The 70,517-nt window shown below is 38.2% G+C and overlaps 5 protein-coding genes across 8 annotated transcripts; 3 read left to right on the top strand and 2 right to left on the bottom strand.

Moving 5' to 3' along the window:
* The first annotated feature begins 26,933 nt into the window (after positions 1–26,933).
* On the top strand, positions 26,934–35,264 carry LOC104216839 (DNA-directed RNA polymerase II subunit RPB2). 2 transcript variants are annotated; one of them, XM_009766973.2, is made up of 19 exons: positions 26,934–27,385; positions 29,044–29,265; positions 29,362–29,652; positions 29,762–29,959; positions 30,133–30,197; positions 30,283–30,369; positions 30,522–30,642; positions 30,728–30,772; positions 30,859–30,996; positions 31,082–31,154; positions 31,483–31,559; positions 31,726–31,833; positions 31,958–32,074; positions 32,463–32,618; positions 32,750–32,854; positions 32,931–33,056; positions 33,140–33,217; positions 33,305–34,507; positions 34,670–35,264. In XM_009766973.2, exons 1-19 carry the CDS (start codon positions 27,140–27,142, stop codon positions 34,787–34,789), a joined length of 3,576 nt encoding a protein of 1,191 aa, XP_009765275.1. In that variant the 5' UTR covers positions 26,934–27,139; the 3' UTR covers positions 34,790–35,264. The 2 variants fall into 2 exon arrangements, with proteins under 2 accessions (XP_009765275.1, XP_009765276.1); XM_009766974.2 differs by lacking the exon at positions 26,934–27,385 and adding an exon at positions 27,405–28,947.
* Positions 35,265–36,185: 921 nt separating this feature from the next.
* LOC104216838 (uncharacterized) lies at positions 36,186–44,111 on the top strand. 3 transcript variants are annotated; one of them, XM_009766970.2, is made up of 11 exons: positions 36,186–36,660; positions 38,219–38,354; positions 39,149–39,286; positions 39,835–39,972; positions 40,289–40,426; positions 40,751–40,888; positions 41,725–41,859; positions 42,150–42,332; positions 42,567–42,674; positions 43,185–43,294; positions 43,683–44,111. In XM_009766970.2, the coding sequence occupies exons 1-11, from the start codon at positions 36,493–36,495 to the stop codon at positions 43,752–43,754; spliced, it is 1,464 nt and encodes a 487-aa protein (XP_009765272.1). In that variant the 5' UTR covers positions 36,186–36,492; the 3' UTR covers positions 43,755–44,111. The 3 variants fall into 3 exon arrangements, with proteins under 3 accessions (XP_009765272.1, XP_009765271.1, XP_009765270.1); XM_009766969.2 differs by having other exon boundaries at positions 41,716–41,859; XM_009766968.2 differs by having other exon boundaries at positions 41,710–41,859.
* A 1,035-nt stretch (positions 44,112–45,146) lies between these two features.
* On the top strand, positions 45,147–47,861 carry LOC104216837 (molybdopterin synthase sulfur carrier subunit). Its single transcript, XM_009766967.2, has 2 exons — positions 45,147–45,280; positions 47,384–47,861. The coding sequence occupies exon 2, from the start codon at positions 47,394–47,396 to the stop codon at positions 47,709–47,711; it is 318 nt and encodes a 105-aa protein (XP_009765269.1). The 5' UTR covers positions 45,147–45,280; positions 47,384–47,393; the 3' UTR covers positions 47,712–47,861.
* A 366-nt stretch (positions 47,862–48,227) lies between these two features.
* Positions 48,228–51,057, bottom strand: LOC104216836 (uncharacterized). The gene is made up of 8 exons (XM_009766966.2): positions 50,848–51,057; positions 50,669–50,758; positions 49,635–49,694; positions 49,499–49,538; positions 49,315–49,408; positions 48,971–49,030; positions 48,798–48,889; positions 48,228–48,710 (listed from the first exon to the last, which is right to left on the bottom strand). The coding sequence occupies exons 1-8, from the start codon at positions 50,961–50,963 to the stop codon at positions 48,624–48,626; spliced, it is 639 nt and encodes a 212-aa protein (XP_009765268.1). The 5' UTR covers positions 50,964–51,057; the 3' UTR covers positions 48,228–48,623.
* A 606-nt stretch (positions 51,058–51,663) lies between these two features.
* LOC104216835 (transcription initiation factor TFIID subunit 13) lies at positions 51,664–55,167 on the bottom strand. The gene is made up of 6 exons (XM_009766965.2): positions 55,030–55,167; positions 54,347–54,480; positions 54,227–54,264; positions 53,354–53,413; positions 53,122–53,196; positions 51,664–52,419 (listed from the first exon to the last, which is right to left on the bottom strand). Exons 2-6 carry the CDS (start codon positions 54,447–54,449, stop codon positions 52,309–52,311), a joined length of 387 nt encoding a protein of 128 aa, XP_009765267.1. The 5' UTR covers positions 54,450–54,480; positions 55,030–55,167; the 3' UTR covers positions 51,664–52,308.
* Positions 55,168–70,517: the final 15,350 nt, after the last annotated feature.

The raw sequence follows: 70,517 nt of genomic DNA, 5'->3' as shown, positions 1-70,517 counted from the left end.
TAGGCTCACAAGTTGTCGTGAGCGGAGCAATAAACCTGCTGATGTAGTTCAACCTCCCTAACAGACTCATCACTTTAGTCTTGTTCCTCGGAGGTGGAAATTCTTGGATGGCTTTGATCTTTGATGGGTCCAACTCGATGCCTCGCCGGCTGACTATGAATCCCAACAGTTTTCTGGATGGAACACCAAATGCGCATTTGGCAGGGTTAAGCTTGAGGTTGTACCTGCAAAGTCTCAGGAAGAATTTCCTCAAATCCCCAACGTGGTTGACCTGATGCTTTGATTTTATGATCACATCATCCACGTATACCTCAATCTCCTTATGTATTATGTCATGAAACAATGTAGTCATTGCTCTCATGTAAGTTGCCTTGGCATTCTTCAAACTAAATAGCATTACCCGGTAGCAATAAGTTCCTCACGGCGTGATGAATGACGTCTTTTCTGCATCTTCTTCATCCATTAGAATCTGATGATACATGGTATAGCAATCCACAAAAGATCTTATCTCATGTTTGGCACAATTATCGATCAAAATGTGGATATTGGGTAGTGGGAAGTTATCCTTTGGACTTACTTTGTTGAGATTGCGGTAATCGACGCATACTCTGATCTTGTCGTCCTTCTTTGGCACAGGTATGACATTAGCCAACCAAACAGGATATCGAGTGACCCGAATGACCTTTGCATCCAACTGTTTGGTGATTTCTTCTTTAATCTTCACACTTATATCAGTTTTGAATTTCCTCAACTTTTGCTTGACGGGAGGAAACACTAGATCGGTGGGCAATTTGTGGACCACTAAATCGGTGCTCAAGCCCGGCATGTCATCATATGACCATGCGAAAACATCTTTGAATTCGATGAGTGCTTTAATTAACTCTTCCCGGATCTTTGGCTTGAGGTGGACACTTATTTTAGTCTCTCGGATATTATCTGTGTCTTCTAAATTGACGGTTTCTGTATTATTCAGGTTGGGTTTGGGTTTTTCTTCGAAGTGAATTAAATCCTTACTAATCTCTTCGAATGCCTCATCTTCATCGTATTCTGATTCGTAATCACAATCTACTTCTTGAACTATTATTTCTGAATCAGATTGATTTTTAAGACTGGGTTGAGGATTTCTTATGCATGCCATATCACTAGAGCCAGTGTAAAAAGAACTGTACAGAAAGAAAAGAAAAATAAAAGAAAAACTATCAGGAATGATAAAGAAGGGGAAACTGCATTTCATTGAATGAAACAAGGTTTGCACACTTCAAACAGACTGAAAGATAAAAATCTAGATTACAACCCTGGAATGATCCAGACAAACTGAAGGAAAATCAAAATAAACTACCAAGACTCCTTTCGAATGGGGAGAGGAGTGGCTTTCCAATTATTAAGCTTTGTTTCTGGCCCAACGAATTGAATTTCTGCGTTGCTAGGACCTTCACCACTTTCCATCATGTTCACACCATCAAACAACTTTTCAAATCTTTCAATTAACTCCTCGTCATGATTAATCATAGAACTGGGAATTGTTGTTATTGGGCGACTTCTGGTACCAGACTTGACAAATGATTTGGAAAGATGTGGGACTGGCTTTGGAAGGACCCATGCCTTCTGTTTTAGCTTTCTGGCCTTTCTTATGTCGGCGGCGGTCGGCTTGAATCCCAAACCAAATGTTCCCAAGTTTTCGGGAAGAGACATCGGCTGTATGATGCCTTGCAAAGATGAGCCCAAACCTTTACCGAGTACAAAACCATTCTTCAACATCTCATAGGCTACTATGACTGATGCGACAGTTATCTTTGGATTTGGAATGTATTTCCCCTCCGGAACTCTCTCTACCAACATCGTGTCAGAAACATGGTAGACCCATGGTCCCTTGTCATCTTCCACCTCAATGACTGGTACTATGGCATTGCTGCGAACACATAAACTATCTTCCCCATGCATAACTATTTCTTGTCTATCCCATTCAAATTTGACTACCTGGTGTAGTGTTGATTGAACTACTTTAGCGGCGTGGATCCAGGGTCGACCCAGCAGTAAGTTATAGGAAACAGCTATATCCAGCACCTGAAACTCCATTGTGAACTCAACTGGCCCTATCGTCAGTTCCAGCACTATGTCCCCAACTGAATCTTTACCTCTGCCGTCAAATCCCTGCACGCAAATACTGCTCTTATGGATCCTCTCATCTTCTATTTTCAACTTGCTTAGAGTGGAGAGAGGACAGATGTTTGCGCTTGACCCGTTGTCAACCAATATTCGGGTCACCACAGAGTTTTCACATTTTAATGTGAGGTAAAGAGCTTTGTTGTGCTCAGTACCTTCTACAGGCAATTCATCATCAGAAAACGTGACTTTGTTTGCTTCGAAGATTTTGTTGGCTATTTTTTCCAAGTAATACACGGAGATCTTATCGGGGACGTGTGCCTCATTCAAGATCTTCATTAAATCTTGACGGTGCTCGTCCGAATGGATCAATAATGACAATAGGGAAATTTGAGCGTGCGTCTTTCTTAATTGTTCCACGATAGAGTAGTCATGCAGCTTCATCTTCCTCAAGAATTCTTCTGCTTCTCCTTCAGTTACGGCTTTCTTCATTGGTGCTGGATTATCTTTAGCTCTTCTTAACTCCTCGGGAGTAAAACACCTTCCCGAGCGAGTCAAACCCTGTACTTCACAGATTTCTTCCTTGACTTCCTTCCCTTTGTACATCACCATTACCCGTTCGTAATTCCATGGAATAGCCTTGTTGTTGATTACTGGTAACTGGGTTACTGGCTTGATAATAACCCGATCTGCGCGGGCTCCTTCCACGATTATGATGGGTTTGCTAGCCGCTCCTGGTACAATCACCTTTACCCCCTCCTGTTTCGTTGCAACTTTGCTTAAAGACCCTTTCTCTACTGCCACAGATGACCCAACACTCTTTTTGCTCTACTTGAGCACCAACTTCTCATCTGTTGATTGTTCATATGCCTTGACTCCACTAGACCGAATCATCATGACGGTCTGTGATGACTTCTTGGGTTCTTCTACCGCATGCACTATTTCGATCATATTTGCCTCCTGATGGGCTGGCATTGGATTCCTATTGATATTGGGTGTTTCGGGAGCTTGAACTTCAATTCTATTGGTATCAATCAGCTCTTGTATCACACTTTTCAAGTGTCAACACCTTTCTGTATCATGACCCGGAGTACCAGAACAATACTCACAGCTGAAAGTATAGTCAAGATTCTTTAGATGAGGATTTGGTAGTTTGGACTGTATCGGCCTTAGCATATCTAGCTGTTTTAGCCTGTGGAACAGACTAGTGTAGGATTCTCCCAACGGAGTAAAGGTTTTCTTTTTCTGCAACCTTTCACCTTTGAGTGCTTGACTCGGCCTGAAACTTGGTCCGGGAGTGTTTTGGTAGGCTCGTGGATGTTGATAAGTATTTGGTAGGACAAGAGCACGCCATTGAGCGTGGGCAGGAGGTTGGTTGTATACTTGTGCATGGTGGACGGAAAAATGAGGTTCTGGTAGGGGATAGTAGTGTTGGGGTGGATTTGGTGATAAGTTTGTTGGTGGGGTCGAGGTTGATTGTAGTGGTAAGGTGAACCTATGGATCCGGACCAAGTTCTTGAATCAACCATTGTCGCTTCCTCTCTTTTCTTCTTCCCAATCCCTCTTATGCCGCCTTGAATAGCCTGAGTAGTCGCTTTGATAGCCGAATAGCTCATGATTTTATTCTACTTGAGGCCTTCTTCTACCATGCCCCCCATCTTTACTACTTCGTTGAATGACTTTCCCACAGCTAAGACCAAATGGCCATAGTAAGTAGGTTCCAAAGCCTGTAGGAAGTAATCTACCATCTCATTTTCCTTCATTGGGGGATCTACCCTTGCTGCTTGTTCCCTCCACCGGAAACCATATTCTCTAAAGCTTTCACTGTGCTTCTTCTCAAGTTTAGTCAAGGATAGTCGATCTGGAATGATTTCAAGATTGTATTGGAAGTGACAAGTAAATGCTTGCGCCAGATCATCCCATGTGTACCATCTCCTATGGTCTTGGCGGGTATACCATTCCAATGCTGATCCACTCAAACTCTGACTGAAGTAAGCCATTAACAATTCGTCTTTTCCTCCATCTCCCCTCATCTTGCTGCAAAAACCCCTCAAGTAGGCTACTGGATTGCCGTGCCCGTTGTATAGATCGAACTTGGGCATCTTGAAACCTGCCGGTAATTGCACATTTGGTAACAGACATAGGTCCTTGTAGGCCACGCTGACTTGCCCTCCTAACCCCCACATGTCTCGGAACGATTGTTCTAAGCTTTTAACTTTCCTGAACATCTCCTCATGTTCGGTATTTTTGACTAGTTTATCAGCTTCTATTGGGATGTCAAAGCGAGGAGTATATGAATGGGTTTTTGAAGCTTTGAAAGTGGGCTCCGAAGGGTAGTATTGGTTGTCCTGGACCTGGAACATAGGCTCGCTAGGAGATTTGTGGAGTGTAGCTGGTGGAGGTGCTACGAAGACAAGAGTTACTAGTGGAGGAGGGTATGGAATTGGTTTAGGGGGTGGCGATTGTGGTGTATGAGACGTGGTGCCCCAATAGTGCTGGTAAATGGGAAAGCTTGGGGATAGATCAGTGGCAGGATGATCTTGAGTCTAAGCCGGTGGTGGGGTGGAAGCAGGGTTAGCAGGGTAAGCTAGGGGTGATTGTCCTTTAGACAAGGCCTGATACATCTCGGCCATTTCTTGCTTAAGTTTGAGCATCTCCTCTTTCATTTTACTGACGTCCAACTCCTCTACCTCAACACTTGTGTCGACATCCGGGATAGACATGATTTCTGGTATTGGTCCTTTTGATCTGGTTTGGTAATGATAATGTGCCAGTATACTCTAGATAAACTAACTGCTTGAATTCTCTAGAAAAGCAAAACTTGTTAGTTTTTAGAGTTTAACATATATGCGATTATACGTTGGGATGCAATGCACCTAGGCAATTAACCATTTTCTATCATGTATTTGCTCGGTTGCTTGTGTCATCCCAGCCTTTCCCTTTTATTGTCACTCACGCCTATCTTTTATTTCCCTCCCCTTTTATTCTTTTCTTTTGGTCGTGGTCGAATCTTATGAAGATTGCCTACGTATCATGACCCAGTATGAATCATACCGAGCGTAGTTCTGGTGGAAACAATTATTAATACTCTTATTTATTTTTAACAAACGAAACAATACAAAAACAGAAATGGCATTACATTTGGACAACACTTTAAGAAAATAGTTTAAAAGACTCGACACGGACTCAAACTAAAACATGACTATTATATGAAAAGTTCCAACAATTATGACTACGCTCCACTCCACAATCTTTTTCTTTCAATCACTGGATCATATGCTCACGGTGGGGATTGACCCGGCTGACCTCCTAGTGTACGGTACATTCTTTCTAACTCCATCGCAAGATGACGGGCAAAAGTAGGTGCATGCTCTAGAAACCTTCCATAATCCATCCCTTGGCAGTTTACATAACTTTGAGAGGTGTAAACAGCCAAATCATGGATTTGTGCTCTGAAATCTTGGAGATTTTGGTCTTGGTTTTGCAATCGCTGTTGGTGAGTGGCGGCTATATCTCTTATGTGGTCTTCACGATCTAAAGCTGACTCCAATTGAGCTCGAAGTCTGGCCTGATCGAGTCTTGCCTGTGCTCTCTCCCTATCAATATCTGCGTGCTGATGTTCTCTATTGTACCTTCTCATTTCTTCCAACTGTGCATGGAGTTGAGCTTCTAAATGTATCCAATGGTCCTTCTCTCTCTCTTAAATTGAGCCATTTCTTCTTCACATCTCATTACTTGGTGTTCCTTACTAGATTTGGCTTCCTCATTTAACTGTATGATTTTTTCCTTAGCTTTGTCTAAGGCCTACTCAGTCTTTGTCAAGATGGAGTCATAATCTTGCATTTTTTCTATCAGATTGGTAATGATTTTTTGATCTTTCCAACTTCTCATTGGCGCTCCAGAGGCTTTCTTTATCTGTTGAAACTAAGCGCGAAGAGTTTTATTCTCGCTAATCAGACTCTTCTTTTCACCTTCTGCTTCTTGTGCTTGTAAGTCTTTTTTCAAATTGAGGTTCCTCAGGCTTTCTTCTAAGGAATGAATAGTTGCTTTCTACCCCTTTTCCTTTTCACCCCAGGCCAACCGTTCTTGGATTTTGTCATCAAAGGCTTGAATATGCAGTCTTTTTATGGGCCTTCTAGGATCAGGTTCTGGTGCATCATCCACACGGGATCTTTTGTCAAACCACCTAGCATAACCCAGATTTATCTCACCTTTCGCAGGATCTGGAACTTGTGTATCATCTTTCAAGTATAACCATTCCAAATCTGCTGGATTAAAGCCTTAGGGAGAGTGGCTTCGGGGTGTAGTTCGATCACTTGCACACTCAAATCTTCATCATCAGGCACCACTTAGTATCTTCCTAGCTGTCTTAGAACTCTCTGTGGTGCATACGACTGGATGCTTCTTAAACCCAACAACAGCAAATAACTCTTCAAGGTTGACATGTGTATCACCTCTCTTACCGGGAGCCATCCCAAAGTCCACTTAATTTGACTTGCCATTAAAGATCTTAAATGGGATATCCAGGCTTTCACCCCTTCTGGAGATTTATAATCTTTTATTCTTTCTTCATAACTCTCGATGAAATTGTCCTTGCCTGGACCATACTACATGAACTTGGGGTGATGTTAGAGATGTTCAATCAACCACATTTGCAACAAAATATTGCTACCTTCGAAGAATTTTGCCCCGGATTTACACAAAGTCAATGCCCGATAAATGTCTGAGAGAATGATCGGGGCAAGGGTGTGATGTTCTTTGGTAGTGAGGACTTGCACGACTCTGGCTATGCGAATATCAATCGTCCGCACTTTGTTTGGGAAGACCATGATTCCCAGAAAAGCCACCATGAAAGCGAAGTGTCGGTGAATCTTCCAGGTGTCCTTGTTTTGTTTGTTAGCAAGGCCCTTTTCATGAATTTCAAATCCATCCATCTTTCCGAACCTTGAATATAGGAAGTTGAAAGAACAACACCCTTTGAAAACATTGCTTTTTCTGATTTGATTACTAATATTCAGAAGATCAAAGAATCGGTGTACTAAGGGAGCCTTTGGGAATATACGATTCTGGTTTCTCAAATCTCCGTCAAAACCGGAATATCCAGCTATTTCTTCTAATGTGGGAGTAAGCTCGAAATCAGAGAAGCGAAAGACATTGTGAACAGGGTCCCAAAAAGTCACTAGTGTCGTAATTAAATCATTGCGCGGTTTAACTTTCATAATATCTGTGAGAGCTCCCAAATACTTAATGACCCATTTCTGACCATCTTCTCCTAACTCATGCCACCACATCTGAAGCCGAAATAGAAACTCATCTACATCTGTGAACGGTGGGTCTTGGATGGTGCTCATTTTGTACCTGTGAGTGATTTTAATTTATTTTTAAAAAAAAAAAAATCAAGACTTATTTGAAAAAATCATTAATATTTCTAAAAAAAATCATTAAAAAAAACACTTTGATGAAGAAGATTTAAAGGATGTGTTTGCTAACCGACAATTTTTTTTTATTTTTTTTTGTTTTTTTTTTGAAAAAACAAATGACCAAAGGCGGTTGTTCTTGCAAAAACAGCCTTCTGGCACCCTTTTGGGGACATTCGGCATATTTTGGACAAGAATGACATCGCCTTACTTATGACAACACAATGACATTTATGTACCCACATTTTTAATTATTTATTATCTATTTTTTATTTTTATTTTTTAAAATAGTTGGGCCCGATGTGGGTTGTCTACGTATCTCACATCCGGCGAGAATCAAACTTACGTAGTTCGTAATAATAAAACTATTTTTTAAAAGAAACACAACATTTCCTTTTCTTTTCAAGAATTTCAAAATATTTTGGAAATTATTTTTTTTCGAAAACAACCAATTTTCAGTTCTCACATTGATTCTCCCTTTCTAACTTTTCCCTATAAGCTGGTCAACATGCAAATCCGAAACAAATGAATGCATAAGTAGCAAGTAAGATGCATTAGGATGATCTTTTCATTTCGGGTGCACCTGTCCTAGACAGATCCAACCCCTGTGTTGAGTCTCCGAAGTCAAATGCACATGATGCAAACAAACGTTCCTACTAGGGATCCGGCATGAAGCTGAGTTATTCTAAGTGTAAAACCTGGGGTATACTGTTCTAGACCTAATACCCAAGCGGACAGTTTGAGCCAAAGTGGGGGCAGCGTACTGGGAGCACGAAAGTCTACCCGGCCTAGTTACTTGGCCCAACTTCGCTCTACTTGGTATGACTTCTAACAAAAAAGTGGGCCACGCGCACGTGTGCACCATAAATTCAGAAGACTCAGAAAGAAAAGGGTTTCGTAGCAGTTTATATATACAATTCAGATAATGTCACACCTCCTTTTTGACCTATACCCGCAGAAGGGAGTAAAGGAGTTTTTCAAATTAAAGGACAATCAAAACGAGATCATATTATTAAAAGATTCAGAGTCGCCACTTGGGATATTTATGGTGTCCCAAGTCACCGGTTCAAATCCCGAATTGAGGAAAAGATTGACTCTGTCTAACAGTCCGCAAACCAGAAATCTGGGTAAGGAATTTTGTTAACCCGGGAGAAGGTGTTAGGCATTCCCGGATTCCGTGGTTCTAGCACGGTCGCTCAACTGTTATAATTGGTCTATTATCTGATTTTAATACATGTTTTAGCCTATGGTTCAATTTCAACTTTATAACCGCTTTTATTTAATTCTAAGGAAAAATTGCAACGCCATTTAAAATACGTCTTGAACCACGTCACATAAATGCACCCGTGGCTCTCGACATACTCTATCTAACACTGTTGAGATTTGGATTTGGGTCACATAAATGCGCACCCGGGTCCTACTTGCAGTATTAGTATGATGTTCCAAGGTGTACAAGCTAAATTCACCTTTACAATCAGTCTGTGTAAACAACATTTGTAGCTAAAGCCATATGCTACTTAAATTACAGAGTCTACTGCATCTCATGTAAGTTAAGCAATGCAGAATTCAAAAGGTGGTATGAAACTACTGTTGATATCTCAATCCTCAAGCAGCTAGCATAACATGATATGAAATTATAAAAGTCTTATTGGAAGGTGAGAACTCGATGCTCCCGCTGAGTAAATGATAACTAATTAGATCAATCTCATATTAAAAGTTCATAAACTACACATACAGAAATTACTACAACTCTTTCATTAACAGAAAGAATGCATAGTAACTAATAACATTAAGAATTGAAAACACACCCTCAAAATGCTGATTAAAGAAGTTCAAAGCATGCTAATGAATAGAATCATCAAGGCGTATCAAACAAAACTACACAAACAAATCACTCAAAACATTCAAATAATTACGTAAAAGGGGAACAAAATGAACCTCTGTTTGCTTCCAAGTTAGTCAAAGGGACATTTTATTGATGAATCCAAAATTGCAATCCAAAATACGAACCAAAGAATGACCCTGAACGGAACACAGACTCGACAACCTCGAACGGGATGGCACAGTGCTGGTAACCAGAACTTCTGACTGGTTCGAGCTCGGACATTGGATCTGGAAATGGTGGTCGTTTTCAGGTGGCCTAACTACTATTTCCGGTGAGTCAGAGACTAGCAGCGACTGTGTGTGTGCGTGTTTTTCCGGCGAGTACTTGCAAGAGCATATAGTTTTAGTTCGAACTCATGAGTTTATGCCTGCATCGCGCTCCAGGTTTTCTTGTTTTGAGTCTAATGGTGGATATTTTCGAGAAGCTTGCTATCAATGGTGATACGCCGACGATTATGGTGGTGGGATGGGTCGCTCTTTGGTTAGCAAAGATGAGAAGGAGCAGAACGACGTTAATGGGGTCTTAGGGTTCTTTTGTGTGCTGTTGTGTGTTCTCGGTGTTTCATGGTGGTTTCAAGCCATGGCTGCTGGTGGATCCGTTATGAAGAAAACGTCCGTGGAAGGGGGTGGGGTCGTCGAAGAAGACGACGTAAAGGGGGGTCGTACTGCGCAGCTTCTCAACTTTTCGTTCAGCCTTTTTTCGTTCTTTTTTTCTTTTATTTTTTTGATTTTTTAAGCACTTATTTATAGGTAGAGTCTAGGTCTAGGTGTATCTTTGTGTATTTTGTCCATTAGTCCCTAGGTCTTTTGTGTTAAGTCCTTAGGGTCTTCTTTATTTGTTTTTTATTCCAAAGAAGAGTCTAGAATGGTCCCTAGGCTTAATAGACTAATCCGAATTGGGTCAAGAATTGGGTTCTAAAACTCTTAAAATTATGATCCAACACCTTAATTGACTCATTTTAAAGTAAGATAAAAATACTACACAATCCAAAGCTAATCCTAATTAATTAAACTAAACATGAAACTATTTTTGTGTTTTCGAAATTATATAAAGATAAAAATAATGTACCATTTTTATATATTATACTTTATATATTTTTTAACAAATTATGAAAAATACATAAACTAAAATATATTTTTGTGACTTTCATTTTTCTTGTAACAAAATAAAGTAAAAGAGTCAAAATGAGTCGAAATAGCCATATTAGGCGTAAACTAAATATTTACACGCTAAAATATATAAAATCTTGGGGAGGGTCAAAAATCACATGTCTACAGCTGTCCCTCTTTGACTAAAAACGCGAAGCATTTTCAGACAAAGAATGACTAGACAAGTATTTTGACCCGACCCTTATTTAAAGAAACCAAAACTAAGAGAAAGGAGAATGTGACTGAGCCCTGGTATCTGAGCTGCCTACATATCCTTGGCTATAAAGGAATAAGGCCACGTGTAGTTCAGAGGTGAGTGAGATGATGGAGTGTGCCGAGGTGGAGAGTCGGTCGAGGTGCCGTTCCATCGAGGTTCCGATCAGCAGTCCCGTTATTACATCAAAATCAAAAATGAAAAAGATTAACTAAGCCTATCAGCTACGAGTTACAAGATTCCAATCTATGAGTCTTCTGAAACTTGATCTTGAGTCTTGGTTGGTTCTTCATACGGACTCTGATCTGAATCTTGATGCTTGTTAGCCGCAGGTGTTGGTTTAATCTTCTTCAGCTCTTCAAACAAAGACAGGACATGCAGAGCTTGTGACCTCAGCCCTGTCTTGTGCAGCTCACATCTTTCATTAACTTCTGCATTTGGATTCACTTCTTGTCTTCTTTTTTTTCCTTTTTATTCTGGATTGTGACTAACTTCTGTTGATCATCTTGGACTGCTGACTCACATTCTTGACGCGAGCTTCTTTTGTTGCTGACCTGAATTGCATTCTGAATTGAATTCCCTTTTTTTCAGGTGGGCGCCTGATTGCTGAACTTGAACCGTCTTCTCTTGTTACTTGACACTGTTTTCCCTTGCACCTTGAACCATTTTCCCTTGAAACTTAAGTTGTCTTCCTTCGAAACTACATTCCCTTGAAACTTGAGTTGTCTTCCTTCGAAACTGCGTTCCCTTGAAACTTGAGTTGTCTTCCCTTGTTCTCCAGGTGCTGATTGCTGAACTTGAACTGTCTTCCTTCGAAACTTGAACTGTTTTCCCTTGTTCTCCAGGTGGGCGCCTGACTGTAGAAACTTTCTGTGTTCCCTTGTTTTCCATGTGGGTGCCTACAATCAAAACCAACAAAACAAACGAAATTTTCTACCCCAGTTTGCACTAGCAAGATTTGTGAGTTGTTAGCATTATTGTAAACCAATTATATTATTGATGCAATGATGAGTAAACTAAAGACTAGACTAGGATGTACGTCTCCTAAATGTGATTGAGCTTGCGAAAAAACAATAAACTAAGCTTGTTTTTTTTCAAATAAACTAAGCTTGTTTTTTTTTTCAAAACTAAAAAGTGACCCCCTTTTTTTTTAAATCCAGACTTCCCTTTTTTTTCAAAATATCCTAGGAGAAAATTCGTCAGACTAGGTTTTCTATCTTAGGAGAAAGATTCATCAGACTAAGACGTTAATCCTAGGAGAAAATTCGTCAAACTAGGTCCTTTTTTTTTGTTTTTTTTGTTTTTGGTATCTTAGGAGAAAGATTCATCCGACTAAGACGTTTATCCTAGGAGAAAATTCATCAGACTAGGTTTTCTATCTTAGGAGAAAACTTCATCAGACTAATATTTTGATCCTAGGAGAAAATTCATCAGACTAGGTTTTCTATCTTAGGAGAAAAATTCATCAGACTAAGATTTTGATCCTAGGAGAAAATTCATCAGATTAGGTTTTCTATCTTAGGAGAAAAATTCATCAGACTAAGATTTTATCCTAGAAGAAAGTTCATCAGACCAGGTTTTCTATCTTAGGAGAAAAATTCATCAAACTAAGACGTTTATCCTAGGAGAAAGTTCATCAGACTAGGTCCTCTATCTTAGGAGAAAGATTCATCAGACTAAGATTTTGATCCCAGGAGAAAATTCATCAGACTAGGTTTTCTATCTTAGGAGAAAAATTCATCAGACTAAGATTTTATCCTAGGAGAAAGTTCATCAGACTAGGTTTTCTATCTTAGGAGAAAAATTCATCAGACTAAGACGTTTATCCTAGGAGAAAGTTCATCGGACTAGGTCTTCTATCTTAGGAGAAAGATTCATCAGACTAAGATTTATATTGGGAGGAAAATCCATCAGACTAAGACTTTTTATCCTAGGAGGAAAATGTAAAGATCAATGGCAAGATTTTATGCACATAGCAAGACAAATAAAGGCAAAGATTTGAGAAACTTCCCTTTGTAATCTCTTCTCTTCTTTTCTTTTTCTTTTCTTTCCTTTTTTTTATATTTTTTTGAACCACTTTCCTTGCACCTCTTTGTTCCTGTTTCATACAAAGAAAAAAAAATTGTCAGTTTTGAAAATGGTGGTCGGTTTGTGGCCTTGAGTCTTGGGCAGCTTGGCTTCTGCTCAATCAGCTTGAGTCGACTTCAAGAGACTTTTGCTCTGCATCAACCCTAATTGTTTCACACCCGGTACCATTGTATTTGCAGCTCAAACAGCCTTATCCCAATTGAAGATCTTTGCTTATGTGACCTTTTCCGATGTCTTGAATGACTTCGTGCTTTTGAGCAATTTGTCTGTCAGAGAGAATCACTAGTTATCTTTACTTGTGCCAAGTAGGTTGACAAGAGTCTTCTGGGGAAGCCTTTGTATGAATCCTCAAGGCATGTTGACATTAACAACTGAGTTTGCTGGCCAAATTTACTTTATACAACTGAAAAGCTGGTAGCAGATTTTGAAATCTTTTCTTGCTTGTTTTGACAAGGACCGACTCGGAGTGAAGGACAAAATGATGCAAAGAAACAATTATTAACAAAAAATGCCCCTGTCGGAAGGACAAAAGGAAGAGTTTTTCTTTTTCTTTTTTTTTCACTTTTTTCCCTAACTAGCCTTAATGGTCATGACATGCATTTTGGACTTAGTGGCCGATCTATCAAACTAATTCACTCTTCCATTTTACTATTCTTATGACCTTTGAAGTCGGGCCTATCCGTACCAATCCTTTGCATCAGCTTCACGAGTCACTTTCGACTAATGGTGCCCCGAGGAGTTTTCACCAACAAGCCTCTCTCATTTATTCATCTCTGTTTACCGTCGCCTTACAGTGCCCGTGAAGGTTTTCACTAGTAAGACTCTCTCATTTTCCCTTTTCTTTTCTTTTTCTTTCCCTATTTTTGTGAGCAACTCGACGATGTTCTACGTCGTGTAACAACTGTTGCTCATTGCATGCGTATCTTGGCATTCTTGAAGGCATATTGGGAAGTTTTTATTTGGAAGGTTTTTGGATAGGGTTGGAAAGAAAGGTAGGCATGAAGGCTTAAAATAAACTCAAAATGAGGGATTGTAGACTTACAACTCTTAGAATCGACTCCTTAAAAAATGAAATAAAATCTTTGCCCCAGTTTTAGATGTTGGGGATTTTTCTATTTTTTTTTTATTTTTTTTGCTTTTTCTTCTGAATTCTTATTTTGTTGGACCGAACCGTGAGGCTGTCTACGTATCCTTATTTTAAAGGAATCAGGTCTAACGTAGTTCAAACATCTGACCTAAACTATTTTTCATCTTTCTCTCTGTCTCTTTTTTTTCTTTTCTTTTTCTTCTCTTTTTTTCCTTTTCTTTTCCCCTTTTTTATTTGCCCCAGCTTCTATTTTTGAGGGCATGGACCTTCCACAGTTCTTTTTCTTCATCTTTTTTTTTTCACTTGAACTTTCAAAGAGCTGCCCCAGTTTGTACTCTTGGGGCATGGATTTTTTTTTCTTTTTTTTTGACTCTAAACTTGATTCCAAAAGAGGGTAATCAAAGAAAATAACACGACTTAAAAGGGGTGACAGAGGGTATAAAGTGTTTGGGTAGCAGAAAAAGGGCCTCCCAGCCTTGAGAACGCTAAACATAGTATCCTTTCGCAATCACGGCATTGATGAACATTTCTGTCTTCTTGGTGTGTCGTGGTCACAAGACATTTCTCCATACCTTAGTGACAAACTTTCCAACAAACTTCAATTGATTAAACATCCTCAAGACCGATCTTCACAATAATTTGAAGGTGAATTTTACCCGACCTTAGTTCCAAAGTATTCCAACTCTTTATTCATCCTCAAAAGTATTTTTTTTAGTTATCAAATTCCAGATTAAATCAGTTCCTAAGATCTGGCCAAAATTTCCGCATGCATGTCATGCCATTAAAACTAGCGGGAAAAGAACTAAGCATGGAATGACACAAAAGGACAAACTGTATTTAATTAAGTAAACAACAAGACAAACAACCTAAAATCCGAGTTACAACCCTAAATAACCCGACTAATGAAAATAGCAACAGAACAGAAAGACAAGACTCACACAAATAGAATAGAGGGATAGAAGGGTTTGACTCAATAAAATAAATAAAATCTGGATCACAACCCTGAAATAACCCAGATAATAGAATAAACATCAAAACAAACTACCAAGATTCCTTCCTAGTGGGGATGGAATGACTTTTCAATTGATAAGCTTGACATTTAGCCACAAATTTGCTCATCGGGATCAGCAGAGCCTTCTCCAATTTCAACATCATTAACTTCAGTTAGCAAGTTCCCGAGAGGATTCTCATACTCCATGTCATCAGGCATCATCCCCACAAAGTGTGCATCATGATGTGCAGGTAAAGGATTCTGCGCGATATTCTGGATGTCATTGCCTTGGATCACAATCAGGTTTTCCTGGATCATCCTTTTTATTTCTCTTTTCAAATCCTGACAACTTTCAACATTATGCCCCTGAGCATTGGAATGGTATTCACACCTTTTAGATGGGTCAAAGCTCCTTACACGTGGGTCCACACGATTTGGAGGAATGGGTGCAATCATGTCATGATTCTTTAACTTCTCAAATAAGCTTGCATAGGACTCTCCTATTGGTGTAAAATTATCTTTCAATGTTTGTCCCCCTTTATACCTCTGGCTTGGATGTGGGTTATAGGGCACCTGAAAATTTTGTGGAAGCTGGTGGAGATTTTGTGATGCTCGTGCTTGCCTTTTGGGGTGTTTCGGTGGCTGGACAACATACTGAGGTGGAGCGACAGAGTATTGAGGGTTCTGAGGTAGATAATACTGCTCAGGGGAGTCATGGGAAACTTGAAGAGGCTGCTCATACCTTCGAGATGTTCTCCTAGGACCTCTTCTCGACCCTGATATCATCATGATTTCTTCAACCTTCTCATTTGTGTCGCTAAAATTATCAGATTCAACCTGGACAGCCTGAGTTGCGGCTTTAAGAACTGCTTGACTTATAAGTTTGCCTGTCTTAAGACCATTCTCTACCATTTCTCCCATTTTGATTGCTTCCGAGAAAGATTTGTCCACTGCGGACATCATGTTTTGAAAATAATCTAGCTCTTGAGCGTGAAGGAAGACAGTGATTAGCTCGTGATCGTCCATGAGTGGCTTAACTCTAGTTGATTGGTCTCTCTATTTAATGGCATATTCCCTGAAACTTTCAGTTGGTTTCTTCTTCAAGTTTGAAAGGGAATTGTGGTCTAGGGCAATATCAATGTTGTATTGGAACTGTTTGACAAAGGCATGTGCCATGTCATCCCAGATATACCAGCGAGACGTGTCTTGATCTACAAACCATTCAGAGGCTACTCCCGTAAGGCTTTTCCCAAAATAAGCCATCAACAATTCTTCATTTCTTCCCGCACCTCTCAATTGATTGCAATACCTTTTCAGGTGGGCTATGGGATCTCCATGTACATCATACTTTTCAAATTTGGGAGTCTTGAAACCAGGCGGCAAGTGGACATCGAGAAACATACATAGGTCTTTGAAGGCAACACTCTTTTGACCTGCCAACCCTTGCATGTTTTTCAACCGTTGTTCTAAGCTTTTCACTCTTTGGGTCATTTCTTCCTGTACCATCTTTCAGGCGGGCTTCTCAATGTTTGCAGGAAGATCAAACGAGTAGAGTGGTACTTAGGAGAGTGGTACTTAGGAGAGTGGTATTGCTCTTGTTGTGTAGCAAATTGTGACTCATGATGAGGTTGTCCTTGACCACTAGCCTATGCTTGATACATTTCGGTCATTTGTTGTTTCAGCATTCTATTTTTCTCAAACACAGTATACTCTTGTTGAACCCTCTCACCCTGAGTCTCTTGAGCACTTGTAACAGCTTCGATGTCAGTTATCATTTTTCCTTGGATCTTGTGTTTTCAGCTTACCACAAACCGACCACCTCAACTTTCTTCACAATTCAAAACAAAACATGTTAGAATGGACGAAGTCGGTCCTTATTATTATCCATATTTTTCATTTTTTTCTTCTTTTTCATTTTTTCTCATTTTTCTTTTCAATGGTTGATCGAACCTGATGTGGGTTGCCTACGTATCATGTGTGAACATGAATCAGATCTTGCGTAGTTCGGGAAGATTAAGAATAAAGTAAATAAACTAACTCTTTTTTTATTTCCGAAAAAAGACTTATAAAGAAGTAAGAAAATATTTTTTGGATTTCGATTTGTTTTTTTTTTCGAATTTCGAAAGAAAAACTTCTAAAGAAGAAAGAAAATATTTTTAGACTTTTATTTTGAATTTATGAAAGAAATACTTCTAAAGACAAAAGAAAATATTTTTGAATTTCGAATTTTCTTTTCAATTTTCGAAAGGAGAATGAAAATATTTTTTGGATTTTTTGATTTTTTTTTTTGAAAGAAAAACTTCTAAAGAAGAAAGAAAAATATATTTTTTTTTGGATTTAGATTTTTTTTTGAATCTTTGGGGAAAACACTTCTAAAAATAAGGTAGAAACTATTTTTGATTTTAAAAATTTTTATTCGGGATTTTCTAAAGAAAGACTTCTAAAGAAGGAATTAAAGATTTTTATTTTTTTGGATTTTTGAAAATTGGGGCCGGAACCGATGAGGTTTGCCTACGTATCTCACATCCAGTGAGAATCAGACCTGCGTAGTTCTTCCAGTTTTGACGGAACAGGAAAACATGACACTTGAAAGTTTTGGCTCATTTTGAAATGACTCTTTTTTTTCAGAATTTTTGCAGATTTTTCAGAATTTTCTAAATACATACCTCTTACTTTTTGTTTCTTTTTTTCCTCTTTTTTTTATTTTCTTTTTTCTCGTTTTTTTCATTTTCTTTCCCTATTCTAAAAGCCAGTCAACATGCAAACCGAAACAGACAGAGACACAAGTAGCACGTAAGATGCATCAAGATGGTCTTTTGATTTTTGGGTACACCTGTCCTAGACGGACCCAATCCCTGTGTTGAGTCCCCAAAGTCAAATGCACATGATGCAACAAACATTCCTAGTAGGGATCCGGCATGAGGCTGAGTTATTCTATTTTTAAAACATGGGTGTATTGTTCTAACCCTGGCTTACCCGAGCGGACAACTCGAGCCGAGGGGGGGCTGCGTACCGGTAATCAAAAGATCATCCGGCTTTGCAACTTGTTCGAACCTCGTTCTATTTGGGATATGACACTAACAGAAAGAAGTCACGACCAGCGTGCACTCCTTAGGAGAGAGAAGAGAGAGGTTTCGAAGCAGTTTATATATACAGTTAAGATAATATCAAAGCGGTAAAAAGCAACATTTAGCACATTAGGCCCAAGCATATAATAAAATCAGATAACAGATAAAGCCAAATACAACAATTCATCTAAGCTCGAATTCTGAACCCTGAACCAGAGATTTTAGGTTCTTTTCCCCAGCAGAGTCGCCAGAGCTGTCACACCTCCTTTTTTACATATACCCGCAGAAGGGAGTAAAGGAATTTTTCAAATTAAAGGACAATCAAAACGAGATCATATTATTAAAAGATTCAGAGTCGCCACTTGGGAGATTTATGGTGTCCCAAGTCACCGGTTCAAATCCCGAATCGAGGAAAAGATTGACTCTGTCTAACAGTCCGCAAACCAGAAATCTGGGTAAGGAATTTTGTTAACCCGGGAGAAGGTGTTAGGCATTCCCGGATTCCGTGGTTCTAGCACGATCGCTCAACTGTTATAATTGGCCTATTATTTGATTTTAATACATGTTTTAGCCTATGGTTCAATTTCAACTTTATAACCGCTTTTATTTAATTCTAAGGAAAAATTGAACGCCATTTAAAATACGTCTTGAATCACGTCACATAAATGCACCCGTGGCTCTCGACATACTCTATCTAACATTGTTGAGATTTGGATTTGGGTCACATAAATGCGCACACGGGTCCTACTTGCAGTATTAGTATGATGTTCCAAGGTGTACAAGCTAAATTCACCTTTACAATCAGTCTGTGTAAACAACATTTGTAGCTAAAGCCATATGCTACTTAAATTACAGAGTCTACTGCATCTCATGTAAGTTAAGCAATGCAGAATTCAAAAGGTGGTATGAAACTACTGTTGATATCTCAATCCTCAAGCAGCTAGCATAACATGATATGAAATTATAAAAGTCTTATTGGAAGGTGAGAACTCGATGCTCCCGCTGAGTAAATGATAACTAATTAGATCAATCTCATATTAAAAGTTCATAAACTACACATACATAAATTACTACAACTCTTTCATTAACAGAAAGAATGCATAGTAACTAATAACATTAAGAATTGAAAACACACCCTCAAAATGCTGATTAAAGAAGTTCAAAGCATGCTAATGAATAGAATCATCAAGGCATATCAAACAAAACTACACAAACAAATCACTCAAAACATTCAAATAATTACGTAAAAGGGGAACAAAATGAACCTCTGTTTGCTTCCAAGTTAGTCAAAAGGACATTTTATTGATGAATCCAATATTGCAATCCAAAATACGAACCAAAGAATGACCCTGAACGGAACACAGACTCGACGACCTCGAACGAGACGGCACAGTACTGGTAACCAAAACTTCTGACTGGTTCGAGCTCGGGCATTGGATCTGGAAATGGTGGTCGTTTTCAGGTGGCCTAACTACTATTTTCGGAGAGTCAGAGACTAGCAGCGACTGTGTGTGTGTGTGTTTTTCCGGCGAGTTCTTGCAAGAGCATATAGTTTTAGTTCGAACTCATGAGTTTATGCCTGCATCGCGCTCCAGATTTGCTTGTTTTGAGTCTAATGGTGGAGCTTTTCGAGAAGCTCGCTGTCAATGGTGATACGCCGACGATTATGGTGGTGGGATGGGTCGCTCTTTGGTTAGCAAAGATGAGAAGGAGCAGAACGACGTTAATGGGGTCTTAGGGTTCTTTTGTGTGCCGCTGTGTGTTCTCGGTGTTTCATGGTGGTTTCAAGCCATGGCTGCTGGTGGATCCGTTATGAAGAAAACGTCCGTGGAAGGGGGTGGGGTCGTCGAAGAAGACGACGTAAAGGGGGGGGTCGTACTGCGCAGCTTCTCAGCTTTTCGTTCAGCCTTTTTTCGTTCTTTTTTTCTTTTCTTTTTTTGATTTTTTAAGCACTTATTTATAGGTAGAGTCTAGGTCTAGGTGTATCTTTGTGTATTTTGTCCATTAGTCCCTAGGTCTTTTGTGTTAAGTCCTTAGGGTCTTCTTTATTTGTTTTTTATTCCAAAGAAGAGTCTAGAATGGTCCCTAGACTTAATAGACTAATCCGAATTGGGTCAAGAATTGGGTTCTAAAACTCTTAAAATTATGATCCAACACCTTAATTGACTCATTTTAAAGTAAGATAAAAATACTACACAATCCAAAGCTAATCCTAATTAATTAAACTAAACATGAAACTATTTTTGTGCTTTCAAAATTATATAAAGATAAAAATAAGGTATTATTTTTATATATTATACTTTATATTTTTTTTAACAAATTATGAAAAATACATAAACTAAAATATATTTTTGTGACTTTCATTTTTCTTGTAACAAAATAAAGTAAAAGAGTCAAAATGAGTTGAAATAGCCATATTAGGCGTAAACTAAATATTTACACGCTAAAATATATAAAATCTTGGGGAGGGTCAAAAATCACATGTCTACAGATAATATCAAAGCGATAAAAAGCAACATTTAGCACATTAGGCACAAACATGTAAAAATCAGATAATAAATAAAACCAAATATAACAATTATCCTAAGCTCGAATTCTTGAACCCTGAACGAGAGATTCTGGGTTCGTCCCCAGCAGAGTCGCCAGAGCTGTCACACCTCCTTTTTACCACACCTCCAGGAAGGAGTGTATAAGGGAGTTTCTCCAATTAAAGGACAATCGAAACAAAATTATTTACATTAAATTCAGAGTCGCCACTTGGGATAATTTATGGTGTCCCAAGTCACCGGTTAGAATCCCGAATCAAGCAAATATTGACTCTGTATTACAGTCCGCGAGCCAGAAATCCAGGTAAAGAATTCTGTTAACCCGGGAGAAGGTGTTAGGCACTCCCGAATTCCGTGGTTCTAGCACGGTCGCTTAACAATTTATACTTGGCTTAAACTATTTAATTACGTGTTTAAAAACTACATGCATTTTACCTTTACCGCTTTTAATTACGTGATATGCTCGTACTTAAAGAATTATCGAGTTACGCATACATATACTCGTGTGGTTTGGCGTATCAAGAGTCGTGTCACGCGTACGTGTACACAATTAGTAACGCTTTATCATTATTAAAAATTTGACCGAAGTTGCATGAACGCATATTCCGACTTTGTTTTTAGAAATCGTAATTATGTCACATGAACGTGTCCACAACCATGATAGTATATTAAACATGCCTAAAGCAAACTACGAACATTTGTCATTTTTATATCTAAATTAATACGAGGGTTATGGAAATTTGTTAAATGGCACGTTTCGATTTCTAAGGATTAAAAATTAATTAAGCGAGAGCCACATATTTTAAAATTTTTATTTGGCACGGCACGCCTCAATTTATTTTAATCAAAAATTTAAGAATTAACCCGTGAGGGCAACACATTATGATTCCTCTAATGTGGCTCGCCTCCAACTCATTTAGTGAACTTAATTAATTACGAAAGGAAGGAAATCCCAGGAGTTCAACTTATACTCAATGTTTAAACCCGAACTGAATTTGCTATTAACAACCAAACAAACGAGGGAATTGGGCTAGCGAAACTCAGCAGGCCCAAAATATGCTATTTTGATTTTTTACAAGTTTCTTCAGATTCAAGCCCACGAGAGGAGCCCAGGCCTCAATGGAATCACGCCTATACTGGGCTTGTGGATCGAACTCACGCAGGCACGACCAACATTGAATTAAAGCCAATTTTCAACAACACGTATTTTATGCTAAAATGAACTACAATTCAAGATAAACTACAATTAAAACCTGAATTGATCAGTATTAACACATTATATGTATTAGCTAGGAAACTTTATCCATTATTCAACACTAATCATATTGAGATCCCAAAGCCTTATGCCTGACTAAAAGAAATGTTGAGGTGAACAAAGGTCCAAACTATTCTTTAACATATGTTAATTTTGGCATTAACAACCCACCCTACTGATAATAAAACCCAATGCATTTCACAATCAACCAAGCATTACTTAATTTTAATACTGAACCACAGAGTTTCCAGCAACAATTCTAACGAGTAATTCATGTGATCAAACCTAAACATAAATGAAAGATGCAAGACTCCAACTATTAGCTCGAATAACAACACTCACTAAGTTCCATTCATAACAGTCCTAACACACAAGTATTTGAGAAGGAGTTCATCTAATCTAGAATTAAAATAACAAAACCAAAGTTCAAGCATCTTCCTAAAATATACGGCATAAGTCATGACTGAATACAATAATGTCCAGGCAATCAAGCTAATTTGGACAGGAAAACACATTGAGCAGATCATAAAAAAAATAGAGACCATTTTATGCACTATCTAAATCAACTACACAGCTTCCTTTCACATCTCATATGCTACTCAAATGCTGAAACATACCTGGAAATGAAAGTCAAAGGGAGGTAAGATCAACAGTAATAACAGCAGCAATCACTAACAGCAACAACAACCCCCAGATTCAGCAAGTGAAACCACAAAATTGATTTAAAACCCAATGGAACAATAGTTGAGGCAATGGAACAATAGAGAATTCTTAGCTGTTTTTGTATTATTATTTTTCCTGGACTCTTATCTCTTCAGCCATCTTTCTGTATCTTAAGCTCTATTTCTCATCTCTATCTCTGTATATCTCTCTTCGAATTTCCTCTATCAATGTCAGTATTTTTAGGATGTTTTCTTGTTTTTCTTAAGCTCTATCCCTCTTAGAATCTCTCAGAATTTCCCCTTTTTTTCTGTATTCAATGTCCTTTTTATAAGCATTCAATTAATGTCATCTCCATTACTAGTGTCCCTTCCCTTATTTTAATTATCCCCACTAACTTATTTTCTCTAAACTAATCAATTAGTGTCATTCCCATTATCACTTTCAGCTTTTTATCTCTTAATTGTCCACTTAAACTAGTTAGTGTAATTCCAACCCTACCACTATTGAGAAGCTTCTCAATTAGTGACCACTTGCATAAAACTTATAATAGTCAATTCTTATCAACACAATTAAACAAGAATTTAAACCAAATTATTGAACTGATCCCAGTTATTCTGCCTAAGTGATTAAACGAGATACCATTTCAAAGTTTTCTGATATCCTAATTATACGAAACACATCCACAAAACCAATCTACATAAATAAACAGTGAACAGAAGTAGTTTATACTAGAGTACTGATCGAATTTTTATTGACTAGGAAAAGAAAAAGAGATGAGGAAGACGAATATCATAATAAAACTAATGTAAATAAACAAAGACTAAGAGAGAACTCACCGGACAGGCTCGAACCTGGGTTTGGCTTTGATACTGTGACTCACCCCAAACTGATGCTAATCATTTGTTCTTTATCAAGAACAAATGAACATCATCAGTTTTGTAGTGAGTCGACCTTCTAATCACAACAACTAAAGGCTTGGATCGATGCATGTCACCAAGCTCAATGGAAACTGATTTTGAACTTTTAGGTTCGAATCTTAGATTTAAAATTCGACGGGTTCTGGTCAGATTCGAAGGAAACCATTGATGGATTTGGTATGAGGGAGTTAAGGGGGTTGTGTGGTGTTAATTTGGGAGTGATTGGGTAACCTAGGGTTTGGGGTTCAAACTTCGATCGAAGATTCGACGAGTTTGGATGTGATTCGAAGGAAACGGTTTGAGGATTTGGGATGGGGAGATGAAGGGGAATCAGTGGTGTTAATTTGGGGTTGTTTGGGCCACCGAAACCGCCGTGAGGCGATTTCCGGTGGGCGGAGGACGGTGGTGTGAGGCGGTGGGAAACAGGGGTGTCTCTAGGGTGTGTGAGGGACGAAGGAGAGGGGGGGGGGTTCTGAGAGGGGTAAAGGGTTTGGGTTTTGGGTATATTAAAATTAACGATTTAATTAGGGTCGTTGGATGCTTGGAATCCAACGACTCTGATCAAATCCTTAAATAAAACGGGGTCGTTTTGGTTAATTGGGGTTGGATCAGTTCAAGGATCGGGTCGGGTTCGGGTTGTGGGTGAAGCTCTGGATCGTTCGATCACATTAAATCAAAGGTCCAGATTGAGACGCCTGAAACGGCGTCGTTTGGTTGAAGATGGAGACGGACCGGGTTGGGGGAAGGTCTGGGCCGGTTTTTGGGGTATTTGGGCTGGTATTGGAGTGGGTTTCTATTTGGGCTGGAGATTCTTTTGGCCAGATTTGATTAACTCTTTTCCTTTTCTTTTCTTCTTTTTCTTTCAAAAATTAAAACTAAAATCCTAATTAAATTATAAAACCCAAATTAACTTTAAGAATATTAAATAACTCTAAGTAATAATTATCATAAATAATTAAATATTAGATTAAAAGCAAATCACACAATTTGACTAAAAACACACACATATGTTATTTTGTGAATTTTTATTTTTTGTAAAACCTAATTATTAATTAATTCCAAAAAATGTAAAAATCAAATCTTAAATGCAAATGCTATATTTTGTATTTTTAATGCATTAATAAAATTAAACATGCACACAAATATATGCAAACAATCAGGAAAATCACACAATAATTTCTAAAAAATAAGACATAATTAAAGAAAAGACCTAATTTTGAAAATTCTTTTGGAGTAATTCGTATGAGGCAAAAATCATGTGCTCACAAAAATTATAAAAGGTTTTGGAAGAAATGTAAGTAATCAAATCGAGCGGAGATATTTGAGGTCTTCGGCGTAAATCCATAGTATCTTTATTTTCGCACATTCCTGTTTCAAATAATATATAGTTTGTTAAATTAATTTTATAGAATAGTATAACTTGAAACTCATACTTTAGATCGTATTTACTAGTTAGCACAAAGTTTTAAAAAAAGGAAGGGTAAAATACTTTAACACGACTATAAATGAAGATATGATGTTGAATGATGATGTCCAGCAGGAGTAAATAACGTACTTTGGATTATTGAAATGATGGATCGGATTGTTGTAGTAAACCTGTTGAAAAAAATAATACATCAAAAATTGTTAGGGAGTTGACGCATATGATCAAAACAACTTGGATGTGCATAGTGCGTCAGTAATCAAAATTATTTATGTGAACCTGATGTTGCACAAAAGTACATAAGAGTGAATACATAAAAACATATATAATGAAAACAACCAATATCACGACGAAATTATTATTATATATGTCTATGCACTAATAAAGTTAAAGCTATAAGCATATAATTACCAAAGTAATTTCAATTCTCAGTCATTTTGGAGATAAAAGATTACAAATTGTAGTGTTGGTAAACATATTTATTATATTTCCGTAGCAATTTTAATTAAAAGGAGAGAGAAGGGGATAAATAATAGAAGTAAAAGAAAATCAGTTGATTTAGGCATATTATCGAATATTGTCGGTGCATCAGTGTGCAAATGTAATATAGTTATAGGCATGCATGTGAAACTCCAACAACAAAATGTCCAAACATACAGATGCCCACCAAAGTTTCATCAGCCATTGGGTGCATTTAAGAAAAGAAGAAGCTAGAATTATAGAAAAATTCACCACAACTATAGTGCAAATGCCAACGATAACATGAAATTGGAATCAAGAAACTTAGGCATATTAAAAAGAAATAAATCGTCTGACTACAGATCCATAAGCAATTAAAAGCTACAAAAAGATCAAGACCAAATTTGCAGGTTTCAACTATGATAAATTAACTTTCATTAGTCACACCAAGATATAGCAATACATGCAACACAGAATAAAATTCAGTCAAAATCACAGAACACTAAACCCCAAAATTTCACATTGAAAATTGAAACATGGACATGGCTAAAAATACAGAGGAACTCAAATGTTCACCTAGCTATGAAATCCACAAAAAACAAAGGGAAACGAAAGAGGGGGAATAAGAACCCACTGGAGAGCTGAGCAAAGTAACAAAAAAAATTCTCCTCTCAGATTCAGTAGCTTATGATGAAAATAGTGAAGGAGAAAGAGCGATTGCATGCAAAGCCAGTACAGGCACTGAGAATTGTGTTCGTTTATGGAAGAGCTAATGAAGAAGACTCTAAGCAACTTCTGAAAATAGCGAGGGCTCGATATTAACAAAGGAACAAATGCAATTACCATTAAATCCCCAATTTTGGAAAGCTTTTACGTTAAAGAGGATACAAGCAAAATTGAAAAAACATAAGTAGAATTTTTTTGTTAAATCTCAAATTTACCCCTGTTCGTACACTTAACTCTGGCTTCTAAATAATAGTAAAAAGAATGCACACTTGTGTTTGGTATAACAAAAAATATTTTCCAAGAAAATGTTTTCTTGGAAAACAAGTAGTAATCTTATTCATTTCCCGATGTTTGGTACGCAAATTAAGGAACTAACTTCTCAAAAGCATTCATAAATAATTTAGATACAATAAACATGAAGCCATAAAATTTCGAACCAACAACCTTCCGAATCCACAAATTTCATAAACTTTCGAACTGCTAGACGTTTAAAATCGTGAACTTTCGAACCCGTAAACTTTATAGTTTCTAAACCCGTAAACTTCCAAACACATAAACCTCCGAACTCATAACTTTGGAACTTGTAAAATTTCGAACCTGTAAACCGAAAGATGAAAAAACTAAAACCGAAAATTTATAAAAAAAATATTTTTTCCCGTGGGAGGGGAGGTAGCATGTTGGGTGGTGGCAGAAAAAAAAGTAAAATATGAAAAAAAAAAAAACTTTTTTGGAGAAAGGGGGTGAGGTGGGTAGGCTTGGGGTGGGGTTGGGTTGGTGAGTGTGGGGCGGGTTGAATAATTATAATTATAATTCTAATTTATATCAGATTATGGTTTACCGGAAAAAAGAAAGAGGAAAAAGACCGCCTCCCTTATGACGGTTTTGACCTATTTCTCCTCCAAAGGACTAAAAGTAAATATAAAAGCCAATTCTTCCGCTCATTATTCATTCTCTTGCCTTTGCCCCCTTTCCCTCTTCTCCTCTCTTCCCCCTTTGGACTAACCCAAGTAAACCCACTCTCTGAACCAAATATACCTACTAACAACACTGAAAAAAACAAAGATCACTTGTGCTTTTGAATCAATCCATTTGAACTGTAAAAAAAGAAAAAAGAAAAAAGAAACTCAAATTTAATTTTGTTGAATCAATATGGATATGGAAGAAGAGTACGAACAACAATACAATAATGATGATGATGAAGAGGAAATAACCCAAGAGGATGCTTGGGCTGTCATCAGTGCTTACTTCGAAGAGAAGGGGCTTGTCCGACAGCAACTGGATTCGTTTGATGAGTTTATTCAGAACACTATGCAAGAAATTGTGGATGAATCTGCTGATATTGAGATCCGACCCGAATCCCAGCATAACCCTGGTCACCAATCTGACTTTGCTGAGGTCAACTTCGAATTAATTCTTCTTTGAAAATTGGACTTCAATTAGGCATTAGGGTTTTTTAGGGTTTGCTTGGAGGAATAAGTACCTTGTGAACTAACTGAGCCCTAAATTGAAAAAAAAAACATGAATTATGAGAGTATTGCAACTACTGCTATTTTATTGGATTGTTATGAGAGTGTTGGTTCAGCTCAATAAGGCATTAGGGTTCTTAGGGGATTGTTGAGACAAGTTGGAACTAGAAGTCTAGATCAACCCTTACTTTTGCAGGAAGTTTAAAGTCAGTCTTTATCAGGGTTGACCGTGGTTATTAAATTTGAACTATTTGTTATTTTGTGTTAGTGAGGGCTAGTTGTAGCAAAGTGCAGTTTAAGTTAATATTGAATTTGGAATGTTTATGCTGATGTTACTTGCATTGGGTATTTTTATTTGAGACTGCCAGGGAGGCTTGGTCACACATTGATGGTAGGTGGGAATATCTTAATTAATGAGTTAATGGAGGGCACGGTTCTTTTGGATATGCTAGAAATTTTTACTTGGTCTCATTTATATGAGGTAATTTAGATTTGCACTAAGTTGGCACAGTGGAGGTGAATTTAATGACAACTGTTCGAGTTTCAAGTTGAGTTATGTGCTGGTTTGAGGGCAATGCAGCTCAGTGCTGTTGCATCATATTGAAATTGGGTGGTTGTTTTCTTTCCTCCATTCGGGAGGTGGGGCGGGGTGGCAAGAAGTAAGGTTATACTGAAAACTTAAGGTTTAAAGGAAAATGTTTATAACATCTTGTTCAATTTTCTGTGTGGTCGACAATTGAAGGACAGCTAAATACTGTAAGTTTTATGGTTATCAGTGTCCCAGGAGAAAGGACCGTGTTCAGGAGCTTTATGGTTATCACTGTCCCTGAATAAAGAACCATGTTCAGGAACTTTAAGCATTCAAATTTTAATTGATTAATGAGAGTTAGCTGTTTTTCTGTATGTCACCTGCTTGGTTTTAGAGAATCTGAGAGTGGCTATAATTTCTTGAGTTATTGGGTTGTTGTTGGGCTCTTGGTCTTTAACATAAAATGTGCAGTTAGTATACTTCCATCAAAATAAAAAAGAAAGTGTAGTTAGTGTTGGCATTTGGCAGGAGAAGTCATGTAAAGCATTGTTTATTTTTGTGCTTTTTGCTGAAATCCGTTGGAATGTTGCATAAGTAGCGAAAAGTTGACGTCCAAATAAACAATGCATGTCAAGCAACCCTGTTGTTATGTTACGTTTTAGTAGGATAAATAATCCATTTTACCCAGGTTGAATTCTATTATACAAACAACCCCAGTTAACATTATCTGTTGAAGCTTGTTATACTTGGTCGGATATGATTCGTTAACGCTGGCTTTTTGATACTGGGTGACATTTTCCTGGTTGAGATAATGTACTGCCTGTAATAGATAATTGCAAACATTGTGGTGAAACTTGATCCATGAATGATAATTCTTGGGGAAGCATATAGTTTTGAGGCTTCTCCATACACTTCGTAGGGATGTTCTGAAATGCGATGTATCCTCTGCTAGTAAAAAATAAGTATGTCCAAATCATGCATAAAATTGTTCTATCTTCTATGCCAAAGTTTTATACAAAGTCTAACATTTGACCTTATTCATCATTGTTTTTGTGCAGACAATCTACAAAATCAACTTTGGTCAGATTTATTTGAGTAAGCCAATGATGACAGAGTCAGATGGCGAAACTGCTACCTTGTTTCCAAAAGCTGCAAGGTTGAGGAATTTGACATACTCTGCGCCCTTGTATGTGGATGTTACAAAGAGAGTCATCAAGAAAGGGCATGATGGTGAAGAAGTTACTGAAACTCAGGACTTCACAAAAGTCTTCATTGGAAAGGTATATACTGTAGCTTTGGAGCATATTTGATAAATATGATAAGAGGTTTATTAAAATTGTTATTGATGATCAAACTTGTTCCATCTTCACTTACAGGTTCCTATAATGCTTCGGTCAAGTTACTGCACATTATATCAAAATTCAGAGAAAGATCTAACAGAGCTTGGAGAATGTCCATTAGATCAAGGTGGATACTTCATTATCAATGGAAGTGAAAAGGTCCTAATTGCTCAGGAGAAGATGAGCACCAACCATGTGTATGTATTTAAGAAGAGGCAACCTAACAAGTATGCCTTCGTTGCGGAAGTCAGGTCAATGGCAGAATCTCAAAACCGCCCGCCGAGTACTATGTTTGTGCGGATGCTCTCAAGAACTAGTGCAAAAGGGGTAATGTGCACTGCCTGAGACGAGCAATTTCATTCTTCTTTAATTGTTGTTTGTTTCAATTTATGAAACTTATATATGTAATTGTTCTTCATTGCTTTTTATACTGCAGGGTTCCTCAGGCCAGTACATTCGGGCGACACTTCCATATATCCGGACAGAGATTCCTATCATTATCGTGTTTCGAGCTCTAGGTTTTGTGGCTGATAAGGATATATTGGAGCATATTTGTTATGATTTCAATGATACTCAAATGATGGAGTTGTTACGTCCGTCGTTGGAAGAAGCTTTTGTTATACAAAACCAACAGGTACTTTTTGGTGCTTGTGGTTCTTTTCATTGACCTCCCAAGCTCTTTCTTTCCTTTGATGATGTTGCTAAAATAAGAAGCTTATTTGACAAAGTGCTATCTCGATTCAGCGTATTGTTGTTCGCTGCTGCTATCGTCTTTGAGTTCATTCTTTAATTATGTGATTTTGTTAGGTTGCTCTTGACTACATCGGGAAGAGAGGGGCTACAGTTGGTGTTACAAGGGAAAAGAGGATAAAGTATGTGTATTGAAGTTGCCTAAACATATTTGTCTTGTGACTTTTTGAAGCATATGAATAAAAGCTCTCAATCAATGTTTTGCAGGTATGCCAAAGAGATTCTTCAGAAAGAAATGCTTCCTCATGTTGGGATTGGAGAGTATTGTGAAACAAAGAAAGCGTATTATTTTGGGTAGGGCGTCCTCTTTTTGTGAAACCATGTCTTTGAAGAAATGATGCAATAATTCCTTTAACACCCCCCCCCCCCAAAAAAAAAATAAAAAAAATCCCCAATTTAGTTAGTGGTGGACGTGTCTCTCAGGATTTTGAAACTACTCATCTCAGGTATATCATCCACCGGCTTCTGTTATGTGCGCTTGGCCGAAGGGCTGAGGATGATAGGGATCACTATGGAAATAAGAGACTGGATCTTGCTGGTCCTTTGCTTGGTGGCCTGTTTCGAATGGTAGTTTTGTTCTTATATTAGCAGTTGTTTTACACTGTTGTACACATCGTTTCTTATCTCTGTTTCTTGGGTTCCGGCAATGCAGCTCTTTAGAAAGTTGACAAGGGATGTTAGAGCCTATGTTCAGAAGGTAAATGCACAGACCTTTTCTTTATGGCGTCATTGGCTGAATACTTTGTTTGTGCGGACTGTTCTTATTGTTTGTGTGTCCTTCAGTGTGTTGACAATGGAAAAGATGTAAACCTTCAATTTGCAATCAAAGCTAAAACCATTACCAGTGGGCTGAAATACTCTCTTGCTACTGGAAACTGGGGGCAAGCTAATGCAGCGGGTACAAGAGCTGGTGTTTCACAGGTCAGCTAGCTATTTAGTCAGTTGACAACAGTATTGATCAATCTTCTTCCTCGGATTTATAATATTGTTTGCTGATATGTTCCAGGTGTTGAATCGTCTGACTTATGCTTCTACTTTGTCTCACTTGCGAAGGTTGAATTCCCCAATAGGACGAGAAGGTAATTGATTTTTCTTCTATATCACCATTTTGTTTATGATATATGTGATTCTACTTTTTGATAGTATTTTGATGTAGTTCGCTTCCCACATAATCAATTGTCTGCCCTAATCTCAAACTAGTTGGGGTTGGCTAAATCACGTCCCAGTTAATCTTTCAGAGAACACCAAAGCAAATGGAAAATTCACAATAAGGCCACCCTACCCGCACCTCTATATTCATGAAACATGGAATCTTATTCCTGTCAATTATATTGGTAGTTAGTTATTACTAGTTCTGTTTCCTTTTTTCCCTTTGTTTATTTAGGTTATACTGTGTTTGTTTACCAGGGAAACTGGCCAAACCAAGGCAATTGCATAATTCACAGTGGGGAATGATGTGTCCTGCAGAAACACCAGAGGGTCAAGTAAGTGACTGCTCTCCTGTGGAGCTTCTGCTATACCAGGATGTGGCTGGATCAGCCCCGCCCCTTCTCCCATCCCTATAATAAATCCCATAGAATGCAAACAGGAATGAGATTCTTCGGAGACTGATTCTCATCACTTTATGTGTTCTACGTGTGATTTGATTAGGCATGTGGGCTGGTGAAGAATCTAGCCTTGATGGTTTATATAACAGTTGGTTCAGCGGCATATCCAATTCTGGAGTTTCTGGAAGAGTGGGGTACTGAGAACTTTGAGGTGAGAAATCTCAGTGGGTCAGGATGTTTGTGGGTCAGCTTAATTATTCTGTATTTTCTTTACTCTATAAGTGTGATGATGATACGTCTTCCTTGGCTCACCATTGCTTTTTCTGTAAATCTAGGAAATTTCTCCTGCCGTAATTCCACAGGCTACAAAGATATTTGTCAATGGTACCTGGGTGGGAATTCATCGCGATCCTGACATGTTGGTGAGAACACTGAGACGACTTAGGAGAAGGGTAAGAAACAATCTTCATTAACTTTGAGTGGATGGTAGTAGTTGTACCGTCCGAAGCATAAGTATTGGAGGATGGTAAAAGCCATATAATTGCATAGTAATCTGGAAGAACAGCAATACGATGTCAGTTCTATATATCTTTGATTTGTTATATATTATAGCCATGCTCTCATCCAACCATTGTAAACATATGGATGTTGAGTTGTAATGCACCTTTATTCTGGCTTAAAAACTGACATTGTCTAGTGGTTTCTACTAAGTTCTCTGGCCTCATTCTTTAGGCACCCTCTTAAACACTCTTGGCCTTCTAAATATTATCACTTGAAACTGGAGCTTCTGCATTTGCTTTGGTTATTTTGCATAAGTGACTTTATTTCTGTTTTATGCAGGTTGACGTCAATACTGAAGTCGGGGTGGTTCGTGATATCCGTTTGAAAGAACTTCGAATTTATACAGACTATGGGAGGTGCAGTCGTCCATTATTTATTGTGGAAAAGCAAAGGCTGCTGATCAAGAAGAAGGATATTCAAACATTGCAACAACGGGTATGCTAATCCCCCCCCCCCCCCCAAAGAAAAAAAAACCTCTAATCGCTTTGACCAAACTCATGATTGCTTGGAAGTTTGAACTTCTCTTTGCTTCAGTAACTTACATATTCAGTGTTCTTTTTTTTCAGGAATCACCTGAAGAGGGTGGCTGGCACGATCTGGTGGCTAAGGGATACATCGAGTACATTGACACTGAAGAAGAAGAAACAACGATGATAAGCATGACTATAAACGTGAGTAGTCGGCAGAGGTCTTGCTATTTTTAACACTTTCTGCTTTATGCTGAAATGCTGATGTTAATATTTCTAGGATCTTGTGCAAGCACGCCTTAATCCTGAGGAAGCATATTCTGATACCTATACCCACTGTGAGATTCACCCGTCACTAATATTGGGTGTTTGTGCATCAATTATTCCGTTTCCTGATCATAATCAGGTGAGTTATGTTTTGGTTGTGACTTCTCTTGTCAAGTTGTTTCTGATCTTCTAATCTTCTGTGTTTATTTGTTTTTTTATCAGTCTCCCCGTAATACTTATCAGTCAGCTATGGGTAAGCAAGCCATGGGGATTTATGTCACCAACTACCAATTTCGGATGGTAGGGAGCCTACTTATTTCTCTCCATGATATTTGGGAGGCTTTTGTTTTCTGTCTGTCAAGGTGACAATTTTTTTTGTTCTGGCAGGACACATTGGCCTATGTGCTTTATTATCCTCAGAAGCCTCTTGTCACAACACGAGCCATGGAACACTTGCATTTCAGGCAACTACCTGCAGGCATCAATGCAATTGTTGCCATTTCCTGCTACTCTGGATACAATCAAGAGGATTCTGTCATTATGAATCAGTCATCGATTGATCGTGGATTTTTCCGATCACTATTTTTCCGTTCATACAGGGATGAGGAAAAGAAGATGGGGACATTGGTCAAGGAGGACTTTGGACGTCCTGATAGAGCTTCTACTATGGGTATGCGGCATGGTTCTTATGATAAGTTGGATGATGATGGTCTTGCCCCTCCGGGAACTAGAGTTTCTGGTGAGGATGTAATCATTGGGAAGACAACTCCCATTTCTCAAGATGATGCACAAGGGCAAGCCTCTCGCTATACAAGGAAAGATCACAGTACCAGTCTCCGCCATAGTGAAACTGGAATGGTAGATCAGGTTCTATTAACAACAAATGCTGACGGGCTCAGATTTGTTAAAGTGAGGGTTAGATCAGTCCGCATTCCTCAAATTGGGGATAAGTTTAGCAGTAGGCATGGTCAGAAGGGAACAGTTGGCATGACGTATACACAAGAAGATATGCCATGGACTGTGGAAGGCATTACTCCTGATATCATTGTGAATCCTCATGCTATTCCTTCTCGAATGACTATCGGTCAGCTGATTGAGTGTATTATGGGAAAGGTTGCCGCACACATGGGAAAAGAGGGTGATGCCACTCCCTTTACAGATGTTACTGTGGATAACATCAGCAAAGCTTTGCATAAATGTGGATACCAGATGCGTGGTTTTGAGACCATGTATAATGGTCACACTGGGCGGCGGCTTAGTGCGATGATATTCCTTGGTCCCACGTACTACCAGCGACTGAAGCACATGGTTGATGACAAGATTCATTCTAGAGGCAGAGGCCCTGTGCAAATCCTCACAAGGCAGCCTGCGGAAGGTCGGTCACGTGATGGTGGTCTTCGATTCGGAGAGATGGAGCGAGATTGTATGATTGCTCACGGTGCTGCTCATTTTCTCAAAGAGCGGTTATTTGACCAAAGTGATGCATATAGAGTTCATGTTTGTGAGCGATGTGGGCTGATTGCTATTGCAAACCTCAAGAAGAGTTCTTTTGAATGCAGAGGTTGCAAGAACAAGACTGATATTGTCCAGGTAAATATTTTCTTCCCGTGCCTGCTTTTGCACCCCATACAATCACATGCACTGGCATCGCATACATGTTTCTGGTGGATGCTCTTTATAGTTTACACGTCACAGTAAAATAGCAAGTCTTTTCTGTGGTCTTAAAACATAATATTGGCTCTGTTGGTGCAGGTCCACATTCCATATGCATGCAAGTTGCTTTTCCAGGAGCTAATGGCTATGGCTATAGCTCCAAGAATGCTTACAAAGGATGTCAAACAAGCCAAAGATCAAAAGAAAAAAGGAGCTTGATTAATTTGGCTATACGGAGAAAAAATTGCCTGCTAGAAAAGTTCCCCTTGTTTTATAGATTTAAAATCCTACTTTATGAGCAGTCAGTTTTGCATTCACAATATGAGGATCAACATCCTATGTGTTTTAGAATGTTTGTAGATCAACATGTCATCGTATATCTAATGAGAACAAGACACTTATGGACCTCAGTACAGAGATTAAAAAGTTATGGTTTGGGAGTAATTCTCGCATGTAAAGTAGAACACTTATGTCTGAGGTTCTCTTCGGAAAATTCTTTTCTTTTTGTTTTCTTTTTTTCCTGTAAGAGGTTCTTCATTAAAGCTGCGTCATATTTGATGAGTTGAAGCTTATAATAGCGACTTCATCTTACAAAGAAATGACTACAGTTCTTTTGCTTTTAATCCTTTTAGCTTATTTTAGTTGAACAACAATTTTTTGGTCTTGAAAGTAGTAGAGTATCTTGAAATTGGGGTATTATAATTTTTAGCCCGCGCCAGAAATTATTAGCCGAAAAAGTGTATAAAAATAGTATAATTTTTGTATATAACATATGTACAAAAAATATTTATTCGGCTACTATTTTGAGAGCGTTTATACATTTTTCCTTTGAAATTCCTCCTTGCAGTGTTGCGGGATATAATTTGAAGCCTCAAGCTCATAAACAGAAGCTTAAAACACCATTCTCTCTCTCTTTGAATAGTTTGCCTTTATGAAATAGTATTTAGAAGAAAGAATATATCTATTAGAGTATTACCAGAATATTATCTTATTAGAGTATTAGGGAATAGGACGCATGAATTTTGAACTCGCAACTGTTGATACTTCATTCAATTTTATCCTTTTTTGTGCTGACACGGTGACACCAACATAGTTATAGGACGAGACCCTAAAAGATACTGTGATACTAAGCGGGCGTTTGGACATAAGAATTGTAAAATTTCAAAATAAGTGGTAAAATAATTTCAAGTGAAAGTGGTATTTGAAATTTAGAGTTGCGTTTTGGATGTGAATATAATTTTGGTTTGTTTTTGAAGTTTTGTGAGTGAATTTTGAAAAATAACTTTTTGGAATTTTTCAATTTTTTTGAAATTCTTTTAAATGCATCTTCAAGTGAAAATTGTAAATTTTATGATCAAACGCTGATTTGAGGAAAAAAAATAAAATTAATTGGAAAAAAGGTAAAAATTTCTTATGTCCAGATGGGCTCTAAATATCTAGCACTTAGCATTTAACAAGGATCTAATTCAATAAAAGAAATTCATAGTGATATTCTGATTTCTCCGATTACTTAAAAAAACTGATTTGTAATGGCAAATTACAGTGTTATGATTTCAAATCTGGTAGCCCGATTATGTGAAGGGAAAAATCTCACTTTTTAAACAGATATATAAACCAACCTCCGAGAGCTCCATTTTTTTTTGTTTTGTTTATGCCAAATTTATTATTCCTAGAAAAGATTGTTACTATTTTTTTTTTTAAAAAAATACCTTGTGACGGTCTTTATTTCAAAACACTCACAAAAACGTCAAAAAGTCACGCAAATATTTAAATATTTTATTTTTCAAAACGTTTTCCTAGAAGAAAAAACTTTTCCAAACCTGTTGTGCAGTCGCCATTGAAAACCTATATATTCAGATGTAAATTAGCGGCAAAATTCCTTAAACCCCACTTTGCTGTCTGATTCACTGAAGAGCAAACGAATGGAAGAAAACTTAAACAACATCGAAGAAGAAGAAGAAGAAGATGAGGGCCCACCACCTGGTTTTGATTCTTTAGCACATACCACCAATGATGAGACTGATGAAGATGAGGGCCCACCTCCTGGTTGGCCCTCAAATCCTCAGCAACAAAATCAACAGCTTCTCCTGGTGAGTTAATGATAAATTACTAAAAATGGGTATCTATTAAATTTTTATTTTACCTTTGTTTTCTTGAGTTACCTGTATTTTGTTGATGAAAATCAGTTTCATGGCTGTCGATTTTAATTTTTTTCTTCTATGATTGATGCATGTAGACAAGTTCACTTATCTCTCAGAGATGGGACATTAGTGAAAGATTGAATCTTGATACCATATGTACTTGTCAATCATGAAAAGGACATTGCAATTTCTAAAAGAGATATAGGTAAATTTTGGGGAGTTTTGCTTTTGATTTGTTTAAAGACTCTTGATATAGTTGAATTTGATCTTCGCTGGCTTTCCATGAATTACTTGTATTGTGCTCAAGAATTCAGTTTAAAGGATGTCCCCATTATGCTTATGTATGAGAGAGGCATGTAGACAAGTACATTCATCTGCCAAAACAAGAGCTAATAGTTGAGGCTTGATACCATTAATAATGAAAAGAAAATGTTGCATTTTCTAATTGTCAATCAATCGAACAACTATGCCAGAATACCAAACTAATTGGACTCAGTTTATGTCATTTTAGAGGATTCATCATTTTATGATATGTATAATTTTGAGAAAAGTGGGGTTTCCTGATGTGAACTTTTATGGTTGCAATTTAGCTTGTTCAGGCATTATATGTATAAGTCTTTCCTTTTTCTTTCTGTATTAACTTTTTCCTTTTGATTATTTATTTCTATCTTTGCCTTTTTATTTCTGTACTTATTAATCTTTCCATGACCTATTTGCCGTCCTATAGTCCTTACAAAAAAGGCTACTTGATTATCACCCATTCACCCTTTTCTATTCTATGACTACCGTTGGTCTCTTCTAAGATAACCTCGGTTTCTAATTCTTTGAGAGTTATCTTTCATAAGCTTAGCTTAATAACCAGGTAATACGGGGGACCTTGTTGAAAACAAATCAAGAAGGATTAAATGATACCTGAAAATTTTGAAAAGAAAAACTGCTTTGTCAACTCTTTAGAAAATAAAGGGAAATGTCATTATCAACTTAAAGCTCTAAAGTTAGGTGCCTCTGAAGCTACATAATTTTCAGTGAAATCACATTTGAAAAATACATGTCAACTTTTTCTTCAATTGTGGAATTACATCTTTACTCTATGATGGAACCTCTTGTCATTGTTTGTTGCGTGTATGGAAATTAAAGTTGAAGGGAATCATTCACAAGAGTCACATTTGCAAATTATCTGCACAAATAGGTAGCCAAAATGACTAATCTTCAAGAAATTACACTTCAACAAGATCATAATAAAGTATAGATTGCTTGTGCTTTCTTGAACATTGAAATACTGTATACTACTCTTCACTAGCACTCAGCTCTCGTCAACTATCCTGGAACTTCATGCTCTCAAGGGTTGGAGTTCTTAGAACTCTGAAGCTAGAGCAGTATAATGACTATCATTGAAACATTGAAACTGGAGAAGAAAAAGAGGAAACAGTTAATGCAGAAGTATAATTGCTTAGTGAATGCAAATACTAGCTGAAGCTTCAGATACACAAAGGTAACTTGTGAACAGACTACTGATGTAGAGATGGGGAGCAGAGAACACGAATCAGAAGACGATGAAGATGGTCCACCACCTGGGTGGAACGCTGTAATCCCACAGAAAGATTCACCATCTACTTTACGAGGCACAGCAGCAGTTACTTGTGGTAAATCATTAACTGTCAGATTTACTTTCTCTCTCTCTCCCCCCCCCTCCTTGCGGTCTCTCCCTCTTTTCCCCTCACACAAACAAAATGCCCATCATTTTTGCCTGATTTTCCAGGTCACATTTTCCTATTGTATCCAGATACACAGTGAAAGAGATGTCTTCTGAACCTGAAAAAGTTTTTGAAATAGAGTAACAAAAGAAATGGTAAAGCTTTTGAAATAGAATTTTCAGCTTCGCTGGATTAATGCCTCTACCATATTCTTGGTAAACAAATCAGTAAAAGAAAGTAGTCAGCCTTCTTCTGATATTAAGTGTATATATTTACCAAAAATCTTCAGACCTCTGTTAGCTCGGTTCTTGAAACTCAACTCTTCATATTATGGAGTAGATGTAATTTTTGGATGGCAATGAACATGAACCGTGTTTCAACATAAAGATCGTTGGTGGTGCCTTCTTTCAATTTTCATGTTTATTTTTGTTGCATCTTTTTAAGAGATAATCATGTGGATCATTATTTGGCCCTAGTAACGTCATTAGTACTGGCTGCCATTTCATGCGGCTTCATTTGTGTGCTTGTTGGTTGTCGCGTTTGTTTTAATGTTATTTAAATATATACCAATTCTGCTTTTCCTCGCTTATATGTTTTCGATGTGTTTTAACACAGGAATACATTGTTGATTTCTATCAGAAGGGGATTGCTAGTTGTCCACTAAGATTATGAGGAGTTTGGGGATGAATGAGTCTTCTTGATTTATTTGGTTCATAAGAATTAATTAACCTTCTGATTTTCAGATATAGAAATGGAGAAGAAAGAAGAAATCGTTGAAGATGAGGATAATGGTCCACCACCAGGATGGGAGTTGGCCCCTCAACTTCAGCCACTACAAACATCTACATCACCATCAGGGACACTACAAACTCTTCTTGCCGGTGTGTCCTCCCTTTTCTACTCAGATTCTAAGTTCCATGTTTACAAGTTCAATGCAGACTTAGCTAAAGATATATATATGTGATACTTACTAGTTAGGAATAGGCTTTAAACATTACTATTTTTCTTATTAATTATTATTATTATTATTATTATTATTATTACTATTATTTACATATAAATTCAACTTATTTCACTGCTACTCTTATATTATTTTGACATGATGATGATATGAGTAGAGCGAAAGAAGTGAGAATTCATATCCCGACCCCAACTTTGTTTGGGACTGAGGCGTAGTTGTTGTTGGTAATGTCTGTTAAAAGTTTGTTGTTCACTATTTATTCTTGCCAAACAATTAATTTAAACAATTGAGAGTAATGATATACAAGGCTTATAATCAGCATTAATTCTTCTGCATTAAGGATGCTCTAATGTGAATGAGCTAAGATGCTGGCTTCATCTAGTTGTCCACTAAGATTAGGAGGAATTTGGGGATAATTGAGTCTTCTTGATTTATTTGGTTCAAAAGAATTAGCCTTCTGACTTTCAGATATAGAAATGGAGAAGAAAGAGGAGGTCGTTGAAGATAAAGATAATGGTCCACCGCCAGGATGGGAGTTGACCCCTCAACTACAGCCACTACAAACGTCTACACCACCATCAGGAACGCAACAAGCTCTACTTGCCGGTGAGTCCTTTCTTTTCTACTCAGATTCTAAGTGTCCATGTTTACATTTTTCTGTTGCTAACTTGCTATGGTTGATTTTTGGTAATGTCTCTCAAAGGTTTGCAATTCACTAGCTTATTCTTTCGCGAACAATTAATTTAATCAATTGAAAATATAAATATGCAACCAGCATTAGTATATTCGGCATTATGGGCGCTCTCATGTGACTGAGCTTAGATATTGGCTTTATCTAGTTGTCCCCTATGAATAGGAGGAATTTGGGGATGATCGAGTGTTGAGTTATTCAGTTCATAAGAGTTAGCCTTCTTACGTTCAGATACAGCAATGGAGAAGAAGGGAGAAGTCGTTGAAGATGAAAATAATGGTCCACCACCAGGATGGCAGTTGACCCCTCAACTGCAGCCACTACAAACCTCTACACCACCATCAGGGACGCAACAAGCTCTTCTTGCTGGTGAGTCCTCCCTTTTCTACTCAGATTCTAAGTATCAATATTTATGTTTTCAATTGCGATGTCCCTTTTTTGGTTGTTTTTTGGTGTCTCTTAAAGGTTTGCAATTTCACTAGCTTATTCTTGCCAAATAATTAATTTAAACAATTGAAAGTAATAATATGCAAGGCTTATAATCAGCATTAATTCTTCTGCATTATGGATGCTCTATGTAAATGAACTAGATGCTGGCTTCATCTAGTTGTCCACTAAGATTATGAAGAATTTGGGGATGAATGAGTCTTCTTGATTTGTTTGGTTCATAAAAGTTAGCCTTCTGACTTTCAGATATAAAAATGGAGAAGAAGGAAGAAGTCGCTGAAGATGAAGATAATGGTCCACCACCAGGATGGCAGTTGATCCCTCAACTACAGCCACTACAAACATCTACACCACCATTAGGGACACAGCAAACTCTTCTTGCTGGTAAGTTCTCCCTTTTCTACTCAGATTCTAAGTGTCCATATTTGCAAGTTCAAGTATTATGTGATAAAATACTGTAGTCCATATGTGTACATGCAAGCTTGTGTTTTCTTTAGTTTAGAATATCACGGGCCTCAGTTACGTAACACCCTTCAGTGTAAGTTCATGCTTGTTGTTGTAGATCAGCATTGTAAGAGAGATGACATACCCAGTGTCTGTGTTTATTGAAACTGCAGGTGGGATGTGATTGAAATAAGGTAGGCCAAACTGAGTAGAAATTAATTCTATAGGAACACGTAAAAAAGACAAGTGATGAATTATATTCAAGATATGGAAATAATCAAAGGGATAATACAAACAAAACTACGCCTCAATCCCGACTAGTGGGGTTAGCTATAAGAGTCCTCTATATCCACTCTGGTCTATTTGGGCCGAGTTTCATTCCAATACTCAATAATTGTCTATTAAGACAAATTAGGGGTTAATATGTGGCAAAAATGCTAGCTGTTGGAGGTTTGACATTTAAGGTATTTCTTGGTAGAGTCAAAATTTATAAGCATAAAACACGAGAGGTTCTCATTAATTATACAATTTTTTAAGATAAGTGAGCTAGGGTTCATACCTTAAAAGCTTGTATACTCAAAGTCCAGATTAGCAGTACTAAAATTCGACATTTGGTTCCTTGGAGAGCTAATCTTCGACCATGCTGTATAATACATATAAAAGTCAGGCATGTAGATAGCTAAGTGGCTAGCACCTGGGTTTGGTGCTTATTTGGCAGTGGATAAACTCTATTTATTCAATATCCTTTAACGTCTAGCTAGCATTAGCTTTTGTAGATGTTGAGATGGGGAGCAAACAGCAGTGTGCAGTTGAAAAAGAAGGGCATCCACCGGGATCATCCATTCCTATGGCTGGACATTCATCACCACCTACACCACCACCTCAGTCATCATCATCAGTTGCTTCTTCTGGTAAACTCTGCTGCAATTCCTTAGTAGCATATAACTATATATAATGGGTTAAAGTAGAGCAGTGAACCTCTGTGTCATGCCAAAGAACTGCGTCCAATCTGCTTTCAGTCATTTGAACTCCTTTCACATTTCTTGATTGGCTTGTATATAATTTTAGAAGTATTTAAAGATAAAATTGACTTTATTACATTGCAGCATGTGAGTCCTGATCTACTAGTTTCACTTGGTATTTTTTTACCTTTTCCATGGACATTTTGGGGGAGATAATGACTAAACTGTTCAACTATCAGAAATGGAGATGGGTAGCAAACAAGAAGGCACAAAGAATGAGGAGGTAAGGCCCCCAATTGAAAAACAAGAAGGCACAAAGAACGAGGAGGTAAGGCCCCCAATTGAAAAGCAACCTACATCGCATTTATCACGGATTAAACCTACAGCGCCTCAATCCTCATTACCTGCAACATCTTCTGCCGGTGAGTCCTTTTCACTGGAGAGTAACAGACTCAGTTTCTCAATTTTAGTCAGGTTGTATATGAGTTCAATGATTACAATATACTTGTCCTCACGATCATACATTATCTTTCTTCTTATAGTTAATTAGAAGCAAAGTCCATTGTTACTATTACTGGCCTCTTGTTTCAGAATTGTCCAGTGTAAAATAATCACTAAATAATATATTCCCATTTCTGGTGTACGGTTTGGTGCAGAAATGGGTCAGATGGTTTGTGGTTCTTGCCGACAATTACTTACTTATCCACAAGGGGCTAAATTGGTGAAGTGTTCGTGCTGCCAGACTGTCAATTTTGTCCTGGAAGGTTATTACTGGCCTCCTTTACACTTTGATTCCAACAGTCCTTGATTTCGTTTTACCCTTTTGGTCATGAAATCAGATGTATTCTAGTGAAGTTGTTGATAGTTGTTTCAATTAATCATTGGTAGGTTGCCCCCTATATAAGTTCTGTTGAACCATGACATGTGCCAACATTGTTGAAAATATCACATACAAAGCTATTTCAAAATCGATAGTATGAGCAGTTAGTTTTTCCATGCTTTTTATTCAGAAATCAGCACTTTATACAACCTTGTGGTGCTTTTACTTCTGAATTCCCTCTGATAATGTAAATCTTTTCTGTCTAATGTGAAATGGCATATGGATCCTCTCATAAGGCAGAATTGGATAACAGGGAAGCAGGACGTGGACAATTTTATTAGTTTCTTGTTCTCGTGGATCTATACACCTGTTGAATTATTCAATGGTTGAAATTAGAACTGTTAACTCATTTTTACGGAACTTACTCATATGGTTCTGATTGTTACCGCTGCAGCTCATGAGGTTGGACAAGTTAAATGTGGGGGTTGTGCAGTGCTGCTCATGTACCCTTATGGGGCGCCATCAGTTCGATGTTCCTCTTGTCGTCACATGACAAAAATTGGGGTATGGACTTCATTTCTTCAGAGATGCATGGGCAATCATGTCAATTATCATATAATAGCATTCTTATGCTATCTACTTTTCCCTTTCAAAAATTTATTCCTGCAAGCCTAGAGTCTAGGATATGCCAATCAACTCCAATGTTACTTGATAGCATGCACCACATGTTTAGGCCAATGGATATATGTGAGATGTCCTACGAATTATGGGCCTTCAACGCTAATAGTTTCAGATTCATATGTAGCAAGAAATCTTAACACATGCATGATTTATATGTATATTTGTGTGTGATTTTGGTAATTGAATGTGTCCTGAACTGCCTTCCTGTATCATCCTGAACTTTAACTTTTGAGACCTATATGCGTCTGAACTCTTTCTTCTGCATGTCTAGGCACACAACAGACGACCTCCTCTCTCAGTACAACAGGCTCGAAGAAGACATCCTTCTTACCAAGTTCATTAGCTTGCTCATCTCGATCTGGTTTTTGGGGAGTTCTTCATGTTGGTGTAATTATTTATATGAACTGCTTGGCTAGAGGGCTATTTAACTGACATCAGGGTACTGCTTGCTTCATGGGCTTTGGCATTTTCCATGGCTTTGTAAAATCTGTATCACTCCTTTTCTATTTAAATACTCTAACTTTGAATAGAGCCAAATTTCTGAACGTTAGTGAGACAGGATTGGAAGTTTAGTTTAGCCTCATTGAGTTTCTTGTGTTATAGATGAATTTCATGAACATAGTAATGATAACTATTCAAAGACCTGGTTAACCAAGGTCACTAAAGAACCAGATAATAAAAAGAAATATGCTTAACTGGGTATGTTGTTGTTGTTGTTGTTGTATGCTTAACCAAGTGATTATTTGATGGGTTCTTTTTTGTAGAATTTTTTTATTTCAATTTCTAACCATGAGTACTATAACATAGAAGCTTACTAAAGCAAGAAGCTCTATTAAGTAGAACATAAGAAAAAATAACTCAGTAAAACTTCTCCAAGTATTTAGTGAACTAATTGCCACTCTTACATATTATATTGAGTTGGCAAGATTTGAAATAAATACTCGAGCAAACGAGACGAAGATTCCAAAATTTTAAACAACATCAACATTTATTATTTTCAGAAACTTGCAATTTTTTAAATTGATATTTTATAATTTGGACATATTGATTTATGCCATTTAAAAAAAAAAAAATCTCATGAATACGAGATACAATGCTTACCAAGTGACTATTATATATGAATATTTTATAGATTTGATTGGATAATTTGATTTCTTTGGCTTAACATCATTTTTTAAAAATTTGGTGTAAACCAAATCAAACTAAAGGACAAATTGGTGTTTGAAATTCAAAAATAGCTAGATTTACAAGTGGTCGTTCAAAAATAGCTTAGTTTTAAAAGTAATTAGAAATTTAGCCACTTTTCATGTAAAGATAAATTTGAACGAAAATACTATTCAAAATCCGGAAAAATACTCCAACATAATATACTGGAGTTCCAGCAGCATAACATACTGGAGTTCCAGCGGCATAATATACTGGAGTTAGAGCACTGATGCTCCAGTCTCCAGTATATTATACTCGAGCACCAGCAAAATATACCGGTCCAGCATAATATGCTGGAAGTTCATACACAGGTGCACCGAACTCCAGTATATTATGCTGGACCGGTATCTGTTGCAGTAAAATAGTGACTATTTTTCATTGACTTGATAAACGTTAACTATTTTTGAATGACCAGTCCGAAAACTGGGCTATTTTTACGGTTTTCCCTTCCAGTCAAATAAACTATTTTAGAAGGAAAAAACCCCAGGAAAGCCCAAAGTCGCGCAATCATTTGTCTGTTATATATACAAATCAATCATCTTTTTTTTATATTTTAATATGATAAGAACAGATTTGCCTGAATTTATAAACTAATTTTCGCATCCTCTTCTATCCAATTCCAGCCAGCGGCACAGAGAGGATTGTCACCCATCTTTAGAGAAGGTAAAGTTAAGAGCTTTGCTTATCCAATTTGAGCTCACACATATTTGATTCTTCAATTTTCAACAAAATTTGATTTTCAATTTGATAATGAATTAGTCCTACGTTTTTGAGAAAGCTATTTTGATATCAGTGTAGATGTTTCTGAACTTTAAACTTTGAATCTTTTTTCCTTTAAATTCTTTATTATTATTATCTGTTTGTTTCTCAAATGTTTTAGCCTAGGGCTTTATCTAGTTTCCAAATATAAAGAGCAAAAGCAAATTACAATAAAATGGTTTTGGGCTCAACTTTTTCTGGAATACAGCATCAGTAATCACTTTCTACTTGGGTTCCATTTCTCAATACATCTTCCATCCGTTACAAACTAAACTCTCTCTTGCTTCTTCTAAATTACAACCAACTTCTGTATTTATTACTGTGTTTTGACCCTTGCTGTTGAAACCATATAAAAAGCTTAATATGCTCTGCAACTTGTACTTATTTGTCTTTGCTGTCTTTTTTTTTTTTTCTGGTGGCCACATGAGACCCGATGTAGTCCGGACCCGCGCATAGTGGGAGCTTTTTCATGTGTTTTGCTTTTGCACAACAAGAACCAATTCATACTCTTCCAGGACCTGGGTAGTCTTTCATTACATTATGAAACAAAATCTACCACAGCAATATAAATGAAAGTGAACATGAGGAGAAGGGGGTGGGGGAAGGGTGTTATATAATTATATTTCATTTGGTCTTTTATTTACTGTAAAGCTTCAGGTTTGGAGAAGCAATAACCTAATGTACTTCTCGTTTGATCCTTCTAGTTATTTTGTTTTCCATGAAGGCGTGATGCCCCTTGCGCTGCATATCATTGTTCCGGTCATTTGTTGCTTTAATGTTGCATATTCTTAATGTGTTGATCAACTTTATTGGTGAATAGAGCTTATAGTAGGAAGTAATGGAAAGAACAGCCTAGACTTCCCTATTTTCCTCAGAAAAGAACCTTCTCTATAAATTTCGAGTGAATCATGGTTTCAACTTTCATGTATTGTTCATCTTGCAAGACACATTTCTGTGCCTTCAGTTCTTTGACATCCGTCTCCAATCTGAACCTATAACTGTCTTCTTCTTGCGCATAAATCATTGATAACTACTCAAAGTTTGACAACCAACCGTGCAATTGTCTAAAGGTGTTGTGTGCTTAAACTCTGAAGATTGCTGGATCTGCTGCAAAAATTGCTACTTTAGTATCTCAATGCAAATGATTTTCCTCGTCTTCTGCTCTAGAAAAATTTGAGTTGGTGGTTTCCATCTAATCCTATATTTGCTGAACTTGGAAACTGAAATTGCCATTTACTTGAATGTCACTGATGCATATTGTCAAAAGGAATTTTATATGTGAGCTAATTTTTTTATGGTGTTGTCTGGGCCAATTTGTGCGCACCTCGATGATTCGACCGGGTATTTGCTACCTACCACTAGTACAAGTATCAGCCCATTAAGGTTTAGGCACATGGGAAGAAATCACTTTAGCGTTCCTTAAAAAAAAAGAAATCACTTAGTATTTTTTGTCTCTACAAGGATTTTAGCCCTGGTATCTCATTGTTTTCACCTACTTCATCGACCACTACGCCACACCGTTGGGTGCATATTATCGAACACACTTGTATATTTGAGTTCCCTTTGTTTCTCTTGTCTCATGTTTTAAAATTTTCAGGGATATCAGGGCATGAAGATGTTATTTAAACATATATATTTAGTTCTTTGCTAAAATGCAAGGTGTATAATAGGAACACCATTGTGTCAAGAAGATCATGTCAAACTAGGGTAGCATTCTAAGAGTAAATAATATTGACTTCTGGGGGTAAGGTAGCTTCATGTAACCATCACAAGAAGATGGCTATGCTGTTTATTTATTTATAACTGAGAATTCTTCTATTCCCATCTTCTAGATGGCTTAGTTGTCTTTCTTATTCATAAAAGAAGCTTAATTTCTAGTTCCATCCCTCCCTTCCTGAGAAAAGCTATATGTTATTTCTGTTCCAATTTTAATTTCTCAAAAATCACGACTTTGGAAGTGGAGCATAACTGATAGATGTTACACCTGCTGTTGAATATGTTGGACAGGTTATTTGCAATGGACATGATTGATAAACAAATTGACAGTACAGATGTGGAAACTTTGCAGAATGGAGATGAGAGTAGATCTCTTCAGGTAAAGTTTCTGTTTTTCGCCCGTGCTAGAGATCTGACCGGCATGACTGAAATGCCATTGGAAGTTTCTTATGGTAGTACCGCCGGTGATTGCTTGAATAAGGTCATTTCTCACTTCCCCCGCTTGGAAGAGATTCGTGGGTGCATGCTTCTGGCCCGGAATGAGGAATACACACCTGAGTCCACCACGGTCAAAGATGGAGATGAATTGGCCATTATACCACCTATTAGTGGAGGCTAATTCAGTATCTGAACTGCAAATATAGGGAAGTCAAACTCTGTTATACTAATGTAATCATTTTACAAATAAGAACAAAATTCCTTCACTTTATGTTGTGTTAGAACCATTTAACTTTCAATCTATTGGATCGACCCCCTTGATCTTCTGTTATGGAACCATGTCCACTTGGTATTATTGTGTGGTAATTTCATACCCATAACGCAGTGAATGTGGACCAGTGAATATGGGACTAAAAGAAGTCTGAAACCCCTACAAGTGACTGATCAGAAAAGAGAGACCGACTTTAAGTTCCCAACCATGTCAATATAATTCCAATTGAGGTCCTGATACATTAGTTGCATAGAACTACCCACAAGTTCTAACATTGTACAATGATTTTTCTTACTCCATTTGTTTTATAGAAGTGAATATCAGGTGGTTTTATACAGTATTATTTACTTACATGTGGAATTATTGCGTTCACCATAGCTGAAAGATTTCTCTTAAGGGTACTAGTGCATATGTGCAACACAAACATTTTGGAAAACGTAAAACGACAATCATTGCCTATTACAAGATCAAGCGGCGAAAAAAAGAAATAAAAACATGACTTGGTTGAGCAGCGGGAGAATTAGAACACCTATACCAGTTAATACATCTCAATCCGGGCTTTGGACTCAACATTAGTCTGTCCTGCTAGGATTAAACAGCAATATTGAATGTGCAATCCAATGCAACTACTAAGAAAAACTATTGATCAATGGAACAGTTTAACCATATAAGCTTGACTATAGAAGAGCTTCTGGTCTTTTTTATATCAACTATAAGATGTTCCAATTAATTGCTAGTGGTGGTATTCCATGGACCGTCTGTGGGACTCTCAATCATCAGGAGATAGAAGCAATGTCAGCTGCAGATACATCTGCGCGACTTTCAATCATCAGGTGGGAAGTCCTCATCTGAGGCATTATCCAGAAATGAACCTAGAGTTTTTCTCAGAAAGCTGAATGCTTTATCATCCTGTCAAGTTTCAAAATGTACACATTAGTGATTGTTTTGAGGATACATGTGAGTCTGACAGAGAAGTGGTGCATCAAAGAAGTTAACCTGCTTCTTTTTCTTCAGCGACTCCTCTAGTTCAGTAATTCGTTTCTTAGAGTCTTGCTCAAGTTCAGATATCATGCTCTTCTCTTTCTTTCCTGAATTATTGTCATAAAAATCTGTCACAGGCATCCTTATTAATCAATGAGAATATAATACAGAGAGTTTCTGTAACTCACTTAGCTGCTCATATCGCATGAATAGTCTTTCTTTTTCTTCCTCATATTTGGATATAGTATCTGTTGAGATACCATCAAGATGGTTAGCCTTTACAATGCTTCTTCAAACAGGGTTTGTAAGAGTGACTCTTCAAAACATATCAAAAGTATCTCAAGTATAAACGTCCTAATCTAGTTGAAATTCTGGAACAGTGTTCAGTTTTGCCCCGTAAAAGATTGCAAAATTTTCTAACATGATATCTCATGAAATGTAAGAGGTGGTTAAACTAGAAACACAATGACCAGATGCTGTACAGGCTACAAACAGGCCTCTTTGTTGGGGAAAACTCAAACTAGAAAAGTACCTTTGAGAGACTGCAGATGTGTGGCTTTCTCCTTGTTGAAATTCTCATAAATTGATTGAAACTTAGCTGTTTCAGTCTTAAGTAAGTTCTCACACTGCAAAGAAGCAATACATGTTAAAAAATAGTAGTACTAGGCTTCTATTCAAATGTCCTATCACAGCTAACTCATCTAACTGAGGCTGACCTCTTTGGAGCTCTTGGACAGTGTCTTGGCAAAATTTTGCCTGATGATCAAACAATATGGAGGATCAACAACAAGCTACCACTTCCAACAATTAAATCTTACATTTAGCATGTATTTTGCAACAAATATTTCTCACCTGTCTTTCTCAAGTTTTAGTTTCAGCTCATCAATCTTTGACTTGACTTCTGAAGTCACGCTAACCACAGAGCAAGAGCGGTAATGTTAGTAATCATTTCTAAAATTAAAGTGAAACACGCCAAATAGTAAGTGCTGGAGTTGATATCGCAGGAAACGGAACTCATAATGCTTACATTTGGCACCCATTTTCATGCAGTTACTTTATGCCCAATTGCTTACAGTATCCCAATTAGTTTCAATTTCACTCAAGAACAACCAGTAAAACTCTTTTATCCATTTCTTACTCTAATTAATAAATATTGCAAAACACAGCAGATTGGTCAAACAGCTACAGAGTACTGATATGTCAGAACTTAAATATTAGCTGCTTGAGTGCCTTAACAAGCTGGCACATGGCAGTCAAACTAGAATCACTTTTAGGTTATGAAATTAAGCAACAGTACTTGTTATTGCACAAAGCTCATGTAAACAATAAGCAAACCATTGGCATAATCAGAAATCTCCACAAACATCAACTCCCCACATACATTCCAAAGATGATTATCAAAAACCAAAATTCTGCTAGAAGTACTGTGCACAAAGGCAACAATGAGCTCAGAATGCATTAATTATATCAAAAGCCATATCCTGATCAAAATAGACAGTTAGAAAGAATTTTTATAGATCTTTATACTAGTCCGTGTTGCGTAATGGAAAAGCTGCAATCGAGAGAATATGGAATAGAATTTGCAGAAAAATACGCCAATTCGACTCATAAAATTTACAAATATCTAGTTCCTCCTAGCTGACGAAATTGGTGAAACGTGAATATATTAGCAATACGCACAGGCGAAATCTAATAAAATACATGAAACGAACACGTCTGCGAGTACTTCAACAAATACATGTGAACGGAGAAAACAGAGCTTGATTCTAGGTTTGAGATTCAGCAATCTAATGATCAAACCACGCGTACACAAATTTATAAAGCTTCGTATATATGTATACACGGCACAATCATGATAGATGAGAACAGGAATGCAGAAAATGCACCTAGAGATAGTTTCTTCTTTCTTCTTCAGACCGTCCTGTTGTGCTTTCTCTCTAATCTGCTTTAACGCCGTCATAATCCCTTTGATATCACTGTCAAATTTCACACGTGTATACGAATTCATCAAATTCCAGAAAACACTTCAGAAAATTAACAGCGATGAATGAAAATGAATGCATACTCTGAGATCTCAGCATCGAATTCTTCCTCGACGGCGCCGACTCGCCTTTTGCTCTCCGATTTCGGAATTTCCGGCTCCGAAACTCTCTTCCTTGCGCTCGATTTTGATGCTGACATTTCCTTACCGCTCTGGAAAGTTGAATTGTGAGAATTTTCGCGCGCGCGTGTGTGTTTGTTTTGTGGGAATGAGAGAGAGTGAGGTTTGAGAATTCAAAATGGGTTCGAACAGATATTTATAGTTCTCTTGGCGCTAAAACTGAGTGGGTTGATGAGTTTGGTAAAACTCACCGAGTTACTCTTTTCGCTAAAATAATGCCTCACGTAAGATATGTTTCTACCAATTTGAAATTACCATTTGAGTAAGCAGGAAAGATGTAAATGCTTTATATGTTTTTCATTTTTAAAACATAGATATTACTGACCCTCCATATCATTCGAGTTGTTAATTTAATGGTGATAATAAGAGATGTTGAACTAGTGATTGTCAAAACGAAAAGAATGCCATATAAATTACAATCTAACTACAATCCATTATGTAATATATATACTGCCACTATTTATAGAGCCAACTTTGTTTAAAGCAATTAGTATTAAAGGGAAAATTTTGATTATTAAAAAAAAATCCTTCATAACACTAAATTTTATACCCCTTAGATTGAAATCATTTATCAGCAATGTAGAAAGTTTTAATATAAGTGCAATCCAGCTCTTGACCTTTCGTCAACAAAAGTTCTGTTACAGTCTAACACTATGGATTCTTAACTTGCTCTTCACTTTATAAGATATTCCATCTTCGTCAAATGTAGTTTATCCAAAGTTGGAACCAAAAGATGACTGGATATTGATACACCTTCAACAGTCAACCCTAAGAATTAAAATATTTACAAATCTTTGTAGGTTCTTTAGCGTATTAAACAGATTTAAACCAATCTAATTGAACGGCAACTTGTGTTAAGTAGATAGATGACACTATCTGCGGGGGGAAAAAGTAGATAGATGACATTATCAGCTGCCCTTGGATCGAATTCTTCAAGTACATGGGGGTGGATTCAATGCATCCAAAGAGCACTTAAGAAACTGATTTCATCATTGAGGAGGATCTAATGAAGCAGGCAGGACATTCCAATTAGCTCAGACGCCCAGTGTTTTTTTTCTGATAAAAATCCTTAATAAACTGCACACTGAGCAGAAGCAGGATATCAACTGTACACAGGTGTATGTTGGGAACTGGGGACAGAGAGAAAAAAGCATGTTCAAAGACAGGTTAACTAGAACAAAGACTAGGTAACTCTAAGCACAGATACAAGGTGACACAGTCATCTGATTAGGCTGGAGAAAACTGTGGACAGCAGTTATTTACTCTTCTGTTTTGGCAAATGAGGAGCAGATTGTATACACTGGTCCCTAAGGTGCCACTCAATTTGGCATTCTGAAGTAAGATCATAACTTTATATTCTCCTCATCACTCAAGTGTAGCTAATTTCTCTTCGTCAACCTCAAAAGCCTTCCGAGCTTGTTTCAGCTCCTCATTCATGGACAATAATTCTGTACACCGGTTAAGTTTGGGCAAGTCCTGCACAATAAAACAGTATTCATCCAAAATTCAGAACCTCAGAGCACATAAAGTTGAACTAACATCATATCCAGCTCGCAGAGCCAATGCAATGCAAGCAATAGGCATGACTGATCTTTCACAATGGCCTTCTAGATTCTCTTTTACAGCTACCAACATGTGTTCACTCATATTAGAATTACAGCAAAAGAAAGCAGAAAGCAGGGCAATGGAATGAGGAAAGTGGTATTAAACAAAGGAACTAATGCCAAGACAACTCCATTAACTCCCGGTCCAATTCTCCCCAATCCAAAAATTGGAGTAATTGTTGTTTAGATAATCAATATAGTAACTATGAAGATGACTATTCTCAACTTCTTTAGTTGCAACAGAAGCATATGACTAGACCAAAAGAGTTTCAGTTTAATCAGGTATAAACATACATAACATGACCAACGGGACCAATTTTGAATATCAATTCTAGCACGTAAATACATAAGCTAAACTATGATTATCATAAATATGAAACCAATTATTCAGCTTGATAGCAGTACTAACACCTTTGACCAGTGGTTAACTTTTGGATGCGACAAATAAGACCTCAAGACTAGTGATTAAGATTGGGATGCACAACCTTGAAAATATCAACTTCTATTAAAACACAAAAACAAAGAAGAGATAGAGATGCATATAAATAAAAGCTGAATTCATAAAAAAGTCTACCTTTCTGATTAAGAACAGAAAGTCCTCTGTCAAAAGCTTCCCCCTTTTGGTTGCAATATCTTGAGCTTTGTGCACCTATACAAGTTGTGAAGCTTAAAAGATAGGACCAAATGCATGTTTCTTCTAAAAAGAGATAATAGTCAAAAAATGCTGGGCGTAATATACAGTAGGAGAATATGTTGTCAGAAATTCTTGGTAAGAACAGAATTGGGTAGAAATCAGTTCATCTCACCATATCAGTGACATAATCCACAACGATGTCCTCCACAAGTGCCACAGTTTCTGGAAGCGGCTGATAGTACAACAGTAGAAGCTCAGTAAATCAGAGTATAAATAATACCAAATCAGAGAAGATCAGATAACTTTGAGACACAATATTTCGATATACAAGGCAATCAACCAGAAAGGAATGTGCGCAAATCACTTATGGAGCAGGGACAGGAAAATCTGGTAAACAGAAAGGAGTGTGCTACAACGAGATAGATTATCCTTTTTAGCGAGAAAACTAGACGAATATGGTACAAAATTCGACTCCTAGTTCTGTTCTTTCTTAAGTATCAGCACAAGTACCTCTGAAAGTTAGCCCCCAGGGCCTAGCTCAAGTGGCAAAGGGTGGTGGATTTGTGTCTTAGGTCACAAGTTCAAGCCCCCACACCATGCAAAGCAAAGCCCGGTATTTAAGTGGAGAAGGGTAGAGGGGCGGGCCCATTATCCACCGAGTTTCGAAGGCTGCGGTTGGTCCAAAGGATCGGCCCCAGACGGATTTCTCGGTCATCAAAAAAAAAAAAGTACCTCTGAAAGTTATTGCTAGAGTTTAGACAAAAGCTTAGATATGTTACCAAAAGAAAGATCAAACTGCTTCCTGTAGCCAGCACATGTTGTTGTTAGAACATTATTAAACAAACGCCATACTCAATATGAACCAACAAAATCTGTAATTTTTTCTACTATTAACGCGTGCACAAACAAAGAACTTGGCAATAGCACCATGGCATATTCTACTAAATTCCCGACAAACAAAAGAAATAGTGAATATAAACATCACCAAACATACACAAGGGGAAAACAATAAAAGATGAAACATAAAAGAGAAAAGGCATCTTACATTACTATCATCTCCAAACCCATACATCATGTGTTGCACTGTGCAATGAAACAGAAGAAACATTAATAAATAGAACTTGGATTCATTGATTTATCCATGCTTATGTGAACAGTCACTTACGGTCTTTCTGAAACATGCCGCGTTTTCTTTTTAATGAACTTTCTGATGGTTGTGATGCTCCTACTCTAGCTTTTGACGATGGCCCTATAGAAGAGTTGTTCATTATCTATTTATTCCAACTTCCACTTTTCAACCTGCAAAAGCATTCAATAAATCCTCATACCGCAAGTACCATCAAACATATCAGATTATCAGTTAGATACACCAAGCAGACACCATTGGGAAATAAAAAGAGTTATAAAACCGAATGCATAAAGAATATCCTCCTATAAAACTTGTAAACGTTAACATCAACTTAACTGGTCATAAATTATGCAAAAATCCATTAGTTTTTCTTATTCTGGACAAAAGGGAGCTCATCGTATAGCCAAACTTATCTAATTGAAGCAGACACAATAGAAACAATACTCGCACGATAAACTTGCCGAAAACATTCTCCTTCTATAACATGATTATCAAATCCAGGAAAAAACAACAAAGAAATTCCTAAAAACGATCGACGCCGGGAATATAAGGGAAAAACAAACGCACATTTCGTATAACATAAGAAAAAAGGCACTGGTACCGCTTGTTTCCACAAATTTAGACGTTATAGTTACAAGCTATTTTATGGCCAATCAACTGTGTAAATCTAACTTTTTGCCCTATGAAACTGTTAAGGGAGACGAAATTTGAAGAAAAACCTGCAATTGTGTTGATTAGTTGATTCCACTGAAGAAGAAAGTGCGATAGAAGAGCGAATTTCAAATTGAAATCTCCAACAATGATTAGGGCATCAATCGATGGATTTTATGTAGTTTAGTTCGGCAGTCCTTTAAAACGGGTACCGACTTTAAGGGGTTTCAAATTAACTGGGGCGGCCTAATCGGAATTATGTAATGGAGCTGTATAAGTCGCAATTCGAAAACCCGACTTATAAGCGCATTCACTAACTGCAATTTTTTTGTCAAATCACAAGCTTTATGTTTCTGAGTTTATGTCACGTTCAGCCTTTCCCATATCGAGGAAATTGACTATGTTTTACAGTTCGCGAAACACAGAAGACCGTGGTGTCTCAAGTCACTGGTTCGGGAGAAGGTGTGAGGTACTCCCAAGTTCCGTGGTTTTAGCACGGTCACTTAACTATTAATAATTGGCCTAATTATCTCATTTATTACATGTTTGAAAATCTTTTATGCATTTTTACTTTCTAACCGCTTTTAAATATTTAACTGCTTTTAATATTTATGAAATTTATTTCAACGAGTCACGATATCGCGCACTCGTTATTTTGTACGGATTGTGATCGTGTCACGTGAAACGCACCCACGACTCAACATGTTTATTATTATTAATTGATTTGAAGTTGTAAGGCCGAGTCGCATAAAATGCACACTCGAATTGGAAATTACGTATTGATGATAGGCTATAATTACGTATTTTAGTCCATTATTACATTCCAATTCACTGCACTTCAGTTGAGTTTGACTTTAATCGCTAGTGTTTTGTACTAATTGTGTGTTTTATGCCTTGTAAGAATGATTCCGAACTATGTAGATGTTATGGAATGAATTTAAGTAATTTGGAGCTTTGAAGTCTGACTGAAAGCCCAAGGACTCAAGCCGGATCGTGTTCGGAGATCAACGGATGATAGTTAAGAACGAACGAAGAATCGAGTAGGCATATTGCACACTATCTAGTAAAATGCACATAACCTTTTGCTCAGAATTCCATTTGATCTCCACAATATATGGTTGGAAAGCTAATTCAAAAGGCTACAACTTTCATGTCGCACACTGGCCGCGAATGTGAGGTAGAAACTGGACAAAATCTGTGGCCAAATCCACGGTTGAATCCGCGGCTACGGTCGTCCTCACCTGGAAAAGTGTCCTGTTTTGCATAGGAGAAGGTATAATTGTTTGGGCCCGACCCTACTTGGTATATATACATGGAAAACGGTATATTGAGTACCTTTGGTATACTTTTGACATAATTTAGACCTAAGGAGGCTAAGGAGACTGGGGATTGGACCTAAGGAGGCAAGAACACACTAGAAGCAAGGCGGAGAATTCTTCTACAAGTTTCTCACTTCCTTCTTCCTGTTTCTATTATTGGTTATGAATTCTAGTATTGTATTTTTGCATACTATTATGAATAGCTAATTTGTTATCTAGGATTTTGATGGAACCTTTTGGAGGATGAATTCTTGTTATGTTTTTATATAATTGAGTCATTAGATTTCTCTACTTGTTCAACTACGTGTTTGTTGTTGTTGATTGAATGGTCATCAATTGACTGTACCTATTTAGTGTGTACTTCTCGAGAGAGAGTATATATTTAGGTAGTTGTTGAACAACATCACTCCTAACGTATGTGAGATATCGATACGGAGGGTTTAAAGGTGAGACTAGAGATAACGAAACTTGGTGCGATCGTAGTGAGCGGTGAATTAAGTGCCAGCTAGTGTAGTTTGAGAAAATACATCTAGTAAATTGTGGTAGTTGCTCGAGAGAGAATTACGACAGTTAAAATACTCACGATCGGTAGAGAATACCTAGGCAAATTTATAAAAGGCACAGCGGGAAGGATTCCAACAATTGGGGAAATCATAACTCTAGACCTCCTTAGTCTTGTCTTCAATCCTTATCCTTGTTAATTGATAGTTTTACTGCTTTCTAGTATTTGTTGGTTAATTAGATAAAAATAAATATTATAATCTTTATAATTAGGAAATTGTTTGGCCTTGTGTCTCTTAGAGATATTAAGCAGTTACAGTGAAACCTTAGTTCTCTGTGGGATTCGACTCCGAACTTTTAGACCGGATTATATTTGCAGTGACCGCTTATCCTTTTTAGGACTAGAGTTGGGCGTGATCAAATTTTGGCGCCGTTGTCGGGGAACTAATGGTGTAGTTTGTAGCTATATATATTGCTAGGTTTCAAGTTTGAACTTTTATTTTATTTTTTTATATTATTTTTTGTTATTATAACTGTTGATTTGAGAAACATGACATCTTGGAATTATGGAAATTTAGGTGTAGATAATTCTACTATTAATCGTCATACATATAGTGAAGAAAACCACCCGTATCAAAATTATCAAAATATTACCGAGAGCGAGTTATGTGCACGAACTCAATCTTATTTTTGGAATATGTGTGGTGGTAAAAATGATAACTTCATGGTTGTGCTTATATTTCTTATCTTCCCCCAACCCCTTACAATGATAGTTCTACATTTTCTTGTGAAATTAGTAGGAACAAAGAACCTGGAGATGCAGACCTGAAGGAGATCAATGATATGTTAAAGTGCCTTCTGGAACAAAATAATGAAAAATAATTGCAGATAGAAAGGCAAGAGGCAACTATTCGCAACTTGGAGGCTCAAGTGAGTCAAGTGGTTGAAGCTTTTAATGCTCAACAAGCCAATTTTGGGGATAAGAGCCAAGAAGAGCGTGAATTTGAGGTGCTAATTGAGGAGGTCAGAGTAGAACATCAACAACCTAGCCACCTACAATTTGAGGATGTCTATGTTGAAGAAGTGAGACTAGAGTCGGCCAAGGACATTGAGGATATAAATTTTGTTAACTCTAATATCATTGATGTTGAGGAAGTTGAAAGTCCTGAAGTTCATGTGTTTGTGCGCATTGGGCCTCACTCCAAACATTTTTCCCCATTGTGCTTGGATGCCGATATGAAAATAGAGTCTTCCAAGCCGATTGAGGAGTCAAGGAATGAGGAACAAGGTGTCTAAATTCTGGAATTTTTCTTGCTAGAAAGACATGACTACATACCTCATCTAAAAGCCAAGAAGTGTAGAATAGTATAATGGTTGCTTGGGCCAATTAGATTTGTTCCTCCACCCCTGGAGCATAGCTGAAAACTTGATGCCAAATTGGGACTCAATTCATAAGCTCGAGGTGAAGGCAAAAAGTGATTCGCATCGTGCCGCGACGTTAAATTAAGGGCTTTTTGGGAGGCAACCCAGCTTTATTTCTTTCTTTTATTTTTTTATTTCTTTAATTATATTATGTTTGTAGTGTCGATTTTTAATTTTCCGGGAGCATGGAAAGCAAAGCTATTGGAAGGATGCAATAGCAAACCAAATGGTTAGAACTAAGTGTGAGGTACCCGCACCTGTGATAAGTCTGAGTACCACATGAGTTGCTAGTGCTTCGGCCTTTGGCCTACCAGGGAGTTTCTTTTACCCTCTTATAGTTATGATGTGCATTGGGGACAATGCACAAACTTTAAGTGTGGGGGTGAGGAGATTGTTTGGGTGACTTTCTATGCTACTTTAGATGTGTTAATTTAATTAAATAATATATTTTTTTTTTAAAAAAAATTGAAATTTTTCCGACGATGGATCTATTAGACAATTTTCTTGAGGGATTTAAGTCTAAAGAAAAAGACAAAAAGATTTTCTTTTGTTAGGTAGTGTAGCAATTACCCCTTGGTTTTTCTTTGTGCAACGGTTCTTTTCCAAGAGTTTTGTTTGAACCGGGTGTAGTTAATTTCTTTTTTATTTTTTTTAGAAATAGGAGTCATTGTGTTGTATTTTGAATTGAAGCAACATCTCTTGACTTTGTTATGCCTTGAGAATATTGAGTACTTTGGTTGTGACGCTTAGGCTCAATTTTTTAACTCTTGTATAAGTACCTTAAATCGTATGATCTTAACTTTGCTTAAATGCTTTGACTAAAGTGTCTTGATAAATCCATTCTTGAGTGAGTTATGCGCCATGTGTGTGTGTGAGGTTTGAGTGTTATTCTGTGCATTGCATTTGATGCCTAGAACTAGTCTCGGATGTTTGCAAAGCGAAATAGTAGTTTTGTTCAGTCTTGGAAGTGATATAGGCATTTCTTTATTAAGTCATATATGTATATTTTACCCACCTAATTGTTATGTATCATAGTTAACCCCTTTGAGCTTGTAATCATGTTTCATTGGCAACCACATTACAAGCCTTACCCATTTATTTGAATTAACCATCTATTTGAACCTTTTAACCTCTCATGAGCACTTGAGTAGTTATAAACTTTGTAAAAGTTAAAGTGTGAGTTGGTTGGTTTGGATTTTGAGTGGAACTAATGAAATAAGGAGAAAGATGCATTGTTTTAAAAAAAAAGTAAGAGTCACTTGAATTGAAAAAAAAGGAAAAAATAGTTGTATTGCTGTGACAAAAATATTCCTTGATAAGTGGTGACTCTTGATGTAATTGTGCTTAAAGAAGTATGGGGTAATTTACATTAATGTGAAGGTGGAGTTTGGTTTGACATAAGTATGGGGTTTGAATGTAACGTATATGTATTAAAGTGCTTAGGGAGGTATAGTCACTCTTATATCTAAATGTATCCTACCCATCCCGCAACCTATTGTTTATCGTGAAAATGGTAATAACAATTAAATTTAATTTTGTGGTTCTAAAAATATGTGATTTATTTTTATGCTAGTTGTTAGGCATTAGATGCTAACTGTGAGACTATAAAATGAGATAAAAACTTGAAAATAGAACGATATGCAAACTGAGTGGACGAGAATCGGGGTCTCGAGCTAGACTATACGAGGCCTCGGGGTCGAGCTAAGCGTTGTGTTGTGGATAGCCGATGAAGGACTAACAATTCCAAGAGTTTTAATGATGGCTCTTTATGATCAATGATGAGAAGTAAATGAAGAACAATCAATGAAATACAATAAATGTAAGTAATAAATATGAGGAAAGACAATAGAGAATGTTCTTGTATTGAATATCTTGTGTGCAAAAAATAACAAGGGTCCCCTTTATATAGGAGGGGAAGTCCCAGCATGGTACATGTATAATTATTACAAGGAAAATTAGCTGGTACAACTACTTAAAAGTTTGGTACAGACTTGTACTATTCTTATAGGTGTTGTCATCTTTGATCACATGCCTCGGGAATTTCCCACTTGTCCATGATAACCGTCAGTCTCTGCTACCCCGAGGTCTGACATGGGAAACCCTCGAGGTCGAACCTCGATCGGTGCATTGAGCCTTCTGGGCTACGGAATGTCATATCGATCACAAAATCGGAGCATCCGATTTTAGCCTTGTACAGATAGTCCCCACGTTTCTTAGAGTAAAAATGATAATAAACGGCCTTGAACTTTTTCCTCTTCGATACATCCATCATGACGTCAGTTGCATTATTTCAAGCGATTGATGTGCCGAACATAATCGGTGCCTCAAGCCTTCTGGGCTACGGAATGTCATATCGATCACAAAATCGGAGCATCCAATTTTATCCGTGTACAGATAGTCCCCACGTTTCTTAGAGTAAAAATGATAAGAAATGGCCTTGAACTTTTGCCTCTTCGATACATCCATCATGACGTCAGTTGCATTGTTTCAAGCGATTGATGTACCGAACAAGGATGTCTAAAAGTCGCATCTATATAGCTTTCGAAGAGCCTTTGAATTAACTATAGCGATTGTCAACCGTTTGGCCTGTTCCAACGTACATATTTGGCCTCTATAAATACTTCTTCCTTTGCCCCCTATTTTTCATTATAGAAATAGTTCTTCTTACTTCTCTCTTGTGCTATTTCTCTAATTACGATATCCTCCCCCCTCTGAAACCTTTCAATAGGAATGGCGAAGGCTTCCACCTTTGTCTCTCAGGAGGATGTGCCTCCCCCTTCTTCACGCTCGTCTAAGGATGAGTGCATATCACCTCCTAATCTTGAGGAATTTATCCAAGGATCCTGCGACATGATCTCCTATTTTAAGGCCGAGAAGCCTTCTTCAAAATCGGGGCGGTGTGACCTCGTGTCCCGATATATTAGTTTAGTAGCAGACGCTGAGAAGGTGAAGACTGACTACCGTTGGAGGGACACGGTGTTGGTGGAGATTCCTTCTCGGGGAGAGGACATAACAACGTACAAGACCGACTTCCTTAGTGTGTATACATATCCATTTCTCTTGGCCCAGTGGAACCATCATCGGCTTTAATAGACCCCGTGATCCTCGACTTTTGTGAACGATATCAAGTGACTCTAGGCCAAATCCATCTGTCGTTCTGGCATATTGTTTATATGACCAGACATTATGCGAACATGATTAAGGGGATGCGTTTCACTCTCGACCACCTGATCAGAATGTACAGTCCCCTACTTCTCCGAGGGGGACTAATTAAACTCCGGCATCGGGCCTCAAAAACTTTTTTTGCTTGTACTGACGGAGTTAGGGACGGAGGGTGGACAAGCTGTTTCGTCCGAGTCAGGACCTCGGACCTGATCCCAGCGAAGAAGATGCCATTCCTTGAAAGGTGGAACACGAAACGTAAGTGGATACGCTGATTAGGTATTTTCTTTCCTTTTAGGATCAATTTCCCCATGAACTGACTTCTCCACTAATGCAGCTGACGTGGTGTATCCTGGCACGGTTAGGGATCTCGCGGGCTGGATTCGCCAGCTGGATTCGACTTGCCCATATGTCGAGCGTATATGGCGCAACCTGTCTAGGACTCGATGGGAGGCGAAAGACCATGGTGATCCCTTACTTCTGCTGTAGTTGAATTTCTCAGAAGAACTATTACTGATTGCGCCCTTATTTCCTAAGTTTATATTTTGTATCTGCGTAGGTCTAGGAGAGGCCTCCTTGATGAGAGAAGCACCGCCTGGGGAAGCGGATGCCCCCAAACCTGGCAGAGAGGATAAAAGACGAAGGGAATCACCAACTGAGACCACGAAACCCAAGAAGGCAAAAATGGAAGAACCTAAGGCTGATTCAGCAGCCTTAACTCCAGGAGTAGCGGGGAGTCCCCGAGCTGAAGGTGAAGAGAAAAATGGTTCCTCGGTAGCATCCGAGGGGGAGGAAAACCTGATCGCCCCTTATACTGCTGAGACGGTGGCTTTCAAGTCGGAACTTGATATTGTCGTCATCCTACCTCAGGCTGAAGAGGCCTTTGAGGGTGTATCGGATAATATCCTCGAGCCGGTTAATGACCAAAATATTCCTTGGGCTGAGGTGCATTTGGTAGGCATTTCGGGGGAGCCTAGATCTGAAGCTCTCCAGAAACAAGATATGGCTCCGATTAATCCAGTCGGGGCTATTGAAGTGAACAATTCCCCTCTGATACCGACTTTACCTCGTGGGGAGATGTAAGATGCTCAAAATAAAGAACCTTCCGATGTGGGGTTGCCCATCGGAGATAAAGATGCGCTTGAAGGGCCTTTGGCTGTGCCTGAGTAAAATCCTGATCTTGATGCCTCACTTATTTTTGGTGAGATGGATAGGCTCTGTAAGCATGTAACCTTTTGCAAATTTTGCTCGGCGTCCCGCTCTTCGTCTTTCTAACTTTGTTTATTTCACGGATCCAATCCAATGTGCTTTATAATCAGACCTGTGCCTCGTTTCAGGCTGAGCTGACTCGCTACGAGGGTCAGCGCAGGAAGCTCAGCTTGAAAGCCGATGAGTTTAGAGCTCTTTTCGCTAGGAAGAAGGAGGAACTCTGTGGCCTTCGGGATTGTTTAGAGGCAGAGTCCCGTGAGAAGACTCATCTTGCTGAGTTGGTTATGTAGTTTTCGTTTGCTTTTGTCTAAATATTTACCTGATTTCAGCATTTTAACACATTTGGGCTGATCTACTTAACTTGAGAAGGGGGATACCCTTATGAGGGAGGAGTCCGAGCTAGAGACTCCGAAATTCTCGAACTCAAACGGCACGTGAGTGAGATAGCTTCCAAGAGAGATACCCTCCAGAGGAAGGTAGTCTTAGTCGGGCATCAACTTCATGATGCGAGGGTGGAGGGCAATAAGTATAAAGATCTTCACACTGAGTTAGTTGCTGCTCTATCCAGGATCGAAGTTGAAGCTAGGGCACTCTTATCCTCACACAAAGAAGGTGTTGTTGCTGCAAATGCTCAGACCAGGAGAGTGCCCGAAGGAGCCAAGCTACAATTGACTCGAGCCATGGAATATGCTCGATTAGAATCTTGGAGGCAGACTCTTGAGGATATACATACAGGGAGCATTAATCTGTCTGCCGAGCTCGAGAGGGTGATGACCCTAGAGGAGAAGGCTGCGGCCCTGCTTGCTTCTAGAAGTGAGTCGATCAGTGGCTCAGGAGATGATGATGATGAAGGCGAAATCCCCAAAGGGGAAAGGGCCGTTGAAGACCCTGGGACCGCGGCCGGAGCCATTGGGGGCATAACCTCCGAGGGAGCCATCGAAGGCATAGACTCGGTGGTAGATTAGGGTTTTGTTTGTTTTCTCCCTTGTAAGGGCTTTATAGGCCTTGTAAATGTACCCTTGTGCGCAATATATATAAATAGCCTTTCATTTCTCGTCATCTCTCGTTTTTCCTTTGCTTCGATAATTGGTCCGAAAATTTGGACCTTAGATTAAACCCTTGGGTTCTTGCCACTGCTGGGCGATTTGTGATAGTCGGAAGTTGACCATTTGGGACTTAGTCCCCGATTCAGGTTCTTGACTCGAGTTTATCGACCTTTAGGTCTAGAAATCAGCCCTGAGATTATTTGGGACGACCGTTGGGTTGGTGTGACTTCTAGTCGACCCTAAGGCTCTTTTAAGCTGGAGACAATGGCTCTTATGCATAGGGTCGGAGCGACCTTTAATTTAAGTTGGCGATAGTGGCTCTTACACATTGGGTCGGTACAACCTTTTAATTTAGGCTGGCAACAGTGTCTCTTACGCATTTGGTCGGTACGACCTTTTAATTTAGGCTAGCGACAGTGGCTCTTACGTATTGGGTCGGTACGACCTTTTAATTTAGGCTGGCGATAGTGGCTCTTATGCATTGGGTTGGTACGACCTTTTAATTTAGGCTGGCGACAGTGGTTCTTATGCATAGGATCGGTACGACCTTTAAATTTAGGCTTTACTTTTCCCTTGTTGAAGTTTTGTGTTTGTCCGGCTCTTCAACGGTTTGGTAAGAACCTCGATTGTGAGCCGTTATGTGACGATAAATGAGCACCTCGGGAGGTTTCGCTCGATGGTTGAATTGTTTCAAAGTCTTTTTGTTGTTCGGAGCTGATATGACCGAAGCTTTTTTGCTGAGGGTAGCCTGGTTAACCGGTTCTTTTTGAAGTATTTCGAAGTAATTGAAGGCCTATGATTTTATGGCGACAGTCGGGCATCCCCGAGTTGCGTTAGATTAGCTGGTACAACCTTATGACCGTAGTCATTGTATTTGGCCGTAGCCTTTTAGTCCCCAAGTGAAGTAGCTCGGCGTCTATATCGAGGGTATGCCTTTGTATTACAAGTTCGAATATATAGCCTTAACTTTAAGGTCGGGATTATGCCCTTTGTAAAGTCTTATAAATTTGAACATGCCTTGCTTGAGGTCTTATAGATAAATTACTTGGTACAAGTATAGTTCATGCCTTGCTTGAGGTCTTACAAGTAGGCTACTTGGTATAAGTATAGTTCATGCCTTGCTTGAGGTCTTACAGGTTTGGGAACGCCCGAAGGTCTTATAGCATTGAAGGTACCTCGTGGAGGGCTTACGTTGTTGATAATGCCTCATGGAGGTCTTACGGGCTCGAGGTTGCTCGCTCGGGGTCTTATGGCCTCGAATTTTTGATAGCTCGATGGGGCGACAGTCCCCAAGACATCGAGAGTTCTTGGCTTTGGAACCATTTTTGATGTTGCCTCATTGAGGGCTTATAAGCTCGAGGTTTTCCGGCCTGGAGGTCTTACAACTTCGAAATTTTGATGTCGGTCCTCGATAGTTCAGGAATTTTATGGCCTTGGGGCCGTTGCTTGTAAAAGCGACAAACTTCTTTGAAGCGGGAGGAGTTTTGATAGTGAAAGATACTCCTTAGATTACTTGGCACAAGTATTACATAGTTTTCGATGTTGAGGGTTAGATTGTTCTATGCGGACACGGTTCTTTCAACCATTTGGCCCGATACATCATTTTTCTATTGAGACCCTCTTTGGCTTGTCTTGATTTCTCCGGGAAGATGATCTTCCGGGGGGATGCCCCCCAGTATTCGAGGTTGATGGCAGAGGAGCCTTGAATACTTGTTAAGTTCTTCTTAGGTAGCATATAGATATTGCCTCGTTAAAAACCTTGCCGGTAAAACCTTCTTGTGATAAAATCCGATCGAAGGAAAAGAGTGCAACGCATGCTTTAAAACCTAAGGTCTTCAAGTTGGAAGGTACTTCCATTCTCCTAACTGGACGTCTGCACACAAGTTGGTGCATGGTGTAAATAAAAAGGGAGACGGTTATACCTTAGCATTTATGGTGCTTCAGGCCTCGATATGCTTCAACTGCTCTCTTGAGGGGACGCGGTACAGTCCTTTGTTCGTTCAGTCAGTGCAGCTGATGACGTAGCTTGTTATTGCTATTTCGATATTTGCTTATTTCTTTGGTTCCTTTGATGTTGAAGGGATTGATGTCGGAGTCGTAGGATGTTTCGGTATCTTCCATCGGACACCTCAGCAATAGTAGTGTTTGAGCATTGATATGTTCCAATTACTTGGAAGCGGTTCGCCTTCCATGGTACCGAGCCTATACGACCCTTTACCAATAACTCCAAGTATGCGGTACGGTCCTTCCCAACCTGACCCTAGCTTCCCTTCATTAGGGTTTCGAGTGTTTAGGGTGACTTTTCTTAGGACTAACTCCCCGACCCCGAAATGTCGGAGGTTTGTTCTCCTGTTATAGTACCTTTCGATCCTTTGTTTTTGGGCGGCCATTCGGACTAATGAAGCTTCTCGCTTTTCATCCTATAGTTCGAGGGCTGCAGTCATAGCCTCGTTGTTCGAGCTCTCGGTGGCATGTCAAAATCTGGCACCTGGTTCCCCGACCTCAACCGGTATTAATACCTCGGAGCCATATACCAGAGAGAAAGGTGTTTCTCCCATGCTCGATTTTGGAGTTGTTCAATATGCCCATAGTACCTCGGGCAACATTTCTCTCCATTTTCCTTTTGCATTTTCCAACTTCTTTTTTAAGTTTTGAATGCTAGTCTTATTTGTGGACTCGGCTTGGCCGTTTGCACATGGGTGGTATGGTGTTGACAGGACCCTTTTGATTTTATGATCCTCGAGGAACTTTGTTACTTTGCTCCCGATGAACTGCTTCCCGTTATCACATGTTATCTCAGAGGGAATCCCGAATCGACAAATGATATGATCCCAGATGAAGTTAATGACATCTTTTTCCCTTATCTACTCGAAGGCATGAGTTTCCACCCATTTTGAGAAGTAGTCAGTCATAAATAAAATAAATCTAGCTTTACCTGGTGCCATCGCAGGGGTTCGACGATGTCCATACCCCACTTCATGAACGACCATGGTGACAAGACTGAATGCAGTTGTTCACTGGGTTGATGAATCATTGGTGCAAATCTTTAGCATTTGTCGCATTTTTGGACGAATTCTTTGGCCTCCTTCTCCATGTTGTCCCAATAATAGTCTGCTCGGATCACCTTTCGGACTAAAGAGTCAGCACCGGAGTGATTTCCACAGGTGCCCTCATGGTTTTCTCGGAGCACGTAATCTGTGTCCCCCGGTCCCAGAAATACTACCAGGGGCCCATCAAGGGTTATTCTGTATAGAGTTCTATTTTTGTAGGGCGAGAACCGGGCTGCTTTAGTTTGTAAGGCCCTCGACTCTTTTGGGTCTGCGAGTAGCTTCCCATTTTCCAGATAGTCGATATATTTATTTATCCAATCCCATGTAAGGCTAGTGGAGTTGATCTCAACATGGCCTTCTTAGATCACTGATTTGGATAGCTGAACAACAACCCCGAGGAGTATGTCGTCTTCCTCGACTGATGATCCCAGGTTTGCGAGGGCATCAACCTCGCTATTCTACTCCCCAGGTATGTGGACTAGAGTCCATTATTTGAAGCGGCGCAATATAACTTGAATTTTGTCTAAGTATATTTGAATCCTATCCTCCTGAACCTCGAAGCTCCCATTTACCTGATTTACCACCATAAGGGAATCGCATTTTGCTTCGATCACTTCCGCTCCTAGGCCTTTGTCCAATTCCAGACCTGCAATCATGGCCTCATACTCGGCTTCGTTGTTAGTCAATCTTACGGTTTTTATAGATTGCCTAATCATGCCGCCCATAACGGCTTTAGGACTATTCCAAGCTCGGACCCTTTCATGTTTGAGGCACCATCATTGAATAGGGCCCATACCCCGAAAGATGTGCCCGTCTTCAGCAAAAGTTCTTTCTCTACCTTGGGCACGAGGGTGGGCGTAAAGTCGGCCACAAAATCCGCCAAAATTTGGGACTTGATAGTCGTTCGGGGTTGATACTCGATATCATACCCCCGAGTTCGATGGCCCATTTGTCCAATCGGCCTGATAATTGAGGCTTATGCAATATGCTTCGAAGAGGATATGTTGTTAAAATATGGCATTGAAAATAAATTTTTAATTTTCGAGATACACTTATTAATGCAAGGGCTAATTTTTCCAGGTGCGGATACTTGGTTTCGGCGTCTCCCAGGGCCCGACTTACATAATAAACAGGGAATTATGTACCTTATTCTTCTGGAACCAGCACACCACTTACCGTTACCTCAGATACGTCCAGGTACAAATTGTGAGCACGTGATTTTTGCCTTACGAAAACTACTCCAAAATAAATCAAAAATAAAATTAATTTCTTTTAATGTGCAATTTTAGAAAATTGTTTTGCGTTTATTAATTGTTTGTGTTTTATCCGTAAATGTTTGCTTTGTTATAATTAAACAAAAATTAAAATAAAATACATGTTGCATGCATATAGGATTTAATTATGTATTTAAAAGATAATTTAAACAAAATCACAAAAAATATGCAATAGTTCTATTTTAAATATTCCACTGTGTGATTGATGTTTTGTCTATGTGTTAAATAATTGTTATAGAGTAATTAATATATTTTTGTGAAGTTAAAATGATTTTATAATTAAAATTAAAAATTTAAATTAGAAAAAATGAAAAATGTTTATATATACAAAATCGGACCTGGATTAAAATCCAGGCCCAAATGAATTAATTCCCCCCACAGCCCAATCTAGGCAGCCCAGGTCCGGTTCAAACCAGACGAACCAAAACGACAGCGTTTGGTCGTGGCTTCTCAGGAACCGTTGGATCAAATCCAACCAACGGTTAAGATCTCATCCCCTTACCCGTAACCCGTAACCCGACCCATTGACCCGATTTAGTCCGACCCCAACGTTAAACCAAACGACGTCGTTTGGTTAAGTGAGATGATCCTGACCGTGAATCTTTCTTGATCGGATGGACAAGATCAATCCACCCCTCCCCTATGTAAGTTCCAGACCCCTACCCCGGCCCCCTTAACTAAACCCCCCCTCTACTGTTCATCATCACCTTCCTCAGACCCCCCTAACCCTAGCCGCCCTAAGACCCCAACGCCTGAAACCCGGCGGCATCAACGCCGCCGGTCACCAAAATAACACCTTAGAAACCCCTGAACATCCTCTACACAGATCTAACATTGGTTTCCTTCGAATCATGCCCCAACTCTTCGAATCTTAAATCGAAGGTTGGCCTGAAAACCTTATCTTCTCCGATGGCCTCCAAAATAACACCACAACCTCCCCTAGATACCCTCATCACGGATCTGTTAGTTGCATGGCTCGAATCCTACTGGAACTGCTCGAATCTTCATTTGAAGATTCGAGTAAAACCTGAACTTACCCAGACCTGTTCCAAAGTGTCACCAAATAAACCCTAGGCTTTCCCTCACCCTTGTGTCGTATTTGGTTCTCCTCGAATCTGACCAGAAATGGTTAAGTCCCAAATCGAACTTTCAAGAACCCTAAAAATACCAGACTTTTGGATTCTGTCTAGATTGAATAAAGATTGAGGTTTAATCGACCTTAGTCGAAGTATTTTCAGTGGAAAATACTTCGACTAAGGTCTGTTTGATTTCAAACAAAATCCGAATCCAAGTTGAGTTGAGTTCGGTTGAATTCAAAGGTTCAGAGGTAATTTCTGTTTCTTTTATGTGCATTCTGCGTGTATTCTATGTTCGTTTCATTAGTTTGTTTGATTTTTTATAATTTTTCTAGTCAATTTTGTTATACTGTCCCCTACCCGTCTACTTGATTCCAAATGAATTGTTTCTGTTGATTTTGTTTGTTTACAATGTGTGTAATCGACTCGACTAAGTTCGTCGATTAGTTATATCATAAATCCTGCTTCTGAAAATGTTGACTGAAATAACCTGTTTTGGATGGATTATTTTGCTATAATCAGTTAATTAGTTATTGTTAATCAGTTGGTTCTTGTTTAATAAATCCATCAAATGGACGTTATATGTGTGTTGTTTTCTGAACATTAAGTTCAGGACATTGTCAATATATTGACAATGCTCCTGTTTGTTTGATCTTAGTTCAAAAGCTGAGTTCAGTTGAATTATTAGGCTGAATTCAGTATAATGTTGTTATGATGTTAGTTCTGAATTCAAGTTCACAAAGGTTGGGTAAATACAATTGTATTAGGAGGTTAATCATTAGGAATTGGTTGTTAGCTGCTAAACAAGTTTTAATTCAGACAACTTGTTAAAATCTAAGACAGTAATACCAGTAGAAAACAGTAGGTCAGGGACATTTCTGGGATAGAACAATGAGGATAATATGTTAATAGCAATGTGCTGAAAGTGGAAGTTAATGGTTATAATTTAAGATACTAATGGGGAACAAGGGATAATGGGCTGCTGAAAAACAGGATAAAAAGCACTCAATAGGATTTAAAGTATTCAAAAGTAGTTTTAATGGAACTTTTCTGATTATTTAAAAAAAGAGGAAAGGGTCCAGGCAACACTAAAGGAAAGGGGGCAGACCTGTATAAATACAGGATCTGATAGAAGAGTTTGGGGGAGAGTTTTTCAGACAGAGATATAGAGCTTAGAGGAGACTTTAAGAGATTCTGAGAGACTTTAGGAGAACAGATTTTGAAAGAGAGTTTAAATACACCTAGAGTGAGATAAAGAGAAAATCCAGCAGAAAAATCAGATTCCTTTCGGAATCTGAAAAGGAAGAAGAAATAGAAAAGAAACAAAGAGAACAGTCACACACACACACACAGATACAGCAGCAGAAATAGAAAATCAGAAAAATGGGAACTTGAAATTGAAAAGAAACTGAAATCTGAAATATTGTTCTTTTGTTGAATCTCTTCAACTTTATTTGATTCCACTGTTCAGTTAAAATTTGCAGTGTCTTTTAAAAA

Source organism: Nicotiana sylvestris, chromosome 2 (assembly GCF_000393655.2).
Source record: "Nicotiana sylvestris chromosome 2, ASM39365v2, whole genome shotgun sequence".
NCBI lineage: Eukaryota > Viridiplantae > Streptophyta > Magnoliopsida > Solanales > Solanaceae > Nicotiana > Nicotiana sylvestris.
Note: the sequence above shows the minus strand (reverse complement) of the source record. Positions and strands in the feature narration are given on the sequence as shown.

What these genes read in the sequence shown, in the direction of transcription:
- LOC104216839 (XM_009766973.2), top strand. Translation starts at nt 27,140, where the DNA reads ATGGATATGGAAGAAGAGTACGAACAACAATACAATAATGATGATGAT. An exon ending in ACAAGGGAAAAGAGGATAAA is followed by an intron (nt 30,198 to 30,282) that starts GTATGTGTATTG and finishes AATGTTTTGCAG; the next exon opens with GTATGCCAAAGAGATTCTTC. An exon ending in AAGAAAGCGTATTATTTTGG is followed by an intron (nt 30,370 to 30,521) that starts GTAGGGCGTCCT and finishes TACTCATCTCAG; the next exon opens with GTATATCATCCACCGGCTTC.
- LOC104216838 (XM_009766968.2), top strand. Translation starts at nt 36,493, where the DNA reads ATGGAAGAAAACTTAAACAACATCGAAGAAGAAGAAGAAGAAGATGAG. An exon ending in ACCTGCAACATCTTCTGCCG is followed by an intron (nt 42,333 to 42,566) that starts GTGAGTCCTTTT and finishes GGTTTGGTGCAG; the next exon opens with AAATGGGTCAGATGGTTTGT. An exon ending in GTCACATGACAAAAATTGGG is followed by an intron (nt 43,295 to 43,682) that starts GTATGGACTTCA and finishes CTGCATGTCTAG; the next exon opens with GCACACAACAGACGACCTCC.
- LOC104216837 (XM_009766967.2), top strand. Translation starts at nt 47,394, where the DNA reads ATGGACATGATTGATAAACAAATTGACAGTACAGATGTGGAAACTTTG.
- LOC104216836 (XM_009766966.2), bottom strand. Translation starts at nt 50,963, where the DNA reads ATGTCAGCATCAAAATCGAGCGCAAGGAAGAGAGTTTCGGAGCCGGAA. An exon ending in AAAGAAGAAACTATCTCTAG is followed by an intron (nt 49,695 to 50,668) that starts GTGCATTTTCTG and finishes CTCTGTGGTTAG; the next exon opens with CGTGACTTCAGAAGTCAAGT. An exon ending in CATGCGATATGAGCAGCTAA is followed by an intron (nt 48,890 to 48,970) that starts GTGAGTTACAGA and finishes ACAATAATTCAG; the next exon opens with GAAAGAAAGAGAAGAGCATG.
- LOC104216835 (XM_009766965.2), bottom strand. Translation starts at nt 54,449, where the DNA reads ATGAACAACTCTTCTATAGGGCCATCGTCAAAAGCTAGAGTAGGAGCA. An exon ending in CGGCATGTTTCAGAAAGACC is followed by an intron (nt 54,265 to 54,346) that starts GTAAGTGACTGT and finishes TTCATTGCACAG; the next exon opens with TGCAACACATGATGTATGGG. An exon ending in TTCTGTTCTTAATCAGAAAG is followed by an intron (nt 52,420 to 53,121) that starts GTAGACTTTTTT and finishes TTTATTGTGCAG; the next exon opens with GACTTGCCCAAACTTAACCG.